General features: G+C 43.9%; 1 protein-coding gene across 1 annotated transcript; it reads left to right on the top strand.

Annotated features, from left to right (window-relative positions):
• The first annotated feature begins 36,618 nt into the window (after positions 1–36,618).
• lrig1 (leucine-rich repeats and immunoglobulin-like domains 1) lies at positions 36,619–71,698 on the top strand. The gene is made up of 18 exons (XM_034121912.1): positions 36,619–37,663; positions 48,296–48,367; positions 49,215–49,289; positions 55,768–55,905; positions 56,445–56,588; positions 57,562–57,705; positions 58,144–58,287; positions 59,875–60,018; positions 61,953–62,033; positions 63,850–63,921; positions 64,646–64,717; positions 64,884–65,047; positions 65,435–65,788; positions 66,530–66,811; positions 69,025–69,459; positions 70,245–70,373; positions 70,581–70,853; positions 71,363–71,698. The coding sequence occupies exons 1-18, from the start codon at positions 37,461–37,463 to the stop codon at positions 71,545–71,547; spliced, it is 3,111 nt and encodes a 1,036-aa protein (XP_033977803.1). The 5' UTR covers positions 36,619–37,460; the 3' UTR covers positions 71,548–71,698.
• The last annotated feature ends 391 nt before the right edge of the window (positions 71,699–72,089 follow it).

The raw sequence follows: 72,089 nt of genomic DNA, 5'->3' as shown, positions 1-72,089 counted from the left end.
CTACAGGCCTCACAATCAGGGGCGCTCCAAGGGGGGCCGAGGGGGTCTAGTCTCTTCACAAGCTACTTCACCATTTATCCTCCCACTGACAAATATTAGGGTAACTCCACCCTCCCACATTTGTCATTTCCCTCGTGTGTTTAGCATCAATACAGCATTACCCAGTTACACAGAGATTCTCTTGCGTTCACCCCGGTCTCACCTGGACTCAGAACGATGACCCCTCGGACAAAGAAGGGAACACAAAGTAATAACCTCTAAATCCCGACGACTGGCTTATGTGAAGCCGGAGACGATTGGGAAGTCTGCTGCTGAGGGGTCTAGATGTGGGGGCCGGCGGTGTTTGTGTCCTCAGTGTGTCTGTCAGCGGCGCTCCTATCGCCTACTCTGCTTTCCTCATAAGGAAAAGATTAATTCTGCAGATTATCAAGCTCCAATAAAGTACTTACTGTTAACCAGCAGTTTGGAGAAGTTGATGCCTTGTCCAGACGTGCTCGATGGGCGGTCAAACAGAGGTAAAGGACACAGTAGACACCTTTAATGAATCTCAATAGGGTGCTCTACTACACCTGTAAAGACAGCATGTAGACACTTAAATGTAGGAATTGGCAGAAGGACATTAGATATGAAGCCATGAAACAAATAAATAGACCATCAGCAGACAAGGAACAAATGTAAAGTCTAGAAATAAGCTGAAATAGCGGAAAGAAGAAATATCATAAGACTTTCTTCAGGGTTGTCATGCAATTTAAAGTTTACCAATTCTTGTTGCATTTTGGTTTTTCAGATTTCGTATCTCATCGATTAGTTTTATGGTTCCTACCCATAGACTATATATATATAAAGTTCCTACCCGATTATGGAGTCATGGTTTGCCTGTTTAATATACCACCTAAGAATACTCCTACACAAGAAATCAAACCAACGACATACTGGTAACATAATAACCTGTCTCTTTTACACCTTGCAACAAAAAAAACAGAACCAGAGGCTCTGCTGACAAGTTCTTATCATAATGGCAACCACTCATCTCTAGTTTCCACAAAAGTCTGTATCTCATGATTATTCAGATTGATATTTTCACTTGACTCAGTTGACTGAACCATGTGTCTAACCTCCTAAATAGATCACAGGATATCATCACTCATGATGTAAGCTATAATATGGGCTTTAACCCCCAACAACATATTATATTGATTTATTACTTTTAATTTACTTTCTAAGTGATATTCTATTTTCTCCACAGTGTTAATGTATTTATGTACGGATAGGTGTGGGTGGGGTGGTTAGTAAAGAATACTGATAAAAAATGCAATTATGTGAAAATGTTTATAATACAAGGGTAATGTTCAGAATGTTACCAAAAATAAAATATTGTTTTTAATTACATTTTTAAATACTAGTGTAAAAGGGAAATTAAGAAATAATAGTATGAGAAAATGATTGCATCAGTATCTGGCAAATTGAAATAAGCGTTACTGCCTGTGTCGTTTGTGGCATTTCAATCAAAACAAAGAAAAGAAAAGAAAGGTACAACAAGTTGATACCAGCACGCCTAACGCAACACCGAACGTTTCTTTTCTGACAAATTACAATGACTAAGAAACAATCTGACAAACAGCACTACAAGGAGACCAGTCAGAATATTTGGGTTATTTCTAGTCTCCACATGACTAGTCCTGGTGCTGAAAGAGCAAGCCACATCCCATTATCCTAGATGATCCTCAATAAGTCACCCAGTTATTCTTTGACACATAAACAAACCCTCCTTAAAGGCATTTTCTCTTGATTCCAGTTCCACTTAGGCTGTATTTCACGTGAACAGCTGTACGTCATATCTTTATGGCCATTATCTCACCACATACATGACCATAGAAATCCCTAAGCATTTGTCTATAGAAGGGCGCCTGTTTATGGACTAATGGTTATCCTGGTTGTGTGTCTATGGCATGAGCCTGACAGCCAACTGTTTGACACTGAGGCCACAGAGACAGATGGCAACCAAATGCCTTTTATTGCCTGCCTTTACCACTTGTGTGTCAGTCATGAACACTGCAGGGACGACATGACATGAAGCTCTCTCTCTCTCCCTCCCTCTCTCTCTCTCTCTCTCTCTCTCTCTCTCTCTCTCTCTCTCTCTCTCTCTCTCTCTCTCTCTCTCTCTCTCTCTCTCTCTCTCTCCCTCTCCCTCTCCCTCTCCCTCTCGACAAAGTTCCCGAGGTGGTCAGCCAATCAGATCAAACTGAATGCTGTGATACGATCAGTGATTTATGATATTCATATTTTAACCTGCTGCATTCTGTATGTACATCTGTGTGCACTATTTCTTCTGAATTTTTGCATGTGTGTATCCGTGTGCACATATACCGTGTGTGTGCACATATGGTGAATGTTTGTGTGTATGTGTGTGTTTGTGCTTTAGAGTGTCATATTGCCACGCTATGTGCTGACACAGCGCCTAGAGCTACAAGTCGCACCTGGTGTGTGAGAGCAGTTCACCAGCTGCTGATGCTTGAGTGTCAGATGCTCACACAGAGACACACACACATTCACAGATACACATTCATAGCGTACACACACAACTGCATATTTGTTCATTCCATTCTTTACACATGTGCACATGTATACATATGCCCTTGCACTGACATATGCTCCTTCGTGTCACGCACAGCATATACTGTATGAATGCATATTTCTGCCATCACAAGTGCAACAAAGAATGACACGCTCTGCAATGAGATATTCTGTGCAGCTCCCCCTGAATGCACTGTGTGACACGATCTGCACTATAACACATATAGTAGACTATATTATTATTTCATGAGCTTTAAATAATAGTTTGATGCATAGGGAAAACTTATTATACAATCCTATAATCATGATTTACTTTCTTGCTGAGATTTAGTTGAGAAGATCGACACCGCTTTTCAGTATGTGAACCTTATAAAGTCGGATAGAGCAGCATTTTAGCTTAGCATAAAGACTGGAAACAGTTGGAGACAGCTAGCCTGGCAAAAAAAAACTGTGTAAAAATCACCATCACGGTGCTGACAACACTTTGTCTTTTCACTTTGGTTGATTTGTCTTCTTCTGAACAGGCTAGCTGATCCCCCAAGTTTCCAGTCTCTAAGCTAAACTAAGCTTCACCAGCTGCTAGTTGTAGCTTTATACTTGCCAACAAATTTTATTTCCCCAAAAGTCACACTATTCCTAATTAGTTCTGAATTTGATTGTCATTATTGTTATTCGCTCTTTCCATTTAATTCATAAAATGTGTTTAACATGTTTTTTTGGACATACCTGTTTTCAGAAAATGACCCTGTTGACTGCAAACATGTATTGCGGATGGTTGCAAACGATTGATAGGCCCAGTGTGGAATTATTTGATTATCTGACTCAGTAACACTTGTTGGCTACACTTTAACAGAGTCTTTGACATTGCCCTCGTAATTCATAACTGGGTCATGTTGACTTTGTTCCAGCCAAGCACCAAGCCACAAGTGTTGAGGTTTGTACCAATGCACACAGCTTTCCCCTGATAACACGTTAAGGGAATTCACACATTGTCCTGACCGCTTCAAACAAGACCCGTAAGATCAAAGACTGTCTAGACTCATAGCTACCGCAGGACTTTGCTGTGAGAGTCGCCTGACATTTTGCTGAGATAAAACAGGCGTGTCACAATCCTGAATCAAACAGCAATTTGCCAAAAGTGTGTAGCTGGAGTTGGAGATAAGAAATCAAAGTGGAGCTGGCACCATTCAAGCCACCATGGGGCTTGAAAAATGACGCTAGCAGAGCTACTATCACTTCCTTCCATTACAAGCTAATCTTATCACATGTATTACAGTAAAGACAGACTGGAGGTGAAACATAATAGACGCCAGAAGCCCAGAGATTAAACTCACATCAGACGAGACTTCAGACAGTCTACAGGAAGAGACTACAGAGGGAAAGCGGCACTTTCAATGCATATAAACAAGAGATTAAACTATTTGTAGAATTGAATTAATTGTGTTTTACATATTTGCATATATACTTTATGGTTTGGCTTTAGGCGAGAGATTACAGGCCAAACTTTTTTTTTAAATGCCCTGACCAATTTAGAGATGTTTGGGCTATTTTGATTCCTCCTTTTTTCAGACCACATCAAAGAAAACAAAAACAAAATATTTTTTTTTAAATTAATTTTCTCTGATATCGTCGGTATTTATATCCTAAATAATCCAACATTTCACAGATTTCAATTTAAAATTCCGACTATTGTAATATGTAACAATTTATTCCTACCATACGACAAACATTTTTATTTTGCGGCTGCTGGATACAAAGAGATATCCATTTGTCAACAAAATTAGAAAAAATGTAAACCTGGCTTTATCCAACGTTCTGATATCTGTTGTATGCAAATAACACATTTTACCCGATGTTAACACCATCCAGCATAAATGTGATGACTTTTGAGCAAGGCGAAAGTCCTAAAAGATACCAAAACATTACCTTTTGCATTTGACAGACGTTATGCATTAGGGAGGGGTGAGCGGTTTTAAGTTGGATGACCGCATTGATGCCGTCAAATCCTGCACACTATGCCTTTAACTCAAAATGTTACTTTTTAACAACTGTTGATTCACAGAATGAAATGCTCAAATAGCAGGCCTGTTTTTCTCCAGGGGGAAATTCCTCCATGCTCAGCTCTTGTTGACACATTTTTGTTTGTGGTGGGCAGGGAGCAGAGGGGAGGGCGAGGTGAGAGGCAAGGAAACCATCATACCCCCTTCCGAGATGGACAAGCCCCTATTATCCCCTCTTCTACCCCCCTGCTCCTTCTCTGAGTGGGGGCTCATAATTGGACCTTTGTGCTGTGTGTGAATTCTTCGCCTGCACACACTTTCCCAGACTGTGTCCGGCCACCAAACAGATGGGGTCTGTATGCAGCGGACACACACGTGCACACACTGCCTACAAACGTCCACTCACACAGTGCGTCCGACCACAGGACACGTCACACACCCATGCCAGACCCTTCTCATGCCCCATTAACAAAAAAAAGTGACACAATAACAAGAGAAGCTTGAGGAGTCCCCTTGAACCCCTGAATCCCTGGGTCTAAAACGCACAGAACATTCAATAATGTTTTTTGTAACTGGGACGTTTGAAGGCATTGAGCGAGAATGCATCATTTTTTGGAAAAGGGGGACAGAGAAAGGCAACGGTCAAAGGTCTATTGTTTGGCCTTTCCTTGGCTTTGTTCACATTATTGGACATTGTGGTAAGTAGCAGGGCTTGGAAGAAAGCAACATATTGCCAAGGCAACCAGGGCCTGTAATTGTCTGTTAGTACTTTAAAGCTTGCAGCTGCACAGGCTCTTCTCTAAAAGAGCCATGTTTTGGCCATTGGGGATAATGGCAAGGAGAGGGAGTTGAAGGCAGGGGTGGGTTGTTTGTGTGTGTGTTAATGGGGGCCTCAGGGTTTTTCAAGCTTTCAAAAGCTTCAAGTTTTTCCCTCCTTTTTTTCTTCTTCTTCTTTCTCCGCACCAACTCTAATTTCTTTGGTTTGTTTCTGCCACTCACTCACTTTCCCACCTCACCCGCGAATATGTCAGCAGCTCTGTCACAAGGCCTCTTTACTCTTTTCACTCATTCTGTCATTCACTCCCCTTTTCCTCCCACTTCCCCTCTCTCTTTCTCCCTGTCAGTTACCTCTGCTTGTGACAAGATAACCATGCGCTGTACATCCCATTTGCTCCATAAGTCAGCCACTTGTTAGGCTGTCGGATCTGCTTCGTTTGGACACTCCTATCCGTGAGCTAACAAGCTCTGAGATCCATATCTGAGCTGAGCCCATTTACTGTCAGCACAGTGGCAGGAAAAACACCACCTATTCCTGGTTAATGTCCGTATTAATATCGTTTATGATTTATGTCACGGGGGATGCATCAGATACCAGAAAATTGCTGATTTGTATGAAAGAGACAGATTATAGAGCAGGGGGAAGAAAAAAAAGAGTTTGTAGTGTGTTTAAATGCACATGTTCCTGGGTGTCTGTCTTAACCCATCCATCCGTTTCCTTAAAGTACTTATGACATATAGGTAAGAGATTCCACCTCGCGAAAAAAGTATGTCCGCTTCCCGCCAATTCAAGAGCAGGACAAATTGGAACAGATTTCGAAATTCAAAGCAAACAAGATGATGGATTCTGGCAGGGATTTCCTCCAAATCAATAGTCATGCTTTTTGGGATGGAATGTAGCTGGAACATCTGCTGCCAGAGGTCCGAGCAACAGGTGCTGCAGCACGGTACAGTGTCGTGAGAACAGAGCCACTGGTAGCAGGCCAGGTGCTCCAGAGCCATGTCCATCTGGGGGGGGGGGGGGGGGAATCCGCTTTATTAAACCAACCAGAACTGCAAACTTGATCCCGAACAGAGCAGCATTTAAGACGGGGCCAGATCGCCCACGCAGGCCAACAGTGCCTCATGAGGAGACTGATACTCACCAAACTTCTTCTAACTCCTTCATATATCCCTGTCTGTCAAAACAACCGCTGTGGAGGGAAAGCAGGACAGAAGATGTTTAATGTACAGTTTTTGCAGGAATTATTAGGAACAATTGAAATATTTGCATGAAAATGGTTTTATCTGAGTACAGTCTGCACACTGGGGGGAAATGCACAGAGGGAAAGCTATTCAGGGGGGGGAATAACTGAAACAACACTTCACCCAGAAATGTTTGTTTTTCCCATTTTGGCGGTATTGACATAGCTGTTCCTTCGTTCCGGCCCGTCCTGTCCTTTCACAAACACACCCAACAGACCTTGTCGCTGCAAGCCTTCACCACGGCAACAAGCCCGGAGGAATTGATGATTGTCAACACTTCCCCCTCAGGGAGTGTGTGGATTGCTGACGATGGGGACTGCAAGGTGTGTCAATGAAAAAGCCTATAACACAAATCATTGAGATTAAAAACCGGGTAATTACGGAATTTTCTTGAATCATGCGAAACATTGCCTGAACATAGTGATTTCACGCACCCTTGACAATTGCTTGGCCCTCTGAAACTTCGTTTTCAGACATGCTGAGTAAATTTGTTTTTGTTAATTTGTGTTTCAGTGCCAGAAATGTGGTGTGATATTTCACTGAGAGGGGAGAATTGTTAAGTCCAGCTGTTGGGTTTGACAGCTTTAGTGCACAGCTGGTCTGGGTCTGTTCCTGTGTGTGTGTGTGTGTGTGTGTGTGTGTGTGTGTGTGTGTGTGTGTGTGTGTGTGTGTGTGTGGTGTGTGTGTGTGTGTGTGTGTGTGTGTGTGTGTGCGTGTGCGTGTGCGTGTGCGTGTGCGTGTGTGTGTCAGATACTTATACAATGGTTCATATCCGGAAAGTTATATGTTAAGACCATTTTTCTTCATTGCTAATGTAACAACGTATGATGTTCACCTATTCATTCTGCCTTTGACATAATATGAGCAAGATTGAGAGAGATTGGAAAGAGCCGTAATGAGGTGTGAAATCACTGGACTTGTAATCATGAATATCTGATTAACCCAGCAAGATTTTGAAGATCTTTTTCTAACCATGTTGGTGTTTCGTCAGCCTTTTGCTCCGACCTATGGGACTCCAGTGGATGATCGGAGGGAAGTAGGAAGGATGAGGTGAGGTAAGGAGTCGGTCTCCTGGGTGCGGTGGGGAGTTAGATGAGCCTTGGCTGTACCCCACAGGGATCAAAGGAAGCACAGTCAGACCCAAACACTGCCGTCTCCTCTCCTCCCGTCTACTCTTCTCTCCCCTCTCCTCTCCCCCATTGTTCTCGCCTCTCCTTCTTATCTGATCGGGCATCCACTCACTCCTATTTGCAATTCTAATGAAAATCAGACACCTGCCCTGCCAACCTTCGCCCCTCTCTGCAGATCCCTGCCACAACAACAAGGAGGGAAAAGACAGAGAAGAAAAGCAAGGAGAGTGGGAGAGAGCCCCTATCAGAAGAGGGATATTATGTTACTGCTGGCCTGGTTGATTGGATTGTCAGATGGCCCGGCGAGGGGAGAAAAAAAATGGTCTCTTTCATTCTGGGTTGCGAGGACAGAGGTCTTCTCACACAGTGAAAGAGTCCTGATATGACGTTGGCTGTCACACTGGTCGGGGGACCTAATCACCCCCACGGGAGGTCTGATGCTGGCCCCTGTCATCCCATTCCCGGTTGGTGTAAGAGGCGGGAGCTACTAAGGCGATGATATTATGAAGTCCAAAAGGATTGCAAAGCCATCATCGCTGATACACATCGACAAATTGAAAAGGATCTTGTTTTCAGTTTGGCCCAACCTTCAGATATCGCCTCCACAGTGACATCAATTGTGTCCTCTTAAAGCTTTATTTATGAGCTAGTATCTTTGAGAATAAATGCATACCATATAATGTTACAGAATGTGAAACACTAGTTAAAGACAGTGTTCACTCACAACAAGGGTTTACTGTGTCTTCTCCCCACTCCCTTACCTCATCTATCGCAGCACACAATCTGCACCTCTCACTGGCCCTCTGTAGCTGATAGCCAAAGGTTGAGAGTATCAGCAGCCCTAAATGGGGCCTTTAACAGCCAGCAGGATAAAGAGAGGAAAAGAAACAGGTGGGGAAGGAGGGAGGTCAGCACGATGCTATCAGTCCATTACAGACCCCTGAGGACAAAAGCAGCTTCTCTCCTTTTCAGCCTGGCCTAGTTGTGGCCGATGCAAGGCCACTACGCTGCACATATGGATACCTAAACAAAGAGGCCTTGATGCAGGTGTCAAGAGGTGCCAGTCATTTTGACTAGTCTCTGTGCTGGGTTCAACCCTTGTTTTAGGTTACTTTCAACAAAGGGACAAAGCAACAGAGGCCCCTAAAGGCCTTCTTTTACCTCGTCCATTCAATGGAAAGACCATTTTTTAAGTAGACCACCCTATGTGGATGGTGTTTAGTAATTTAAATGTTGTTTGGTCCAAATCCTGATATGTTGTATCATTCAGCATTGAATCTAGCCATGGAAATTCATACGTAATAGTCACAAATGTCACAAAAGCTAAATGTATTTTAGCCTTGACTAAAACCCCTGGTCTTGTTCACTTTCCCCCCAGTGTTACTTTGCTGGGACAGAGAGAAATATTTTTGAATGGGGGGGGGGGGTTAAGAAAAAAGAACATACACCGGTTTCTCCCCTTGTCACGCCTGACCCACTCCCGCCCCTTGGAGCAGATTGTACCGGTGCTTAATCCGGACGGGTGAGGACAGTGGTATTGTCACCCATTTAGAGGGTGCTGGGGACACGTGGCTCACCCTTTAGCACGCTTGAGGGAGTATGGGTGAAGGCAGGCTGCGGGCCGCAGTGGCAGGTGCTGTGACGGATGTCCCGTGAAGTGCCAAAGCAAACACAGTGAGGCGAGGTGGGGTCAGGGTGGGGCAGTCAGAAGGGTAGAGCGGGTATGGGGAGATTAGTGTGCCATGGCCCTGCCCTTTAGAGAGAGGGGAAGGGGAGGGAGCCCAGAGGAGGTGTTGGAAGGGGAAAAGAGAGGTGTCAGGACACAGGGTCACATTCTGCTGCATCATGCCTGTGTGTTTTCAAGCAAGGTGCCAACGGAATGACCTCAGAATAGAGTTCAATATGAAATAATGCAAGGCTGAAAATGAGAAATGTCCAAGTCAGCTTTAATTCCCTGGTCAAACAAAGAAGCAGTGTTTGAAGGGCAATCAACTCTTCATCTCCTTGCACTTGTTAGACAACTTTGAAGTCCAGCTCCAACTTGCAGCAGCAGCAGTGGGAGGAAGTATGAATCAGGTAGAGTTTCACTTGCCTCATGTCCTCTAATGGCCCACCCAATCACCAGGACATGAGCATTACACAGAACATGTGCACAGGAAGCTTGGAGGTATTGCTGTTACACAACAGAAACTGGATACGCCTTGTTCGCTAACCTTGGGTCCCTGTCCTGCCCTCAGCCCCCCCTACCATTATGAGGGCGACGAAAGAAGGGCACAGAGAATGTGTGAGCTTCAACCTATTCTGGACCGAACACTGGTGGGCAGCTCCATTGGCTGTAAGAACACATTTGTGGAGGAAAGGTTGCATGGAGCTTTTGGACAGTTTGTTTTTGTAAGCCAAATGTCCAGACACATCTGGAAAAGTCTTTAATGTTACCATGGCTATGACATCAAGGGGGATAGGGCGATGAGTTAGGGATGGCTGGGATAGAAGCACGAGTGCTAGAGAAGTCGAAGGTTAGCCTGCAGGCTGATCAGGCAGATCACCGGACCCATACAGCCTATGTCCATCTTATCTGGGCTTTTGAGAGTGGTCCTCCCTGGTCAAAGCTGGAAAAAAGGATTGAAACAACAATCTTATCACAATGGTGCAAACACAATGCATTCTCCACTGGTTGAGCACCATTGCACGGGTAGTCATCACAGAGGGAATAGGAATGAGAGTAGCAGGTGGCAATATAACTTGGTATTGCCTTGACCTGACAATGGATTTCAGGGAGCCTCCTACTCAAGTTAAACTCTTTGGGGAGCCAGGGTTTCAGATTGACTACAAGCACTTTATTTTTGAAGCAAACTGATGCCCTGACACAATCTTGTATACTTTTTCATTAAGTATCCACTGTACTGTTGCAAACCAGGGCAGAGATGTCTAGTCAACCAAGCAGTACATGAGCAGTTAATATGAGCCGAGGAATGTCTGATAGAAGTTCAGAGGTCAGAACGAAGCATGCCTTGGCAGGGACAGAGGGACATAGCCACCTGGTCATCTGGGTTAATTATAAATGTAGCAGGCCGCAAGGGGGGAAGATGAGCTGGACAGCTGTCCCTCTAGACACACATATAAACACACACACACATACACACCCAGGATCACAGCCCATATCCGTGGTCCGCTCCGCTGAGCACCAGATCCCAGGGGCCCGTCGTGGCTGAAAAGCCCTGCGCCGCAGCCAGGTGGAACTGGGGAAAAGTTCAACATCACAGCCGCCAAACTCTTTTTCACAATCTCTCTCCTCGTCTCTGTTTCTCTCCTAGAGCCTCCCACGGAAATACAAGATGAAGTATGTTCCTTGGATTCGTCTACTGTAACTCTGGTATTCTCATGACTATCCTGATAGGAAATATAGGGCCTTTGGAACAGAGACATTACTGATTTATCAGGAGTTAGATATTGGGTGATGAAATGAGTGGATATCAATGTTCAAGGGGGGATAGTCTTATTATCCCTTTGAAGTTGAAGAATAATTGTAACCAGTGTAAGGAGAATTTATTCAGTAATGTATTTGGGGAGAAGGCTGAAACTCCTTGTCCCTAGATAAGATAAGATAAGATAAGATAGAACTTTATTGATCCCAATTTGGGATGTTTGTGTGTCGCAGGATAAAAAGACATGGCATTGTCACAGATAAACAAACACTGAATACACTCATAATAAGGCCTCCTCCATTCAAATGGCAATTTGTCACCGCCTCTCCTTAGCTGTGCCCTCAGGCTTTGTGCTAATAGGTTGTGCTCGGTTTAATTGTGAAATAAGTGTTTCTCCATGCACAGGCAGGAATCTGAAACCCCACAGGTGCGACTGCGAGACACACACCAGCAAACACGTGGAGTGAAATGATGAGGAGCCACAGCAATAGAGAGAGGAAGCAGAGGTACAGACACAGAGGAGGGAAAGGGAGAATAGAAAAGCAACTGGAGAAAATGAGAAATGGTAAAGGTGAAAAGTGATGGATCGGGATACGTGTTAACGAGACGTCAAGAAAGTGAGAAATATGAATTTGAAAGTCAAGCAAGATATAGTAGGGGTGATAATTTGCCAAAGAGACTGATACCAGCCATAAGTCTTCTTCACGGGTTATGAAAGTGGACACACTTCGGAATATGACTATCAGTCATATTCAGCACCTGTGTTTTTAACTTGATTATATTACAGCGGCTGAGCGTTGATGGAGGTAAAATGATAAGGCTGATTATTTTTTGCTGACCTTGTATATAAAGCAATGCATTGCTCGAGACATCAGACACTGACAAATTATTCTGTGGTCCCAGCTGATAGCAAGTTACATGAAATATGTCTTCCCCTGCCAGATACAAGAGATCTAGAAAGCAGACAGACCAGTGTTGAGCTTGATCTTTTGTGGAGGCTTTGTCCAAAAAAAGAGCTGACAGCTTACAAACAGCCTATGAAAGAGCTTTACTGTATGCTAGTGTCCAGTCACTGGAAAAGCCATTGCAGTAAAGTGGAGCAGTAATCCTGGCAGGGCCTGTCTTTTCACTTAGTAAACCCATAAGAATCCAAGCCCTGAGCAGAATGTCTCCCCTGACGCCCATATCTGAGATAGCAGAGATGTGTGTTTGAAATAAACACAAAGCGTGTGTCCGCTGGGCACAATAAGGCTGATGCTAGGATAATCACTCTCAAACAACAAGAGAATTCTTTTCATGCAAATAAAAGTGCACATTTGAAGGATGCAGGAGAGCTTCCTTGAAGGACACATCACATTAATATGATACCCTTCCTTCAACCTTCTCGTAGCATGAATGCTAAACCACAAGGAGCAAAATAATCCACTATTCATTTCCACCATTCATTTTGTGATTGTCATATCAATCTGCTTCTTCTGAAGTCCAATCCATAAGGCTCAGTCCATTTCGCTCTAATGTAGTTTGTCAGATCCAAGAAGGGGAACATCCTTAGCCGTTTTTTTTTTTTAAACCACACAATGACAGCTAGAGGCAATCTGCCATGTATCAACCATGCCAACCCATTTCTTCTCACAGGGACGTGCCTTTGAAAAACGACAATGTCACCTGTCACTCACAAGCACCATTAAACCAATCAGTCCCCCCGGGAGATCTGATTAAGTGGACCTGCCAGCATTTAACTCACTGAGAAAATGAGATGCCCTGCTGTTGTCCCTGCTTATCGTGGTTGATACCCTGCAGTCAACAGCACTGAAGCTGGCCAGAAAGACAAGATAGTAAGTTTAAGGTAGAGATGTGGTTTATTAGATGCATTCAAGGAGGCATGTTTTACTCTGAAATGCATGCAAGGTTTGTTTCAATGTGCAGTTAGTACTCAGAAAGGATCAACAAAGTAATTCACTTGATCGTGAAATACTTTCCTCTTTTATGACACATATTTTTGAGAATTGAGCAATCGTAGCAAATTGATAAAAGAGCATCAGTGTTATTCACATATTAACTCAGAAGCTTCCCTTTGACATTCGTAGCCCACATAGTTTGTCCATGTCAGAAGCGATTCTGGATATTCTCTGTTTACGTGAGGGGTGGCACTTGGGTAGAGGGTGCAGGACGCTTGACATGACGCAGGTCACATCGCTCGTAATTCATAAACAACTCTCTTGTTTCTGGTCTGATTCTTTTTGAGTCGTCTGTTACTGACATATATTCCCAAATCTGCTTGTCAAGAAGTTGGCAGGGTAGAGTCCTTTTGATCTTCGGTCAGAATGAATGCGTTCTCCCATGCAGCCCCTCTGGGTTAAGTCAGGGTTGCAGCGCATGTGTTTGTCCTGCTAATCAACACATCCTTAAAAACTGTTTTATATTTGTGTTAAACAATTCTATTGAAATTAGCCCCTAAGCTTATGTCAGGTCTCAGTGTGAGATACAACTTTCTCTGGACAGAGAAGCTGGCCCCGGTCCCCAGTCTCCCAGCTACAGCATGGAGGCACAGCCAAACAAAGCAAAAGTGCCCATCAGCTGCAAGTTGAGCCCAGCTGTTGCTGGGCCTGGGAGACGTGGAGCAGAGAGTAGGGTGGGGTGGCAACTAAATGTCCAGTGCAGGGAAAAGGGAAGGGGTGGCGGGAAGGTGGTGGTTGGAGTGCAGAAAGGGAATACAGAGGGATGGAAGGGATCAGGCTGGAGTGTTGGATGAGGGATCGGGTGATGTTTGGCCGAGGCCTGAGGAAGTATCATATGCGACACCTTCATGCGAGAAGGTTACTCCGGGCTGAGGCAGCCTCCTGGACCACAGGCCTCGGGAAAAGCTGACGGATACACACAAGTCCACACAGACTGATACGCAGACATGATAAACACACAGATAAACTGAAAGCGGAAACAAAATAACATTCTCAGCAAAAGTGGCGGTTGCCAGCACACACTCATTGATTAATCCATATGGGCTAGCACAAACACAGCGGCTCCTAACAGCTGAGTGGTGAAATTGGAGGGCTCCACCCAAACAAAGCTTAGCAGTTCACAATCAGTTCAATAGTCTGCTGTCCCTCACAGGAACTCCGCACCATGTGCAAAACACTAGACAATCAATTACTGTATAATCTCATCAAACATCAGACATTTATGCAATAGCAAATATCTAAGCAGGAAATAAGAGGGTAATGAAAAACAGAAGTCTCTTAGAAGACAATCAAGACATTTGGCATATCAAAAGATTTCCATGAGATGCAGTATACATTCCTAAAGGATGAAAGAATCCCATTAATCTCGGATGTCAGTTCTTATACATCTATCATCATACCAAAAGATGAAAAAGACACTTTCTATTTTTAACATACATTGGTCACTCTTTAATCCATCTATCCATACTTAATCAGCTTTACATTGTGAATTTATCACAAAGATAATTCTGCTGAGCTCTCAGAAACTCTTTTCCCTCTCGGTCAAAGTGTCCAATCAGCAGGTGGCGGTCTAGAGATTGACATCTGAGCGAGATGTGATCACAGATAGCCCTGCCTCTCTATTCCACCTGGACCTGGCCCGGCGCTTGTGACTGACAGCTCTGCTCTTAATAATTCATCTGGCCCTGGGTGTCTGAAGGTCAGGAGATCATCTGCTTGGGCGCTGAGGAGAGGTGGCACTGTCATCAAATATTTATTGCTGTACTCCCAATACACTCTCAAAATACACAATCTGTCTTCACTAAACACAGCACAGATTCGCACCCAGCAGCTTCTGTGGAATAGCAATGGCACTGGTACTGTGTGTGGAAGTGGGGGTACAAAGGAGTTTGTGAGTGGTATTTGTTTTGTTTAATGAGCTGTGAGCATATGGATTATGAGTCGTTGAACAGACGTACTGCTGATGAGCCAGTGTGTTTCCTGGTTCAATTGTATAGCCTGACTGAAAAAAGAACTTACTGCATCAACACTTGACATTACAATGCTGTTAATCTCACATTTTTCTCAAACTCTCTCAAGGTCATTAAAGGAAATACAATTGCTTGCTTTTTCATGTCAGAGAAGTGTTGAGCAATGTTTGTGAGTTGGTTTTGGTTGTATACAGGTAACGTGTGAAGAACTAAAGAGACATAACATATTGGCCGAAATGCATCTTGGAAGCCGTTGGGTATTGTTGGAAAAGGTTTTGCTTTCTGCTAGCTAAAAATGAGTTGGTGAACAGGCTACTCGTGAAACAATTTTAGTGTTGGACGTCATCTCAAATTCAACGCCATCCTTGCATCTGAACTTGCTAACCAGTCTGTAAATAATGACCTGACAACGAAAAACCACGAATGGCTATTTTATTCATAGGCCAAACGGTTGTTGGACTGATAGCCGGTGGTTAACAAGATTATTGAGAGCAAAACAAACCTCCAAAATTCTGACACAGAAAGTCACATCTCTGGTTCCAATTCAGAGCAAAGTGCTGTTCATATTAAATATTTTGTCTGCAGCAAGAACCTCCATATGTGGACATGTCTCCACCAGTCAAGCCCAGCAGCTGCAGAGACGCCAGCAGAACTGATGACCTAATGCAAGTCCTGCTTCATCATGATCAGTCCTGAAGGAACATACAAACACACACACACACACAACACACACACACACACACACACACACACACACCACACACACACACACACACACACACACACACACACACACACACACACACACACACACTGAAATACATATCCCCCTCACTGAAGCCAAGGCATTACGCTCCACTCACTCCCAGATTTCAGGCAGGTGCTGCTGTTGTTTGCCGGAGCTCTTGGCAGAAAAGTCTTGGATTGCAGCAGCTCTGTGCATCTGTATCAGCTTGATATGAGCAATTACGTGTTCCTGGTGGTATGCTGCAGAGCTTACTCACAGGGCCTAACTGTTTAGGATAAAGTTTCTCAATCTGAATGGGAATTCTACAAAGGTTTTACGCCTCTTACTTAGACAATGACTGTTTGCACATAATAAAATGGTTATCAAACTGCATTCAGTATCTTTCTGTGTTTCTTAGTATCTGCTTACGGTTATATGATAGAGTATGTGTTATACTAGTGTACATAGAGCTTGTGCGGTCCTTCCTGGGGTTATACCACATCACCTAGGTGTGAAGGAAAACAGTTTTCCTCACGGTTTCCAAACTTGAGTTAAGCAGCAACATTTTGAGGTGCTGCGGCTCATAAATCTGCATATCAAACATTACAAAAAACACACAGGGGGAGTCAGGGCATGGAGAGAATATTGATACACTTGTGTTTGTGACCTTAGACAGAGCGTGTGGTTGTGTGTCTCAAGTCTGCTCGTAAGAAGTTTCCATTCTAAATTACAAAATGGATTATTTATTTTATTTGTGAGGTACGACAGGGATTGTTTGTCATGCAGTAGGTGAGTGAATATTGGCCTCAGATTGAGTGCACTCATGCGTGAGTGTGGGGTAATTTCCTCCCGGTTAGAAGCTGATGAGTTTCGGCTGTTTAACAAGAGGAGAGGCGTACACATCGGAGGTGGATGTGCCACAATGACACAATCGGTGGAGAGCCAGGGATATAAAGAATTGGAGGATGCAGTATACTTTGTCCAGATGTCTCATGTTCACAAACACAACCTACCTCAATAAACCTCAGACCTGTCTAGCTGCAATACCTTTGATCAGTTCTCTAAGTTTGGTATTTCTTTTGAAGTTCCATCAGCCAAAACTGCTCTGTTCACACACTCATGGAATACTTCATCCCCAAAATGAGCATTCAAAAAACAGGAACTCATCCTGTGGTCAACCTTTTTTCTCACATGCCTCCACAATGATAAAATAATCCAAAAGCGGAAAAATCTTGATGAATTTAGGTAAATTGGGGACTGTCAAAAAACATTAAAACATCAAACAAACACATTTCACAACTTTTGTAGCATTGTCAAAGTCTTTGCAAAAACAATCCATGTAAGATAAAACAATACTGCAATGAAACAATTCTGCATAAAAGATTCACAGTTTGAATTAGATGTTACAAACTAGTTAAATATTGGAGTGTTGGTTTGATGTTAATTGTAATATAACATAGTGTGATTTAATGTGCTGTCATTTTATATCCAGGCCATTTGATTTACACCAATGCAACTTTGTCATATTCATTTGTCAAAATAATGAATCTGAAACTTTAATGTATTTAACTGCTGATGTATTTTGTTTTTGTCATTTGGCATCCTGCTGGAGATTTCAATAAATAGATATTGAATCTTGAAAACAAGGTTACAAGACATATATCTGTCATGTGGCTTTGTCAGTCAATCCCACAAAAATATTTAACAAATTGTCGCTGCATTTAGGTGTCCAAAGAACAAGCATGACAAACGACTTCACATTGCGTGAGGATATGTGGAAGATATGAGCAGTTGTGTTGGAGCTCAATGGATGGAGCCACAGGTGTTAAACAGTTAAGCGCTTTAGCTGCTCCGGGGGAAAATATATTATTGAACCAGGAAGGCCCCTCTCTGCAGGGCAACTCAAAGCCCAGGGGTCAGAGGTCACAGTGAGCAGCGATGGAAGCCATTTGTTTGGTTGTCATGGCCAAACAGGTGAGCCCTGGGTGGGGGACCAGGCTTCTCAAAACATCTCACCCGGCAAGAAAAAAAATAGCACCAGAGGCTCAATATGAGGAATGTCCACCACACACGGACCCTCACTCACTCAGCACACACGTCACAACAACCCGTGTTTACCCTCAGTCCACCCCCGTGTGTTCACACTACTCTGTTTGCTTTGTAGCTTTGTGAGGGGAGGCTGCCTCAAAAAATGCTGAAGCAGGGTGAGGGAGAACAAAAAATTGAAAGAAAAACCAAGGCCACCATCGGTGCACAGCTCAGTGTTTGTTTTGGTTTGAATGTCACAGGGTCGACTTTTTATGGGTTTTTTTTCAGTCGGGGGAGACACCAGAGCTGCACCTGTGCTACAAGTGCCTCCGGACTGGTAGCCACCCTCCAGCTGGGTGTTTTGTATAGATCCAGCCTAATCATCACTTTGAACGTGTTCATGCACACATGCCTCCTCCCTTCAGTCTATTGTACAAACTGTGTGGCCAGTGGAGCATTTTCTATAGAAGCTGCACAGCTCATTTATACAGCTCTTGGGTGACTTCCATATCTTCACAATGAGGCCTGATTGCTTGTTGGCCACAAGTCATTTAAAGCTAATTTCAAATGGCGGCAAATGGGATTTTGTTTGAATAGTTTCATGTAAACTGGGGCTCACAAGATCCTGTTGACCAGCAGTAATGGAAAAAGAAATGACTCAAGATATTAGGAGTAAAGACAGATCATGATTAACAACTGATCATGGGTAATACTTTAAATACTTAAAAGTACACTAGCCAAGATTTTCTTTATATATTAGGGGTTGTACGTGTTGACAAAGCCACATAGTATTACAACCTGAAGTGTCCTTAAGTTGAGAAGATTTTAGTGATTTTCAGCTATGTTTTGTGTTTAGAGCCCACAACTTTACTGTTTTGGTTCAGTCTCACTGCTTTCATCAACCCCATATCCAGAAGCAACAGGTAACTGTTTTCAGCAAACACAAGACCAATAAAGAACTGTCAAGCTCTTTAAGGCCCTGACACACCAAGCAGTCACCAGAGAACTCGCCGACGCCGACTGTTGCCTCGCCGTGTTCTCCTGCGTCTTGGCCATGTGCCTCACTGGAACACACCGCAAAGACTTCAGCCGAGCACGTACGAACTGCGCATGCGTGAGTGGCAATAACTCTCCTTACCAGCAGGCGGTGGTAGTGTGTATTCGTCATTCAAAAGAGGAAACAACCGGAAGACAGAGAAGAAGATCAGACTGCGTGATATAAACAAACAACAAATAGCGTGTGCGTTCCATTTTCACTCTCGTCCATCGAAAACATGTTTCGTGCGGTACTGGAGCTATCAGCCATTGGAGTGTTGCTAGACATTCTCAAGCAACCGTTTCGCTTCTCATGCACTGATTCGCTAGCTGAACAGCCAATCAGAGTGATTTCTTTGTCCGACTGCCTGTGGCCGACGCACGGCCATGAAAGGCCAAATAAGGCGTGTCACGGCCGACGGTGCGGGACACTGACAATTGAGTTTGGGCGACAGGGCACGCTTCGTCATCCGACTAACGAAAACGGCCGATTTCGGCCTGGTGTGTCAGGGCCTTTATGGCGCAGTTCCACTGCAGCGCGGAGCTCGCTTTAAGCGTGCCGTGTCGTGCCGTCCCCTTTTTTGGTTGTGCTTCCACTAGGCCAATTACCGGCGCGGCACGGCGCGGGGCCACTTTTTCACCTCTTTTCTGGCCCTAGAAAATTGTGGTTCTATCGGGGCCAACAAACAGGGCTGAGTCGGGCTGAGTATGCTAAACTAGAGAGAGGAGCGCTGGCAAGAGGGCTAGAACTACAACAAGATGGACATATTTGACCGTGATTTAATTGTAATACACGTTTCAAAATGATGCCGAAGTAACAACATACTGATACCGGTTAGTAAAAACCATGAATTAATGCTTTGTCAAGTCTGCAGACAGACGGCAGGCGAAAAACCTTTTAAAATTCGTGTTTTTCTAGATGGAGATTGGCTAAGCTAACGCAGTATATGCCCCGACCGTCCACACTCACAACAACGGCCTATACAGACATAAATAAAGCAGCGACTGTATTCACCATGACACAGGCAGTCTGTGGTGTGTACTTGTTTAACTTTTGTCGAGTTTCTGAACATATATAAGGAGCTGTGAGCTCTGAGTGCTAACGGCTAACGGCTGTGTTGTGTTTCTGGATTTCTCATTGAAGATGACGTCACGGCTCCGCCTACACTGCGTTACTATAGTAACTACCCCAGTTCCTAAACTGTAATGGAAGCGCAGCATGAAGTGAGTCGGCCCTGTTAAGGCCCAACGCGGCCAAGCCGTACCGAGCCGTACCGAGTGTGGCCGAGGCCGACCGTGTAGTGGAAATGCGCCATTACATTACCTTAAATTCAATACAACAGGCCAGACCTTATTTGATGTGGACATTGTACAACTGTTTCTTTTACTTAGATCTTAATGATCAATGATCTTAATATTTGTTTCAACACTAACGAGCAACTGAAATAAATATTAAAAGTAACCATGAAGGATGCCGTAATGGTTAACTCAACATAGCCGGTTCTTTCAGACAGCGGATCAGTCCTCTAACAAGCATGAAGTTACGGTTCGAGGCAGAACACGACAGCACATTAGATGAATTATCAGAAGGGGCCGTGACTATTTCAAAGCTGTAAAAACAAGGCGGTACACACGAAAACATCTGTTGTGTGTGTGTTTTAGTGAGAGTGAGGGTGAAATATATAACAATTTCCGACCAAGGAAAATACGTGGAACGTCATCATCTCAATTTTCCAGCAGTCCCCGGGCTCGGCAGCACATATGCAAGCGAACACACACACACACACACACACAGATGTCCTATTTCGTCCCGTCTTGATGGGCTCTGCAATAGAGATAATTACATTTAAATGCAGCCATTTAAAGATAAATGAGCAATAGTAAGTAATGATGGCTTATTTCCCATCTGTCTGTGCATCGCGGGGCAGCTGAGCCTTGTGAATGAACGCCAGTGTTCAGAATGCATAGGACTACTTCAGAGCGTCAGTTTATCTCACCCGCTACAAGCATGTAATACCAAACATATCAGAGGCTGTGTTGCACCAACAAAACCGTTCCAACTATTCGAAAAATCTCACCTTGACAGAGTAGTGTCTAAATAATGAGGGGCAAACACGAAAGAAAAACAGTATAGATGTATCTACTACAACAGTCCTTGTTCTGACTCATGGGCCTGTAAAACAGATAGTGTGAGAAGAGAGCTTAATGAGGATTTAATGCTTTGCAGGTTGAGTGTTGTTAGGTGATTGAAAAGGAAAATAAAAAAAGGTCTCGGACCGAGCAAGGCCCTGAAAAACAACTTGAACACTAACAGAAACTTTAGACCTTCTCCCAGAAACAGCATGGGAGAATAAGGCCGCCTGGAGCCTCCACGTCATATTTAGTTTCTGTTTGTCTTGGTTTCATCTCTTTTATTGTCTGTTTTCTCAAAAGTAATATCCCTTTGTTCTTATTTTACTGTGGCTCTTTGTCTCTTTCTCTTGTTGTCAAGCAGACAAACGATATACACAATCCAAACAAGTCCAGGGCATGCAGGTGTGAAGGTTGAGTAAGCAACCATCCCCAGGTGCAGATCACATGTTTCTGCTATGACAAACACTGCATTGCATTTCCACATTCCGATACATTATTAACCCTCTGCTTCATTCGAGGTGTTTGAAACGTCAGGCATCTCTATGTCATATGATACGGAGACTTTATTGACGAGGTTAAGATGGCTGTAAAATCTGTTGAATGATAAGTAGTTTCTTGCGTTTATGCTCAGTTAGTAAAAGGTGATTAAAGCCTGTTCTTGCCCCTTTGCTTTTTTGGCAGAGGTGATTATATCCTTTTATCACACCAGGTGTCCAATTGGGAAACTGATCAAATGCGCATCTGGTGAAATGATATGAAATGTGTGCACAGAGCAGGATGAGCAGATTTATTTTCTGCTGAGCCTGACCTGCAATAAGTAGAGAAGACCACACAGTGATTGATAATCTTCCAAAGAAGAAATGGATCGAAGAGGTAAGTTTGGCACAGACACACAGACTCCCATCCGACAGTGTCTTGCACATGAGCCCATATAACTGTCACTGGATGCAGTTTTCATTATACTCTGTGGAAATACGATGACAAACTGGCACTATGAGAAATAACTCTCACAGTTTATAAAGGAACAGTAATAGCTAGCATTTCTCATAAATTCCTAGGTGAAGCTATCTTTTGTGTGGCTTAATGGACTTATTTCCTCTCACTGGTATTTCAGAATCAGCATCATCAATTTTAGCTATAGCATTACTATATGATCAGTAGGCAGGTCCACCACTTTGGTCAAGACTCAAATATCTCTACTGAGTGGATTGCTTTGAAATGTTGTACTGATGTTCATAAACAAGACACAGCCATTTCCCTAGAATATTATATTTAGTCTTTGGCCATATGTGACTGCTGTTTTCCTAAGATGTAATGAAATATAGAGAAAAAACTGTGAGCCAAGACTAAATAATGTTTATAGTATATTATATATCATTTAGTTTGAACAGTTGGAGGGATATTAGAAAATATCTTTAGATGTTTTGCTTAGGATGTTTTTTCTGGCATTTGCATATACGTGGACGTAGTCACCATGATATCTCCAATTGGCACGGTCAATGAAGTACAACTGAACAAAATATGATAATTTATAATTTACTTCCATGGACTGTAAACTCCTTGTAAAAAGAAAAAAATGTCAAGACAGCATTAGAACAATGTCAATCTCAAGGTAAACCCAAAAGCATAAGCTGCCTTATCATCTATGTTATTCTAATGGGACCTTATTTTACGATATCAATAACAAGTATTTCAAAGGACTTAGCGTTTAAGAGTATAGACATGTGAGGAAAATATGTGTTTGAGGTAATAGATCCAGTGAGAAAGTAGGCTCCTTTTCTCATAGACTTCGATACAATCAGACTTATTTTCGAAACCAGAGGAGTTGGCTTCACCTGTTAGATCCGGTGGAGCTTGCAATCACCACTGGAAATACAAAATGTCATTTAAGTGCACATTTTGTATGTCCTTTGTTTTAGGACCAAGGCATCAAAATGCAACTAGAGCGGCTAGCATGGCTATAGACTCTAAGACTTATTTTGGTAATTTCGGCGAAAAGACACTTTCATTCCCTGCAGCAGTACCCATCGTATTTATTTTTTTGCAGAGCCAATATAAATCTAAGAAAGCACATGCAGAGGAGAATGTATCTCCTAACAATCTTCTTCAAATCTTTGTTCAACAGATGGCAGAGGCTTCACTAATCTTTCCAATCAGGCAGGCATTTCCCGTCTGTTCTACTGTCAAAAAGAGAGGGAAGAGGACTAAAGCTACTGATGGAGAGGGGGGGGGGGGGAGAAAACCTAACAGGAAATGGTGTCTTTACTGCAGCGTACTGTCCGTGTCTGCAGGCACGCACAGGCATATTCACACCTGCAAATGGGTCAGTAACCCGCAGAACAAATGTTCATTCACATGCCTGCATGTGTGCATTCATGCATGTTGACATACACACACATAACGGCCAGGCCATGTGGAGAAACACAATAGTGCACACATGCATGTCCATAAAAACCTGAAAGGCAGCTAGAGTTATGTTCCTCCAGTTTTAAATCACACTATTAAACAGTATTATAGAAGCCACAAATAAATATCTTTTTTTAAATATAATTCACATTTAATCTATCTAATATGACGTTTTAAGTAGGGGAGTCCCTACTACAGGTCCAAAATGAAATGTGAGATGAGTGTGTTTAATCCAAGACAATCAATCTTCTCCCCTAAATGACTGCCAGACTTCAGCGCTCCGCATCTCACCTCAGCGCCGAGTTTGATTTCAACTGCAAATTTCCTGTTATGGTCATGTTTTAATCAAACTTCGTGTGTTTGCCTTGGAGGCTTCTTGCAGGGGTCAAGAAATATATTATTCTGAGGCCGAAGTCTGACTTCTCTGTGCATGGAGTCTGGATGTGTATTATACAATAGGGGGGTGCAATATTTACTCCAGGGTATAAAGGGAAACCAGTACAACACACGGCATGTGTTCTAGCTAAATTTAAGTTTTGCAATACTTAAAGGGGACCTATTATGCAAAATCCACTTGTTCATGTCTTTTATATCTTTAATTTTATTAATCTGTGTGAATCTTTGCTGTCCTGTTTTTTCACACTTACCCTGTTGCTGCTTTGTACAACTGAATTTCCTCATGGGGATTAATAAAGGTCCATCTTATTTTAACTTATACATGAACATGTGTCCCCTCGGTGTAAAGAGATTTTGCAAGTTTCAGGAAAAAAGATTCTCTCACTTTTTGTCCTGATCCATTTATATAAAAACCTGTCTGAAAATGAGCTGATCAGATTTTGGCCACTTTATGATGTCATAACGATTTTTTGGCTTGTGTAACCATTAGCCAATCACCAACCAAGGTAACCCCCCCCCCCCTTATCACCTGAATCTCCTCCTAGAGCACCATTGAGTTCTTTTTAACCAAATATCTCTCAGAGGGGCGTGGGGAGTGGCTCTTTATTTTCATCTAAAGTAACAGACAGAGAATCAGCACTTTGGAAACAGGGCTGAAACAGAGGGGATTATGGGATGCTGCAATGATCTGTTTGGTGTTTGGAGCCAAACACTTCAGAGACATGTTTTGAAAACAGTATAATAGGGGACCTTTAAAGTATAGCTTGTTCAAGGTAATGTCTGCTAGGCGTACTCAATGATCAATCAAATATTTTACTTGACACCATCAAAAAAGTGACATTTTGTTCACCATTTTTAGGTGACCAAAATGTTTAAATGAACTTTTAATAACTGAAGACGCACTGGAAGAAACAAAACAGGAACACCATGTTGTAGCGACCTGTCAACCACAAGATAGCCATCGCCCTGAAGCTAACCCTGCTGCTGCTCGTTTATTTAACTTGGCACCATTATTTGGTAAACTTTTGATGAGGTGATGAATGAAATTAGCTGTAGCATCATTTTCTCACAGACTTCTATACAAATAGACTTATTTTTACAATCAGTGGAGTCGCCCTTTACTAGCCTTTAAAAAGCATGCAAGTTGAACTCATTGCTGCATTTGCTTCATATTTAGACTTGTTTGTTACTGCTTGATGTTAACAGGTAAGTGGAAATGTTTCAACCCTCCTCAGACTGATTGTTTTTACCCATTTTCGGCGGGCAAGTATTTATTGATATTACAAAAACAGAAAATGAAAAGTACAATATGCATATATTCTGAAAAGTGTTGCTTGTTGACGATTATTGTTGTTTATTATTGTACCTAGCAACTATTTTTGACCTTTGCTATTAGTCTAAACATACAAGGAGATTAATTTAAAGAAACAGAGGATAGAAAGCAAAAGACAGAGAGAGACAAATTGTGAGTGTCTGGTTGGAGTTAGACATGCGGAACTGCGGTGCATCTGCCTTCACGCTCCTGGCCTCTAACTGCCTGAGGTGCCCACGCTAAATAAGGACGGGGCTGGTGTGTGTGTGTGTGTGTGTGTGGTGTGTGTGTGTGTGTGTGTGTGTGTGTGTGTGTGTGTGTGTGTGTGTGTGTGTGTGTGTGTGTGTGTGTGTGTGTGTGTGTGTGTGTGTGTGTGTGTGTGTGTGTGTGTGTGTGTGTGTGTGTGTGTGTGTGTGTGTGTGTGTGTGCTTGGAATGGGGAAGAACAGGCGAGTTTGACACGTAGCAGCACCTTAACGGCAAAACGAATCACCTCGTCATGTCTTGAGAGCGAAAGGTTAAATTGATCTACAGGCGTTAAGTCAAGATGGAAACTGTCCAGAGAAGTGTGAATGACAATCCATTGCTGTCAGCGACTGTAATGAGCTATCGAGCAATAAATGCAACCTGTTGAATGACTTGGACTGTTGAAAAAATTGAACTTATAACACGTGTCTCAAATGTCCATATCACGTTATTACAGTGATAACAATGCCTCTCCTCCACAAATCTATTTGTGTTCATAGAAACAGTATATATTGTTCAACCTAAAACACCAATATACTTCTTACTCATAGTTGTTTTGTGGCTTTTTTATGTCACGCCAAATACTACCAGCCAGTAGAGGAGTCAGTTCAGGAGTTTGCATATGGAAGACATTGTCGAGATATTGTGTAATGCTAGATGTTAAATTATCACATGGCAAATTAGATTGTGCAAACGTGTTTTGCAGAGCACTTCAAATTTGTCAAGGTGCTAAGGAATGTTCATTTGAAACGTATGGCCGTCCTCATTTTAGTTTTTTGGATGACAGTTTTATGATTAGCTCTAAAGAGTTCTCAATATGACATGTCCAGCAACAAGCAAAAGGTGCATATCTATGTTTGTATGTGTGTGTGTGTGTGTGTGTGTGTGTGTGTGTGTGTGTGTGTGTGTGTGTGTGCGTGCGTGCGTGCGTGCGTGCGTGCGTGCGTGCGTGCGTGCGTGCGTGCGTGCGTGCGTGCGTGCGTGCGTGCGTGCGTGCGTGCGTGTGCGTGTGCATAAGAGAGCTTGTTAATCCACATGGTCCTATATTAAGTGTGTTTGTAAGTGTGTGCATTCGTACATTTTTGGCTCTACATGTGAAGTACTTGATGTAAGTTCAGTACGCTGTGTGTTTGATTTCTTGAACTCCAGCATTCTTCCAGTACCAGATCCAAAAGAATAAAGCGGAGGTGCATGCTAAAATGTTATGAAAGTCCAAAGGGAGTTTTTCCAGCTGGATCAAAAACCCTGTCAGTTTGTAGTTCTGCTTTCGCTCCACTTTATCTCCAGTGCTTGCTCATTGACTCATTCCCTCAGTCTTTTCCCCTCAAACATGTGCCTTGTTGTTTAACTTTGACAGTATTTCGGGAGGGGGATGCAGGGCTTGCAGGATTCCAACACCCAGTTGTGAGGGGCCGAGAGGTCCCCTGCGCTGCAAAGGAACTGGCCGTACATCAGAAGCATTGAACATCTGCTAGGTAGTTTAAATCTGGCCGAAACTCAGGAAAGCGCAAAAGGCCCTTTTGTTACTGTCTAACCCTTTTCCAATAAACAGATGCAGATAAATGGAGTATATTTTCAGGACACTGTAAATCATTCCCTATCTCACCTACTTCACTCTTCATTTCTTAAAGGGTTCAGTCTGTAAAAGTGAAATGTGTTATACTACTACGCTTTAAGGATTCCTATACGTTGTTTTTTTTCTTTAATTAGGTTGAATTTGACAAATAACTAAGACATACAATTTGGTCTAAGATTACATTACGTTTTTTTAAAACAGAAAAAAACCCACTATTCAGTCAGTTTATACAGTCAAGTGAATAGGAATTCCCCAATTACACAGTATGAGTTATAGCCTCCAGCCCCAGGCTGAGCGGCCATGGTGAACAACAGGCTTTTAATAATGCCTTTATCTCTGTGGTTGTTAAATGCTCCGTGGAATCCTGAATGTAACAGCAAGTGCGTGTGCGTTTCTTAATTTTTTACTCTTGTGGTTATGAAGAAATCCCTTCCCCGTGCAAACCTTGAAAATCATTTCACATACTTGTAAACACATTCCCTACAGCCCGTTGGAAAAGGCAAGCACACACACATTCAATCTGACACATGCACAGAGCCCTCAGCGCTGCTCTGTGGGTCTTAAGTGTGCATAACATGGCAGCCATTATCCTATTAGCAGCAGCAGAGGCCTGGGGGGCAGGCAGGGGGGAAAGAGCGAATAAAGCAGTGAAGAAACTTGCATTAGAAAAAAGGAGGTACAGTCAACGGAAGGAGGGGAAGCAGCAACCCATGGGTAAAAGGAGGGAGACAGATATTGGTGAGGAAGGAATAAGTAACACAGAGATAGAACTGAGTTAAAAGTTGAATTGGCTTAAAATGTCATTCTTTGTAATGGCCTCCAGGGGAAACTCAACAGGTTGCAAAAAAAGGTCAGATTGTATAGAAGTCTATGAGAAAATGACTGCATTATGTTTTTTAACCTAAGTTAACATTGTTAACATCAGAGGATGATATCAATCACTAATTCCAAGTCTTCTTCAATACAACATGATGTCGAATTTAAAAACATTTTGAGTAAATTAGACGATAAAGAAGGGTTTACTTAAGGGCATGGCTAACTTGTGATTGACAGGTATAGCTACCACCATAGTGTTGTCTGTGTTTTCGTATTTCGTCAACTGCAAGCCTTCCAGTGTGTTTTTGGTTAATGAAAGATAATTGTAACCATTTGGTCGCCGACAGATATCTTTGTACTAAGCTCCACCCTCACTTCTAGTTGCAAAAAAACAAGGTGGGGAAAATCAAAGTGCTGAACTCAAGTCTTCAAAACAGCAGCCCACGAACCAAAGGGTGACATCCAACATCCACTTCTTATAAACAGTCTTAAGGAAAAAAAGCATTGGGATACTGCGTGAATATTATTAGTACTGTAATAGACATGAATTTAAAAACTCTTTAAAGTACTTATTTACAGTTTGAGCTTGAACCTTGCTAAGCTTGATTTGGATGGCATCTTCAGCTCCAAAGTCAATATCCCCTTTGAACTGCCTCAATACATGGACTTCCCCAACAGCTTCATTATAACATGTTCATTTCCATGAAGATTGATTAAACCAAGCTGCTCTTCTTTTCCTCCACAGACCAACCCCAAGAGCTCTGTGCACAGTGGGGGCATAACGATGGGCTTATGCAAACTCTGAACCCTCTGTCCTACCAATTACTCCTTCAAACCCCCTCCTTTCTCTTTCTTCCTTCCTTCCCTCCCTAACTTCCATTCCTCACTTTCTCTCTCCGTATTCAGCTACCCTGTCCAGGCTCTTTTCACAAAGTCTCTATTGAAGCTAGGGAAAAAGGCTCAGCAGCAGCAGCTGGCCACTCTTTTCTCCAGGGCAGGTATAGAGGGGCTGGGAGCTCTCTGCATGAGCGAGCCCCACTCCTTCAGCTCCATTCAGCGCCACTTTTTCCTCCGCTATTCACCAAGGCCCTACTTTGTCAGGAGCAAGGGAGCAAAGAGAAAAAAGAGGGATCAGCCTTTTCTCTCTTTGTACTCCACATAGCTATACAAGCGTCCCCAAAGCCTCCGCTAATGAGTTGGCCTCCGCAGTGTTGTGAGTGGGGAGAGAAGCAGGTTTGTGAAAGAGAAAGGGTTTGATTAATATGGGGTTCATTCTCCTCTCGGATGGAATGTCAGTCTTTGGTTCATTAGCCTACTGGGTGGTTTTGCTTCAAAACTATGTTTTGTGTTGTGAATGTCTCCTTAAGAATATTTATAAGGCAAGCTTACCAATTAACGTTTTTTATTAAAGTACAAGTGCAAATGCAGTGAACTGTTTTATTGAATTACAGTCATTTGTGTGGTTCCGGAAACGTTTGTGTTCAATCAGTTCTCAAAATAAAACAATTTTCCTTCCTTTTCTCTTTTCCCAGTGGCTATTAAACACACACACACAAACACACACTCAGTTTGCGGCATCAGTTAACTCTTTGCCTAATTGCCAGTTCCCCACAGTTAATAATGCACTTAAGATAATGTAATGTTGCTGAATGAATTGCTCGTAAACATACACAACGCACACCAAGGGAGAGGCCATATGGTCCACCATGCAGTAAATGGGTATCCAGTTACTTCAAATAAATTGAATTTTCCACCTCTGGCCTGTGGTGCCATTGAGTGTGTTTGAAGACCAAATTGAATTTAGACAGGCCAACCGTTCTGATTTAGCCGGCTAATTAAAGCCCTGAGCGGATGTCTAAACACTGGGCCTATGTGAAACCAACCATGAAATGTGACAGGTCAAAGGTATAGGTCTAGTGATTTTATATTTCACGGGGTTAAAAAGAGTAATTGGAAGACTTCAATGTGAAACACTAGAAAATTGGTTTTTCTAAATGTTAGTTTTTCGGAGTAAAACATGCATGGCTGAGTACAGAAAGGGCACTGGGTTCAATTATTCTCGCAGTGATAATTAAATTCTATACAACAATAAATGCTGTGTTTAAGCCCCTTTACACACTGAAGAGAGCGCAAGAGGGAGAGGCAAAGACAAAAGAGAGAATGAGATCCCTTCTTGGTACAAATGCATTCACACTAAGAAACAAAGAGTGCTGGCAGACAAAAAGATGTTTGGCCGCCGCAGCCGTGCAACACAGAAGTCACCTTTCAAAGAGTGAAACAAGCACATTCCTCGCCCTGCACAGAACAAAAACTGTTCCGGACCATCGCTTCTTTTATGAAATATTCTATTGACAAGGCCTATTAAAACAACCATAGCCAAATACACAAGAGAGTCACCTTTCCCCACCCTGCCTGTCGAAGAAGCTGAAAACCAACAAACCACGGCTTCAACTTTGTCTTATCAGGGTGAGGATGTGAGTAATGTAGACACAAGTAAACACCTGTTGAAAGGACGTGGAAACTAACTGCAATTTTGGCTCAACTTTCAACAAAGCATACCTTCATTTGAGCTGACACTGTAAGCATAACAGACAGGGCAAGCGCATCTGACCACGCCCACCTCGTGATGGAACAGGTTAGAGAGCTGGTATGGTTTGTCTCTGATCGCTTTCTGTTGGGCGGCCGAGCTGCAGGCCTTCCCTCCTGACAGGAACTTGGCACAGCACAGCCTGGTTCGCTCTGCTCATTGGACAAAAATGTATGAGAAACGTAAATGTTGGCAAATACTTTGAATATAGACTTTTGTTTTGAATACTGGGAGAAGAAAAGGCAGGCTGTGAAGTTTGGACACCTGGGCATCATGTGGCAGTGCTGAACGCTTACAGCCACATCACGGTTGAGCATTCTGTATTCAGACATCATTTTGTTTTCACGTCCTCCATTAACAGCTGTTTATAGTTCATGACCTGGGTGACATACATGTTCATTGATTACTATAAAAGAAAAGTATAGACTGAAAAGGTGTGGGCTGTAGCTTTAACATATGCCTAATCCCTTTTAGACATCATTCTAAATAATTATTCTAATAGGCAAGTCTTTCACTTCTAGGTTTACAAAAACAAATCAAAAAGTTCCGTCCTCACATTAAGGTTCAAGGTTAACACATCCTCCAACTTTGAACAAATCCAAATGATTCCTGAATGTGTGGCTTACCAGTGATAGCAGGCAATCTTGTGTCATGGTCACAGGGTTTCATTTTTCATTTCGATTGGTTGCCAAACTTCAAGATGGAGGGTCTTATCTAATATAAGCCTCACAGAAGGTGGATGCCAAATAGAGAAAGATTAGAGGAAGAAGATAGGAGTGCTGTTGATAGTGCCCCAACAACGATGGACCAAACATGATAACCCAAATACTGCCTGAATCTCTGTATATTAGGCGTTTCTTAAGAGAATGGGGCGCTACCGGAAAAAAACATATTGTACCTTAAAGGGGACCTATCATGCAAAATGCACTTTTGTACGGCTTTTTTTTACATGAATATGTGTCCCCGGTGTTCCAGGGAACTCACCAAGTGTCAGAAAACACAACCCTCTCTATTTTCCTCCATACCCAAATCTCTAAAAAAGGGGCTGCAACGGATCTGATACAGACTGATCCAGATTTGAACACTTCTATGACGTCACAGAAGTGGCGCTACGGCTATAGGGCCAACTCCACCAATCAGGAGGAGACAGCCACGGCCATTGCCATTCGAAAGCGCTGGAGACGCTGTAGTACATATGCCAGGCCTGTAGGTGGTGCTGTTCTCACAGAATCAGCCCTTGCAAAAACAGGGGTAAAAAAGTCCAAATTGAGCAAAATGAGGCATGGCTAAAATGCATGATCTGTTTGGTATTTTGAAAAAAAAAAAGTATAAATATGCCTTATATAGGTATGGTCCTACACTATATTATTATAATATAGCATGATAGGTCCACTTTAAAGTAAAAATCGTGCCGTCGCTTATACGCAAAGTAGAATCTAGACTTCACTGACGGTTCATTAGTCTGTGGGCCAATTTGTGTTTTCTTCTAAACATCAGATTTTTTTATTACGAGTGTTATCTGTTTGCAAAGTTAACAGGTTTGTAAAAAATGGTCTTGCAATGGCTCAAATGTTCGACCAGTCACCGAAATCTTAAATTTTTCTTAAGCAGGAAGAGAGCCCTTTCTGAAATAGGAGCAAAAAAAAAGACCCTCAAAACAACTCAAATAACTACAATTGTTCCTGGTTCTTGCATTAAAGGCAAAAAAATAAGGGTTCTGCTGATCCGAAAACGCGTATTCTCTCTTACTCTACATCTGTCTTGCGATACCTTTTCCCCTCTTAACTACGCTCCCGCTTCGTTATAGGCCGTGCATCATGCCACTTAGCATGCAGCATGGTATCGACAGAAATGCCTAAACCATTCCTGCTTCCTATTAGCAAAGCATCTCCACGCTCCTGCAACACCCGTTAGCTATCCAGTCCCAGTGTGATGAGCAGGCCGGGTTTCACGCCTCTCCATTTTATAGTTGATGAATAGCTGCAGCAGATGGTTTTCTTATCTTTGAAGATTCCAGTAAGACGAGCGTGATGAATCGTCCCAGGCCTTACGCATCCATCGGCCCTCTCCCCATCCCCACTGCCGACGCCATAACGTTGCCCCTCTGGCACAAAAAAAAAAGTTGAAACGTGAACAATATGTAGTTGGCTCGTCACAAAACACCAATGAATCTACAGCTTTCACTTCTCATGCCATCTCAAAATCTTTGGACATGTCAGCATTGACACGTTCACTCCATTCCAGCTGTGTAAACGCCAATATGGTTGGTGTTAAAAACATCTTTACAGAAAAAAGACAGGGGCTCATCTGGTGCAGTCATTATCCCGTTTACAATGCGCTCTCATGACAGACCCACGTCCACTCTTCTCATCAGTCACAACTTCACACAGCAGCTCACCAGAGGATGGGTGCTGGGCGAGTATGAAGAGCGGACCAGATATGGTAGCAAAAGCTGTTAATGCTTTCCTTACTATGTGAATTCTTTGCAGGGGGCTCTGTTTCTCAGATTATAAATCAATCTGCACTCTAGGAGAAATATCCCTCACAATGGTGCCATGTGTATTGTCTGAGCACTCAAGGAAGGAAAACGAAAAAGGGCCAACGGAAAAAATCAGTGCCATAAATGTATATCAGATATACGTATTTTATCAAACTGTCTTTATTTCTACCAGCTAGATCTACCACATTTAATTTTAGAAAATGGTTTTCTCTTGTGTTATTTGTGACAAAACATTGGAATTCTTGGTACGTTAATGGAAGATTCAGTAAGACACTGTCAGATAAAATTTGCTTTCATCTGGAAAGGATGAAAAAATATAGAACATTTAAATTCATATGATTACATTTAACAGTTTCTATCATTTATCAACTTTTGCTCCAGCAAACTTGTTTATGTTACTTGGATTTAAGAAAGAAGCCAAGCACCACATTTAGCTTGCCCTCACATTTTTTGTGAAAGACCCTTTAACCTGAGCTTGGTGTGCTGGTCAAAATGTTAACCTCGTATTTTCCTGCTGCATTAGTAAAGTTATTTGTGTGCCAAGTCATCCAGAGCAGGTCATCCCCCAAATAAATCACATTAAAAGACGTGTCAACAGTCCCCTCAAAATAGACCCCAGAGTACCTGGTCCACATACCGTATCTGTCGAAGGAACATCAAAACGCAGAAGGCAGCATACTCGGGATAGCTGCCGTTGTAGACCTCCTGTCACGTGTAAGCTTGGACTGAAAATATGTAAAGGACACAGAAAGCCTGGAATAGAGAAGAGAAAATGAAATGGCAATTTTGTCTTATTATCAGTGGTGGAATGTTACCAAGAACATTTTCTCTCAAGTATTCTTCTTGGCCGGTTTTAGGGACTTTACTTGAGTATTTTTATGCCACTTTATACTTCCATTCAAAGTCAATATTATTATTTTTATTAGGATTTCTTGCATAAGAAATACAAGAGTTGTTCAAATATGATGTCCCTTATAAGTCAAACCAGCCAAAATGTCATACAGAACATCTTAGACTATTAATCAACTAGACTTTTGAGAGATGATGAATTGCCATATATAAACATTTCATATGTGAAGTATTCTTTTTGGTTTTCTGGGTGTTTTTTACATTTATTATTTCTGCATTGGGCAATTTAACTTTGAATACCTTTTGTTGATGATACTTACTTTTTCTTAAGTAACAATGTCAATGCACAACATTTTATAGCAGTGGGGTATTGTAGTAAAGCTTCTTAACTTATTATAATGATTATTTAAAGGCTGCATAATTAACTAACTTTATTATTAGGCAAAAACTTCCAATTACACTTCATAGATATGAGGAAGATACTAATTTAAAGTCTATATGCTGAAACATTATGATGTATAAATAATTATCCAACATGCCACATACAGACATATGCTCATTAGAAAAACTTGAAATAGTTATATTGTATCAAATCTTATCATAACAAATATTTCTATCAAAGCAAGCCTGAGTCTTTTCTCAGTGGAGGAAAAAACTACTGTGCCATTTGTCAACTTTAGAAATGTTATGAATTTCTGACATTTATTGTTAAATGCAGATTCGATATACAGACATTTGAGGAAGTTATCCTAGAGAGTATTCTATTTAAAGTCATTTTACACCTCCAAACTTTTCTAAAGTCTGAAACTAATAGGATTTCAGTGCAAACTTGTACATATTGCTTGTCATCCACTCCCCAGTTTTCCATTACCTATGAATCATGTTTTAACAGGGTCTCATTTCTCAGATATTTTCTTTGCTTCTAAGAGCTACAGGGCCTCACCTGCAGGCTACTGTGCTCACTCACACATGCATGATGCAATGTGAAACCTTCGCCTATTCACTGGAAAAAAGGAACGAGGAACTGTGCTACTAAAGCGCCTGCAGTGCTGCAGGTGTGAATATCTGTGTCCTCGCTACCGTGATTAATAGCAATGAAATCTGGGGCTTCTCCAAACACAGAGCTATCGCAATATCTCTGACAAAGTCAATCAATACAGTCTGTCAGTGCCAGGAAAAAAATATGAAGAGAAAAAAAGTGTTCATGGGGCCAGGAGTCTGATTTATCACAGATGTGCATTTCTGAGACAAACGGGCGAACATGACTTCAACATTTGGGAAGAATTTTGCGCTATCATGTGGCCATTATATAGGGCATGATCTCAAATGGTGGAGAGATCAGTGTGGGTGCATGAAACACACAGGCATGCATGCATGGGTGTGACTGCACACAAGTGTACACACCTAGTTAGCACACAATCATGTGATGCTCTGACACACCTGCACAAAACATGATTTTGCTCAATGATCACATCTGGTGAAAGATGTAACGATAACGAGTAAAACAGCACATTTACTCAAGTACTCGAGGTAACAACAATTTTAGGGTACTTTACTTAAGTCTTATTATGCCAATATGCTAGTTATATTGTACTTGTTATTCCACTACATTCATTTGACAGCTGGAGTTAGTTATGTTGCAGATTATAGACACTATTTAAGAAACTATTACATTAGGGAGGCACAGGTTCAAACCCCACTGCAGTCAGCATGTCGTTGTGTCCCTGGGCAAGACACTTCACCCCAAATTGCTCCTGTGGGGATTGCCCACAGTATTGAGTATGTAAGTCGCTTTGGATAAAAGCGTCTAACAAGTAACATGTAATGTAATGTAATATTATGTATTAATATTGGCCAATTTAAGATACTTATCAATACAAAACAGTTATAGTCAGGTATACATATACGTTTTTATCTATTTCTGAAATAAGCTATTAATTATACTTTTGGGACTTTAAGTATATATTTTATTGTAATACATATGCACTTGGTAGGTTAAATATATGCTTTGCGTGAAAAAAATGTACTTCCAAATGAGTAATTGTTGTCACATACAAGTAAAAACACTGTTTTCCAAACATAAAGATATAACAGTTTCTGTCTTCAATTGGTTACACTCAATTTACTTAAACAAATGTTTGCCTTTTCCTTATTTATATAGTATAAGTATATAATATTCAACTGTAATTGTATCTTATTTGGAGTTGTTATTCATTTAGGCTCACATCAAAGAGGATGTAAAGCAGTTGCAACCTTTTTGAGATTAACCTAGCGCTTCTGACCATATCAATTCTGTTAATGAACTATTCCTTCAGAATGAGCAGTTGTTGGGCACATCAAATGAATCAGTTGTTAGTTACATATAGTGCTACACCCAACAGTGGATTGTTGACAGAGCTAATAAGTATGTTTAAAATCATTTTGCAAAGGCACACCTATTAAAACATTATTCACTGGTAAATGCAATGTTAATAAAAGTGTGGGTATAATTAGGCCAACTAATTGTAGGCATTCTTCTTCAAATGCCCTGTGTGAAGCGTGGAGGAAAAGCTGTTTATTACTTCCTCTCTCTTTTTTTCTTTTACATGCAAATCTTGATTTAAGTCTTACTAACTAACACTTTAAATGGAATTATTATGGCCTTCAAACCAATTATGTTATTATGGCTTGTTATAATGCGATTACAGAGCCTGATCCCGGTGATTGTCTCTTTAAGAAGCAGTGAGAGTGAGAGGAGGTGGCGGTGCGGTTTCACACCCCGGGGTGGGAAACATGGGCGGGGCCAACCACCGCTGACTGACAGCCGTTCAAAGGCTCTCCTACTCGAAGAACCTACATCGACCAATGAAGTGAGGGCTTGACCCGCCCAGCAAACCACAACAGCCAATCACGGCGAGCCAGGGGAGGACCCTGGAATCGCTGTTGTGCATCCAACGTGGGACTACGGAACGATCTCCCAGGGAAAAAAAAGGAAAAGTAACTCAAGAAAGGAAAAAACTCATGGTGGTGCTACACGTTCGTAAGGAGGGGGCACTCTATTTTGCTATTAATCGGATCGTGGAGATTTTGTGACCGCAGACTGCACCTGATAAGCTGTCGGCTGAGTTCTTCTGGATCGGACTGTGTGTGTTTCAAAGTTGGATTAATTCGGCTAACAGCGGCGAAGTGCTGGGTAGATATGGACGATCTGCAGCGCTCGGCTTGAGAGACCAACGCTGGAGTTTTCGGCACTATTCCCGCGGGTCTTAACTTATATTTTACATTTACAACTTTGTATTGGACGTGTTGTAACGCCGTGAGAAGTCAACGTGTAACCGGTTTGCTAAGTTTCAAACTTGCTGCTGCTCTATTGATCAACAGATCAATGTGTCCTTTAACACTTTGCTGTTGCATGTTTTAACAACATGTCACAAAAAGCAGATATCCTATCAAGAAAGTAGTTAAACGACTTTCATGAACACTGTTTTTTAACTTAAATGTGACTTAAGGACGACTTCTACTTTTGCTAGTTCTGTGAATCACCTTTGATTTTTTTAGCCCGCGTCGGACACCAGAGGAGAAAGTTGGACTGGGAACTTGTGTCCTAAATGACTTATTACTGGGATGGAAAACTTACTACCGCACTGCAGTTGTTTCTCCTAGCCCACGTAGCACAAGAAGACAATTAATGTGCTCTAAAAGTCTCCCAGTTTTTCCGAAGAGACATTAATATTCAAGTTTGTGGGTGCGAGGAGAGATCTCAACGGCCGCGCTATTAAAACTGGATACAAAATGGCGGCGTCCCTGGGACGATTTGGATATGTTTCTCGGTGTGTTTTTTATTTAATTTTGTCGGTCGAACTGTTTATCAGCTATGGATTGAGTTCAGACTTGCCGTGTGCCCAGAACTGTACCTGCGACGGAGATGCAGTGGACTGTAGTAACCTGGAGCTGACAGCTACGCCTCTGGACCTTCCTGTCCGGACTGTTTCCTTGTAAGTAAAGCGCTTACTTTGACCTAACCTATTTATTGACCAGCCCATAACTGGGTAACAATGTTTACAACGAAACGAAAAGTGCGTAATAACATAGAAAACTTAACCACAAAGGTACTATCAATACGTACGAGACAGGTTTCGATACGGTTTCCTCTGAAGGAATCCCGTATGAGAAGATTTGGTTAGGATTTGCATAATTGTCTATCAAGTGTTGCAGGGTGAGAAGAGCCAGTTGTCATGTGTATTCCTTCTTCATAACAGTAACTTTGAGTAAGTTTTTAGGTGTAACATTTAAGTTTTTCAAATGTTCCTGGTGGGACCTCCTTTTACCCCATTATAGCCCCTCGGAGGTCCCTGCACCCCTCTCTGGAAACTAATGGAACAACAAACCACAAGCCCTGTTTGCACACACAGCTCTGACCCATCACGTTGTAACTTGATAACAAATTGTTTATGCAATGCATGAATTAAGTTAGCACCTATTCTTTCATAACAAGACAACAGGCAAACTGGTTTCTTTATGTGTTTGACTGTAGGCCAAATGTACCTTTCAGTATCCGTTTTCTATGTCAACGCTTGTTTGCCTAATTTAATTCAGGCTTGTATTCTCATGTATTGTAACAGGTGTAATGATAGCTGCAGAAAGTGGAACAAACATACACAAAATAGACTACTGTGTTTGTGGGCATTATTTATTTTGTAGGTTAAATGCCTTGCTCAAGGGCACATTGACATATAGTGGCACATCTGTGTATTGTGTCTTGAACTTATCCTGTTGGTTTGAACATTATTTTTAAACTATTCTTTAAAATCAGTTTCAAATTCGTAGTATAATAGTGTCTTTGAATAAAAATTGGATTATATTGCAGAAATATTGCAGTTAGGAGACGTTACAAGATGTGTGCTTTTTGTATCTATCCAAACATGTATTTGCATTTCCAATGTTCGAATGAACAAACAGTCCCCTCAGGCTGAGTAAACAAAATCAGCAACACATGTCATAACGGCTAAGCCTCTTCTTTGTGACAATTGATTTTCAGAAATACACAGCTCTCTGTCTTCCTAATCAACAATTTCTCTCACCTCTGTACATTGCAATGACCATTGACATTTGTGAATCCTCTGTGACAATTGGGCATCTTGTTGCAGAATCATCAGCATCTGTTTGTGTGTGTTTCTTCTGGGAACGTGGGGTTAAAGACCAGAGACCCAAAGACTTCTCTGGCTCCCAGGTTCCTGTGTTAGGCAGTTTATCTTCCCCTGGGAAGTAAGGAATGCAACTTTTAAAAAAGTCCTTTAAAAACATGAATAACGGCACTTGTGCCCGGGTAGCCTCATTGCCCTGAAGCACCACTTAGCCAAGTTCAAGTGTAGACGCTGTTTATCATGCAAGTACGTAGACACACACTACTCCTCCTGTTCTCCTGGACAAAGGACAACTACTATTGGACAAATGTCCCATGTGAAACAGCTGCATGAAACCTCAAAAATGCGAGTCTACTTCTGTTATCTCAGCCAAACCTTATCGGTCAAGATTTAAGGACCCGCAATCTTGTTGTTTTCAAAGGGAATGGCTTTATGGCTTTGAATTATCTTTTTAAAACACCTAGGTTGAATATTTCCACACCGCTTGAGATAGTCACGTAACGCTGGCAGGTTACTCAAAGGGAACCAGCTCAGTTCCTTCGGGGTCTGTAAACGAGCCAGATTAGCAGATGATTACTACACACAAAGAGACAAGTATGAACAATTTCACTTGTGGCCCGGTGTGATCCCATTATAAGGTACCATTCGCAGAGTCCTGTCCACTTGAGTGGCTAACATGTCTTTCTGAAAGTTATTTCAGTTTCTGAGTGCTGCCTGTGCAAAACAATGTGTGCAGGTGCTGCTTGTGAGTGTAAGCTATTCTCATACAAGAGGGGAACTAGTACTGTTGAAAGTTAAAGTTGATATAGCAAGTGCTGAGTGCAATAATAATAGCTTATCGCGTCAATGGAGCTCACTGAGTGTCCGTTTGCCAAATGCCTTGTTCTAAAACAAAGTGTGTTTGTGCAGATCTACCTTCAGGCATCTGAGCCAAGCTAAATCAGTGTGAAATCAACTGTCTCTGTTGTGTTTACCCCAGGGAGGTAGCAGCAGCAGCAGCAGTGGAAGGGAGGACAGTATTGGGGACAGAAAACACATGTCACCTAGGCCAACTTTTCTTTCCTTCTCTACTACATAATGCAACATATCTGAAACACCTGTAGGATTTGACTTCAACAAGTAGCTAAAACACCTATTACTGCATTTATTAATAAAGAACAAACCCCCCAAAATGAATTTGACAAGCATGTGTGCATGTTCCTCATCCTCTCTGTTTGCAGTAGTTCAAGCAGAGAGGATAAACCCAGCTTAAAATGAATGGAGATTTCCCACCCTTTTGTGTGGGTGGAGAAGGATTGCGCTGTCATGTATTTGCTGCAATTATCTTTATACAGGCTCTTAAATTGGGATAACAGTAATGAACACAGCAGTGGTACCTCAGGACCTGCATTTGTACTGCAGCTTACAGAGGGAAATAGTTCTTAAGGAGAGTCATCATATGTCAGGATGTGGGAGTTTTGTGCAGGTGTGGAATAATATTGCTCACTGACAAATGTATTTAAAGCTTTTAGCACACATTGTACAGCTAGAAAGAAGTAGCCTTTGATGCCCCTACAAGTGACACTTCTATGCGTTTGGTTCCTGCCTTAAGTTTGTGTCATTTTCTTAAAAATCTGCATCTTTAAAAGACGTTAGGATTTAATCTAAGTGGCGTTAGACCTCATAAAAGAAGTTCCATAATGCACTGTATTTAAGTCACTTTTAGAGTGCTTTGTTTTAAAATGTATTTCTAAGAACCAGGGGAGTTAAGGCAGCTAAGGGGTAGGTCTTCAAAATGTATCCATTGGTAGATATCCTTAAAGGCCAGAGGATGTTAAAAAGTGAATATAGTGATATAGAGGCAAATCCTGAAAAAACAGACTGAGGTAAGATGGATAAGGGTTAGTTGGGAAAAAGTGTGATTGACTACGTTTGGTAAAAACAATTATTTACTGCAACATATTAACGACTTATTGCAATAATATTAAGCTAATGATACATAGCAAGAAAATCCTTTTTGTCCTTAGGCCTTTGCCTTTTTATGTATGTTTTTTAAACATATCCTTTGCTGTTTTACACCAGTGCTTCTAACATTTGTGAAACTGACCCCCAGTCTCAGATGTCTGTCTATTGTTTCTGATTGACGAATAGCCTAATAACATTCAAAGCAAGTTTGCTCTCACACAGTCACATATTCCCTCTCAGGAGTGGTGCCTTATCTTATTTGCAGCCAGAGTAATGTGTATAAAAAGCATTTTTACCCACAGAGCCACCGGCGTAATGGGATTTTGTGAGTTAATAAAAGCATGAACATTACTAATTCTGCTGGCTGAGATTGCTGTGGCTGGATAGAGATAAAGCAGATACGTCACGTGTCTGTTTGTTTTTCTGCCAGCGCCTCTACTTTCTCTCCTGGGACTGTAAAATCCTTTTGTTTTATTGATAAAGAAAGCTGCAATTTTTTAAGGAGTTTGTCTTTATTTTCCTTTGTTGAAGTCCTTGCATTATTAACTTGCAGAAACTCTGGTGAAAAGCAAGAAGAAGTCTGATCTTGAATGGTCCCCTTTGTAACCAAAGCATTTCCCAAGTGGTTTCCCAAGATTCCCAACGTGCTGGCCATAATGCTTGGTGTAAACCCAGCGTTCTTCCGCGACCTGACCCCAAGTCGTAGCCTTAAACCTCACAGTACAGTCTTATTGGTAAACACCACCCCCAGCAGTTGGTTTTGGCTTCTACCCTCCGGAAATGGGTTTGTGTTGGCGGTTTCCTGACAGGGGCCGGGAGCTCGGCTTGCTAGTTGCGGATTGGTCGGCGTAGGGTGGGGCCACAGATCACCTGGCCTGTGGGCAATATGGGACGAGGTAGGGGGATATTTTCCACCCACTGCATGGAAGTGTTTTGTTTATGACACGGTCTGCTGCTGCTGCTGCGGCTGCGGCTGCGGCTGGTTCCTTCAGGCTGGTTCCTCTGGTGGGTGAAAGTCCTGTCGGTGGTCAGAAACCTCAACCACTGTCACACATGTTGTAACACACGGAGAAAACCCAGAGGAAATGAAACATTACAGGACTTTCTGCTTGTATGTCACTATCAGACACAGCTCAAGTGAATTACCACCGCAGGACTGTGCTCTCCATTGGTACAGTGTTTCTATCTTGGCCAAGTACCCCCTTAACCCTAACCCTAACCGATTTTGTCAAGTCCATGAACTTCATAAATGCTTCTCTCTGCTTAAACAGGTAAACATTTCAGCAGTTGGGGGAGAGATGCAATACTCTGCAGGGCCGAGCCCATTGTGGTTTCTAGCACATTTCTCGCTACGCGGCCTTGTAATCTTGTGGTAACGGGAGTGATTATACTAAGTTTGTTTATTGTCATTGTTTCCTTAGCCCTTGTGGATAGATTAAAGTCAAACTCGAGAACTTGGAAGGGTTTAAGATGATATTATCATTGGCACAGATTTTAATCTGCTGCTCTTTACGTTTTCTCTTCCTTATCAGGCTGTTCGGTGTTAAGCCGGACAGTAAAAGTACTGTGAGTGTCGAAATGGAAATTTAAAACAAGCGGCAATCTATTTTTTGTTGTAATAGATACCTCTTTTAACCGACTGAGATGATTCATGCATAACATTAGCTGTGAACAAATTAAGTAGGAACAGCTAAGGTTGAGCCCTTACTCCAATAACAACTGATAAAGTCAGACTTTTACATGAAGACATGGAAGTGAGCTCATGGCCTCGCACTGGTTTTAATGACAATCAAAGAGCTGCTGCCACAAGTCATTCTCCAGGAATCTAGTCAGCAGAATAGATGGCCCTTTTGTGAAGACACTTTGGGGCGCCAAGTTTTTTCCCTTCCACCTTTCCCTCTCCCCCAAAGTCGGTGTCTACAAAGTGTGCTTGATCGATGAATCATCTGTGAATTCTGTACATCTGGTAAGAGTTTGGAAATCTGGAGAAGATGTTAGGGAGAAAAAAAAGCGTGACTTGGACGGAGAGGGAGAGGTTCTGCGCAAGTGAAGCAGCTTCTCCCCAGTCCTCCGAGAAGTGAGCAGGGTTATTTTCGACCTCTCCTCCATATTAGTCTCTGTACTTTCTGATTCTGTAGAAATTAGACCTCCACTGTCTAGACACCCACATGTTCACATATATTTGAAGTCCATTATTTAAACCCTTTTTTTCATCATTGAGTGTAATTATTGGACAATGGCTCCCTGCTAGTATAATAAACATTAAGTGGGGGAAAAGTTGACTAATCATACCGTTCTTTGCTTTGCTTTGAAGTCGGGAGCGTAGGGTCAACTGGCTGCACAATACTAAAACAATACACTAAAGAGACGTGCAGTATTTATGTTGTTCTTTCAGGTGAATTGGGGACGCCCATTGCCTTTTTACTCATGATGAAGTAATGTGGCGCTGTTTGTAACAAACCACTTTGTTATCACACTGCAATCCAGTGTTAAACTCGAGACAACAATAGTGTTATTGGCCTCTCATGTGGAGGGTCCAGGTTGGCGTCGTCGGGCACAGTGCCTCGGGGGGCTACTGCAGAGACCCTTTTCCCAACCTTCTCCCTGTTTGTTTGGAGGGCCCCGCTCCATCCCCATGCGTCAGCCCATAAGCAGCAGCGTGAAGAATGGTCCGTGCACATGGCCCCAAGATGTAACCCGCCTTCCTGCTTTGGAAAACTTCAGAAACAGAGTCACGCTCCCCCTAGCCTCACTGATTTCAAAGGCTGCTGGAAGTCCTTTGTGGAGTTGTGTGTGTGTGTCTGTGTGTCTGTGTGTCTGTGTGTGTGGGGGCGTTCGGAATCTGTAATGCAAATGGTGAAATATCCCATCAGCGCTACACTCCTCTGGTCTTGCACCTAAGATCCCCCTCATCCTTGAAAGATCATGCCCTTGACTCAGATTTTTAGCATCATCACAATTATGACTGACATGTTGTTTGTCGGCTCATGCTTTTATCCTTGTCAAAGTTGATAAGATATTGTTCTGCCCGTTTCCTTCCTCTGTTTGACTGCTGTGTAAAATGGAGTCCTGGAGCCGGCTTTGTGTACACTCTCACTGCAGTTGCCTGGCTATAAACTGGCCCTTAATGACAGGAAGAGTGTTGCGTGTGTATGTGTGTGTCTGGCCTTCCGACACTAAGGTTATTATTTGACTAGTTTTTACGATGCTTTGAAATCGACCACATTAAAGGGCCTTTGTCTCCCGGCTGGACTACAGAAGGCTCATCACTGACATCACTTCACACTTTGAGCGAGCAAAGTTCACGCTGCATTTGTCTATGATAGCGAAGGGGGAGATAATGATGATGTATCTCTGTGTGTGTGCAAGTCCCTGCGCTCGTTCTCCCTCCCCACATCTCCCCTCTCCCACACACACAGTGCTGACTTACAAGAGTAGTGTCATATGCTATGACATCACTCCTGCACTCCCAGATTTCCTCTACTCCCACAGCAGCCATAACACAGCTATTTTTTAAAGGCTTTTAATGAGTTTTATATGTCAGATCGGCTACATGGTCCAGCAATGACGGTCTATTGCAGGCGCTGAGCCCTATTTTTCTTCCTCAGACTCTTTGCTTAGTCAAGGCAGCCTTTTATGAGTCGTCTTTTGAAGACTTATTTCCAAGATTGAAGCTAACTTTTTAGATTGCTTACGTATCTTTCTCAGAGTTGGCTGATTATCAGATGATCTAGCAACTATTTTTGTTAAGGCTTATAAAAGCAAAATAAAAGATACAAATTGTTATTATATAGTCACAAATGGGGCTGTTTGCTGGTCAAAACGGAGTACCTATAAAAAGAATCATGCAGAAGCACCACTTTCAATGTGGTTGTATTTACCAGGGATGTGTTCATAAGTTTCTTGGAAACAAAGCTCTTAAAGTCACACAAAAACCACTGATCGGCTACATAAATCAAAGTCGACTAATCCTCATTTTGGTCTAATTGATTTAAAAATGTTTTTCTTGATTACTCATTTAGCTCTAATCACAAGTAGCAATTGTTAGACACTCAGAAAACCCAGAGTTCTGCATATTCATCAGAGAAAAAGGAAACAGACCTCATGCCGGAAATAAGCAAATGCTTGTTTTTTATTTTTGATGGACGAGTTCATCTTAAGAGTCATTAGTTGATTATTTCACTGATTGGAACTAGTGACACTGCTTCAGGGCAACAAGCGGTTGATTATTTGTTGTTTCTGACATTTGCCTATTTGGGGTGTTCTTGTTTTGCAGCAATGCTATTTTCCTTCTTGATATTTAACAGTCTCTCACTGTTTGTGTTTATTGTTTGTAAGGTGTTTGGGTTGTGGCGGGTGTTTTGAGTTGGAAGGTGGAAGTGTAACTGCACCTCTTTATCCCAGACCGGCCCTCTCGTTTCACGTTTCCAGCTCTGCCGACAGAAAGAGGTTATGCTGACCTTTGTGCTCACTGATGGCAAGCAGTTTGTTAAACACAGTTGAAGTGTTGGCTGGAGCTATTTAGAACAGATGGTTCATGTTAAATGGGGCCTGTTTTTTATATTTGTGAATATTTTGTAATTTTAACTTCAGGAATGTTGTCTTGGAGTGTACCGCCAGAACAACTATATGATGTTTCTGTGGTTAAAACACTTTTTTGATTTCATTGATATTTTTTTTTCACAAAGTCATTAATGCCATGATTGCACTTTTTCATTATTTGCTTTATTGTCCTTTTGAACCATGAGTAAACACAAATGATTTAAAAAGAATGTACAAAATGCCCACCTGGCTTGGCACCAGTCAGAACGGCTTGACTTCAGTGGGAAAGTAAGCATTTGGCTCAACATGCGGCCTTGAATTATCACACACTTTCTTTGGTTAAGTACCTGGCAGAGAGATCTTTTGATTTAGATCCTGCTGACTAATCTCAAACAGTCCTGCCCATTTGTCTAAACTAGTTGTACCGTACAATGGAATGTTTGAAGCTTTAAGTGAAACTGCTTTGTAGTGTTTGCCGTGGTTAATCACAGCGACTGTTCACATCTCTATACATCCTTTTTTTTCCCCGGCTGGTTAAATAATATGACGTAAACCTGTCGAGGTCGCCGGTTTGTTCTCTCTGTGTGTTTGCTCCTGATAGTGTTGGTGTCCACATCTCTCAAAGTCCAAAACTCTAATGGTTTCAAGGCTTCTTCCAGAAACTGCATGATTGTAAGGTCACTTTCTGGAAAGCATTAACCACACTTAGCACTGGAGTCCTCCCCTCCTTCCACAGGAGAGAGGGGGGAAGGTAGAGGGAGGGAAATGGGTGTTATCACCATCGCTTCATACAGTAGGTGTTAAAAAGCTGTGAAACTTATCTAATCTGATAGGCAAGAAAATAAATCTGGCTGAGAGTGAGATGAAGGGGAAAAGGCTCAGTTGTGTAAACACCATCGGTGACTGAGAAAGAGGCACATGCATGCTTGCACACTCACACAAAGGGCCCGTTCTGTTTGTTGCCGTGGCCTTTAGCACCAGTACGGCAGGTTTGGCTCTCAAACGCGACTTGCCTTTGTTCTGTTTTGCCCTGTTTTTTATTGTAAGTGTTGAGATTGAGGGGCTATGAATATGTGCATAGCCAATTTCCTCCACCTTAAAATGCTAAATTAAAAAACTCTTTGGAGTCGGTGTCCCTGGGTGAATCTTTTATACGCCTGTAACTCAAGGTTCACTGGGTCAAATATCTCAACCTGTTTTGTGCCAAAAGCAGGTTGATAAAAGCTACAGATTGCTCTTCCAGGTGACACCGCTCTCCCAAGTTCATCTTGTCTGAGCCGTGTGTGTGAATAAATGTACCTCCAGGCAGAGGCGGCCCATTGGAAGGCTGTCATTTTTTCACTTAGCTCCACCATAACGAGGTAATTGCCTCCTGTACAACGATTTTAGTGAACTGGGTTGCAATGTGAGGTTCCCCCAGTAAATGACCTTAACTTAGACCTATGCTTTCAAAGCGTAGTTTGGGATCGACCCGCCTCAATAATGGTACTTCTATTTTGTTTTCGGTGCTGGTAATGCCCTCTCGGTGCTGAATCCTTATTGGCAACCAGAAGAGAAAATGTGAGCTTTTCGTCAACTGTACAGCCTAGGTTTTCTGGATTAATGGAACAAACACATATGTGATTGATATTAAAGATATCTTGGTTACTTAAACATTTCAGGATGTCCCATGTCGCAAAAATGACAGTTCTCTCTGACCAATCAGTGGTCTGCAGGGATCTAACTCAACTCTACAGTGTCTGCTTGCTTTGAACCTTATTAGAGGTGGTACCTAAAAAAGTATCATGTATTATCCAAATCCAGCAACACACATGCTCAGCTCCCTGTCAGCCCAATGCCTGCAGGCTAGACACATGCCCTGCTATTATCTCCTCACACACACACCCCACACACACACACACACAGGCAGGGAGGAAGATTTGCGGAGCGAGGCTGTCATTATCTGCAATCAAACACAGAAGACAAGAAAGGGAAATCTGTCAAGTGGGTTGGAGATTGAGATTGATGGGCATAAACAGTATTAAATCGTATACAGTCCTTTGCTTTGGTTCTGACCCAGCCTCCTCACATTTACTTCCATAATATCCATGCCTACTTCCTCCTTAAATGAAGAATTAATGACATGAAGTAACAGGGTCCAGCCCCTAAACCCTCTGCGGTCTTTAAGTGGGACAAGAGGATGAGGAATGTGTTGCATCAGGTAAAAGTGTCCCCAGTGTCTGGGAACAAGCAGCCAACTCTCAGCAGGCCTGTGAAACATTCCTGGGCCGTCTCTCACGTCTGGACAGAGGGATGGAGGGGCAGGGAGGCGAGCGGCTCGGAGCTGTGGGCTCCCTTTGTCTCGTCTGGCCTAACCCCAATGCACAGACAGCACTCTCACTGCAGCCGTCTCTCTGCCAACTGACCAGCCGCATGCCAGCCGGGCAGGAGGTGTGTGACACAGATAGCACTTGTTTGTGCGTGAAGTACATTTGATTCATATGCCGTGGGAAGCTCAATCTAAAATGCAGTGTTCGGTTGGTTCACCCCCTCCTCCCCACTCTGTGACGGTGGTAACGCTATATCACCGGACAAGTCGCTCGGTAATAAGCCTCCGTACAAGTCAAGTGCCAGCGATTAAATACACTGTTAGCCTAAAGTGCAAATTGACTAATGCAGATGAATGGCCTGCGGGTGATGTTTGGAAAGTGAGCCAGGAGAGAGAGACACTCTGTATCGATAGTATTGATCCGGCCCTCCTAGAAGGCCAGCCCAATGGATGTACTGCAGTGTTTTCAGACATACTTAATACGGACGTATGAGGCTGTTTGTCAAATGGGAGACATAATTGGTGTCATCGATCAGGATCTCTATTCAAACAAGTGAAAAATGGCAATGACAAATACAAAAAGAGTTATGAAAAGATATTGTGCGTGTTTTTAAATGTCATCCGTGTCTGCGCTGAAGGACTTGAACTACATTTGTATTTACATCTCCTCTTGTCTTCTCTTTTTCCAGAAATCTTGGCCACAACAAGCTGACCTCCATTGATGTTGAAGCTTTTGACAACCTTCCCAACCTGAGAGAGCTGTAAGTAGTCACAGACAGAATACATGATCCATGAAGTGTGTGTATGGCCCTGTCTTTTTGTTTCTGTTGTGAGGGTTTGCTCTGAATGTGGCAATTTCTTTTAACGTTTTTATCAATGACTTCATTCCGACAAACGGTTTGCACTCTACTTCCTAGTAACGTCCTCGTATGTGTTTCCTTGAACTAAGTCCAATTGAGAATAAAGTGGTGGTTTTCTATATTAAGCCTCCGCTCCACCACCCGATACTGTGGCCAACGCTGGCCTTGTAAATATTTTATATACGGTGAGGAGAGGGCTTGGCTTTGTGTCACTCAGCGCCAGTACACAAGACACATACACACACACACACAGGCTAACTGGTGATACACACACTGGTGACATCTCTGGCAGGTCATACGCTCCTGGACATCTGTTTTACTCCCGTGTTATTTTGGTCTTTTTAAAAGGATGACTTGCTCTGCGTCAGAAGTGACAAGTCGTGTGTTAGATATTTAATTCGAAAATCGATATTAAAGTTTTTGATTGAATCCATCTTCATGAAAAGTGTGGAATAGCACCAAGGACACTGTGTAATCTCAGCTATAATGCACATTTTTGTATAGAAATTAACTTCACTAACATAGGTGTAGCTTAGCTTTAACCCAGGCTCTATGCTAGTGTCTGCATTTTGAGATGTAAAGGGCTACTTAAATTCTTTTCTGCACTCTTTATTACTTTACTTTTGGAACTTTTGACTACTTGAAAATGCCTGTGAAGTCCTCTCACCTCATAACAACATATCATTCTTGTGTATGTCTTTATTTTTGATTTGTTGTTCTCTAACCCACTGCTTTGTCCCTTTTTCAGGCGGCTGGACCACAATGAGCTCACGTCTATACCAGATTTAGGACAGGCTGCTTCCAAGATTGTATCTCTCTACCTGTAAGTACTTCCTTTACTGCTTCTGGTGCTAACAGTACCCGAATGATCTGGCTCTCTGTTTCTGTATTCTAAGGTCATTGGCCTCCTTGAAATGCTCCTGAAATAGTCTCTTTACGTCTATGGACGACGCATATGCCTTTGCAGAAGTTGGCTATGAATGTCACTGTACTACACTGATCTACATTGAACATTTCTCCACTTGGGCTCTGTTGGCGTAAATATTGAGCTCTGCCTTCAGCGATTAGTATGTGGTCAAGTAACTGACTGCTCTTGTTAGCTTGCCATGTGCTTGTGTCTACAGTGAGCAGTGCTGGCTGCTCCGAGTGTCAGCTCGTATATATACTTCCAACTCGCTTGCTGCTCCCGGTTGTGAAACTGTGCCTGTGGGGACTGCCTGCACTGGCATCTCACTCCAGATTTACTGCCTTATTTAGGTAGGGCGTGTGAGCGCTTGTGGATGTCACGAACGTCAAGTTGGTAGTTTATCAACAGTTTAGTTCTTACGCCGTTGAGGGAAAGTCATGCTGGGAAAGAGGTAGTGTGATTACTTTATTCAAGTTGCACTCTGGTTGACAGTAAATGCTACCTCTGAGGGAAATGCGCAAAAAGGTATCATGTTCCATTTTTTGATTATGGTGATACTAGTTCTTTTTTAGTTGGATGATACATTTGAGATAATGAAATTATAATAACTGAGCTACTGCTACCTTAATGGGATTGTATTTATATAGCGTCCGACCACTCAAAACACTTTTAAATGACATGCTAACCCTAACCCATTCACACGCACGTTCATACATCGGCCTTACAGAGCAAGTAGGGGTTCAATATCTTCAAAATGCGGACTGGAAGAGCCAGGTACATGACCACTAATCCTCCAGTTGGTGGAAAACCTTCTCCGCCTCCTGACCCGCCCTAAATGGTTAACACCATACTTGCACAAGGCAGACCTCATTATTCTTTCAACACTTTCATTTAAGTCATTAATGTTATCTCAGTAGCAACAGTTTGCTGTGTTGTTATGATGCTCAACAATGTCTAAAGGAATTCGAGGCCCACAAAACAAACACAGTCCAATGAACAGCTTACGAAGGTGACACCAAAATAGGCCTAAGATAAAAATTCAAAAGGCTTAAGCTGATAGGAAAGCTTATAACAATTCTTATGACAAGATAAATGGCGATGCTTCATGGTTTCTGATTACACACTTACACCCACACACACATTTGTATGATCTGTTGTGTTGACGGTTGTTTCCGGCGTGCCATAGGTTTTTCCATTTGTGTGAGTAGGAAACATTCTAACATCTAACTCAACCTGAAACAAGAAAGTTAAACTCCCCTAAGCTAGCGCAGTGCTAACCGCTAGCTTCACTTTGTGCATCTCTTCACACCTTGCTAGCATGCCGGGCCCACTGCCTGGTGGTAAAGTGCGCAGCTGCTGGTTCCTGTAATGTTGCTCATAGTCATATCATTTTCAGTGGTGAGTTACACCTTTGCACTCCCTGTGTGTCATCTGACCGCTTCTCAGAATTGATTATGATGCACTTATGTGGTCAGACAATTTCTGTAAGCTGTGTACAGTTATTAAAGGGGAATTTGAGGTTTGATTAAGCAACGCTGACATCTGTTTCCAAAAGTGTTGAGCTTTTGTTGATGTGCTTTCTTATCAGTCTTGATCTGTAGCCCAAACTCCTCTTCTGGTTGGAGCAAGTTCACCTTAACTTAGACAAACTGTGCAGAGCCAATCCTCCAAATGATCGGGGTGTCTTTTTTTGGCCTGACTTGAGGCCTGTTGCTAGGGGAAGGCCTGCAGGCGGGAGGCTGGAGGGAGGGTCAGATCTTTACAAAGCCAAACAGCTGAAGCGAAGGCCCACTGAAGCACTTGCAGCTGCAGCTGTCAGTCACATGGCTTACAGTAAAATGGGTGACAGTGAGAAGGGGAGGAAGGATGAGAAAATAGGGAGGGAGGAAGGGACGGGGGGATGTGAGTAGTGTCAGATCAGGGTGACATCACCAACATGTCGAAAGAGGAATGGTGGAGGAGGCAGCAGGAGGGTACGAAAGAAGGGAAGCAAAAGGCGAGCTCATGCTTAGGGTTATTCCCAAAATGCAATGCTCAGCCTCCCCCTCGCCAACCATCAAGCACTCCGTAGTGAGACTGTGTGTGTGTGAGGCAGTAGTGTTTCTGTGCCATTGGTGGAGTTTGTCTGGAATGTCGTCTGACTACAAGTTTGTGCGAGACAGTGGTTAACACACACACACACACACACACACACACACACGGACGGACGGACGGACGGACGGAGTATCTGTCTTCAGACCCTTATCCCACAGTAAACCCGGCTGAGATCCCATTATCTGCGGTTACACGAGTGTATCAGTGTGCTGATGTTAAACGGCAAGTTTCCAGGATTTCTGGCATTCTAATTGTTCAATTGAGTAAATTCCTGCGGCGACGGGCGGTACTGGGAAAAGTAAAAACATTTTAATCATATATTTTTGGTTTTAATTACTGCAATTATCCTACTTTGCTACACGCTGGACTCAATAAAACACCTTGAAAGAAGTGAGACACTTTTTATTATATTCTTTTCGGCAGAGACAGAGAGAGACATTGTCAAAATAAATATGGTTGCATTTAACCTGTGATGCAAACAAACTTTTTGTAGACGTTTATCATTATTTCTATTAGTAATGTTACTAAATATTACTTGAAGATTTTTATTTGAATCCAGGGTTGCTCATGTTTTACTTTTACAAAGATAATCATCAGACTGAAATGTTATCAGCACATTGCTATTTGAAGCTATCTGACTCAGAATCTCCGAGAGCTGACACTTACAAAGAAGCCGACTCACTCCTGTGGGCGTCCCATATAGGAAAATATAAAATAGCTTAGTACTATTCAAATAAAAATAAAGGAGTATCAGGGCTAAAAAAGAAGGAGTGAGCTGGACTTATTTTCCCTGCTTCCCTTTTCTCTTTGTTTTTAATCTCATGCTTGGTTGAGAAGTGACTTTTATTTGGCCTGTTCTCCACTTCCTGTAGCTTTCATCCCCTTCCTTAAACTGACATGTCCAGCAGTTCTTTTTGATTACTGCCGTTCTCGTGGAATTCATTATGTACAGATAAGCCTGACTTTATGATTGAAGAACTGTAGTTGAAACTTTTAAACTATCATAGATCCATCAGAAACAGAAACATATCATCAACAACACTCTTAAAATAAAAAGTCACAGGACAAACCAACCAAATGCCAGGCTCCCACAGTCCCACAATGCACTTGGTGAGCCCAGTGCCATCCCGCAGACTCCCAGAATGCCTCAGCAGGATGCCCCCAAAAAAAGCAACAGTTTTAAAAACACAGTGTCAAAGTGACAGCAGAGCAGCACAAACTTTCCCATTGTGCTCATCGCCGGGCCAGCCGACATCAAAGCGCTTCTTTAAAACAGCTCGGGATAGAAATCATATGGCCCGCTGGATGATCTGATTTTGAAATAATTCTCCTTTTGTCCCCACCGCCGGCTTCAAACGCGAGGGACGGGCCAAACCCAGAGATGACACTGGAAACTGTGGAATGGGCTCGCTAGTGTAAACCGCTGTTGCACTTTCCATACATCAAAAGAAGTGTCAAAATGAGCCGGGCTCATGCTAATCAGATGGTCAATGGGGCAGGGTAATGAGATTTGGAATTAAGTGGAATCAAGGCGAATAAGGCCCCCGGACATCAAAGGGAACGAGGGTGAGCCGGGCTCGTCTTTATCAGAAATGTCACCGGCAGTATGATAATCAGATTTTATAAACGCTACTATTGTATGCGCGGACTTCAAACGCGACAAGGCTTTATCCGTCTCTCACACACAGCTGGGCCCTGACTTTGGGAGGGAGAGAGAGAGAGAGAGAGAGGATCTGGGTTGAGTGGTGTAAAGGAGAACGGGGCGAGAGAACGAGGTCGGCCTCTCCCACTAGTTTGAGACTGATCTGTTTTTCCCATCAAAGGTCACCAGCTGTTGACCCCACCTCACCCCTTCATCTCCTCCCCCTCTCTTACTCCTCCCCCATTCTTTCCCTCCCCTCTTTGCTCAGGCTCACTGTAGCCACTGTCTGTTGCTCTGTTGTGTGTGTGTGTGTGTGTGTGTGTGTGTGTGTGTGTGTGTGTGTGTGTGTGTGTGTGTGTGTGTGTGTGTGTGTGTGTGTGTGTGTGTGTGTGTGTGTGTGTGTGTGTGTGTGTGTGTGTGGTGTGTGTGTGTGTGTGTGTGTGTGTGTGTGTGTGTGTGTGTGTGTGTGTGTGTGTGTGTGTGTGTGTGTGTGTGTGTGTGTGTGTGTGTGTGTGTGTGTGTGTGTGTGTGTGTGTGTGTGTGTGTGTGTGTGTGTGTGTGTGTGTGTGTGTGTGTGTGTGTGTGTGTGTGTGCCCAGGCCTGCTTGCATGGCTCATTCTTAACCATTTCTGCCACTGTTTATTCAGGTGGGCCACTGTGGTGTGACCCCTCCTCCGCTCAGACACCAATGAATATCTGTGTGTGTGTGTCCTGGCTGAAGGCTAGAAAGGAAGCAGGAAGGAGGGACTGACCTTGTTTTGACGAGTTTGACTGGTGGAACACCTGCTCTCTCTCTCTTTCCCTCTGGCTGTCTCTGTCACACACTCGTACACACACCTGGCTGAAAAGTCAAGAGAACAATCTCTGAACTTTAGAAGGATGGAAGTCTTTTGTCAAGTCATTTTCACATGCTGTCAACCTCTCTATTGGTTGAGGTAATTGATCTTACCATACAGTTGAATCTGCTTGTGATGCAGGTCATAGAAACACTGCCTGTTGTGTCTCATGCCTGCATATTGTGGGAATGACTTGACTTTGGGTCATCAGTGTGGATCATCAGATTTGGATCCATTTAGGACAGCTCCATGTTGGGAAATGTGTGCATAATCGCAGGGCCTTGGGGAACAAAAGAGATTGAAATACCACATCTTGCTTAAAACCAACAGCTCAAGAACAGACTTTATTTGTAGCTTTCACATGAAGGAACCCCCAGTACATGAAGTTATGGCTGTTGTCATACACCAGCTTTCTTAGTGCCAAATGAAGCTAATTTATACGCTCTCTTTCTTGGCTTTTCACTAACCCGTTTTACATAGAGATCGCTGTAATACACTTAAGATATCCTGCCATGCTGGCTGTCCCAGTTCAGCTCTGTGACTATCTCTGTGGCGGGCCGAGGGTAAGGGTTGGAACAACACTGTCCCCCAATCTGAGCTTGTACCCTTTATACGACGCAGAATAACAGCGCAACATTCCCTCTTTTAATAGTCTATGTTAAAAGAGCTGCTCTCTCACTCGTTAGCCGTGGTTTTTTTTAGTTTTAGTTTTAGACCAGTCGGGTAAATGAAAGTGATACCAAATGAAATTCCCATCCCTAGTTAGCACCCAGGCATGTGTCAAATGTGGCACCCGGGAAAGGCTTTCATGTGTGCTCGGATAACACTGGCTATCACGCTCATGTATGCACATACACATGCACACATGCCTACACAGACACATAGACCTGCTGTAGCAACATGGATGCCTGTGTGTGTGTGCCTGCTTTGCATATTCTATATGTACTGTAAACACCTGTCTGTATGTCTGTCAGTGTGTTTGCACTAGAGTAGGGCTGTGTTTGGGCTTCTTATGTGGCCTCTGGCAGTCCATAAGCTCCACTGACACGTACGTTTGTGTCCCGGTGAGTGTGTCTATCACTTTGGCCGTCCAGCAGTGTGTCTCGTAAGTCTGCCTTCTGATTCTCCAAAATTAAATAGTTAGTCTAACACTTTGTTGAGTGGAGAACCTTCAAATTGGAGTGGAGAAACTTCCCATTTTAAACTTAGAAGGGGGATATGCAATGTCCCCCGCCTGGTACAACTAGCTTCATTTTCAGATTTCCCACCAAAAAGTAGTAATTTTAATTTTTTGGGAGCCTTTTCAAGATAGTTGAGTTTCACTTCTTATTTATTTAGTCAGTACTTCCCACTCGTTTGTTATTTGGCTAGAACTTCTTGAAAACCACACAGCCCTCTCCCCATTCCATCACACACTGAAGTACTCCAAAATCCCCCTTCAAGTGGCTGTGGTTGATCACAGAGGCCCCATCCATCTAACAGATTTATTTTGCGTCTAAGCTCTGTTTAGAAGCACAGGTGTCCTTGGGATTGTTTAAAGAAGGCCAGCCTCTGTTGGGAAGCTCTTAAAGTACACACTTTGTGGTGGATGAAGACCACTTTATTCTGTGTACTCTGCTCTCTTTGTATCTGAGAGTGGGTTTAGAGAAGGCGGGGGATTTGGATTGTCTTCTGTTGGTGATGGGAAAAGGACAGTGAAGTTGAGCAGGGTGATTTATTTTCAGGTTGTGATATGGACACTCGGTAGGGTGGAGTTGGAGGTCTGTGAGTGAAGTTGTTTCCACACTGCCCTAATGCTTCTTTGTGTGTTTTTATTTTCCAGCCATCATAATAAGATCCGCAGTATAGACGGCAGGCGGACCAGAGAGCTGGCTTCTGTGGAAACCCTGGACCTGAGCAATAATGACATCACTGAGCTGCGAGGGCACTGCTTTCCTGCAGGCCTGCAAATCAGACACCTGTAAGTTCAATCTCTAATTATGACTGTGACACGTGACACCAATCTTTAAAAATAAAGGCACTTCAATAAAATAAGATGATATTTAACTTAAGGGGTCAAAATAACGTTTTCTAGGGAAAACTCTCCCTTATAAAAGTGCAATTCAGCATTAATATCTTATTTTTTTACTAATATATAATATAAACCGTTTATATTGTAATATACAATATATATTGTTGTTCTATGTGCACATGATTACTTTAACTAGGTTTTTTATAAATATGTTTACTTTAATGTATCTTTTTATTGCACATTCTTACTTTAACTTCTTATGTTTATATAAATACTTAACATTCAATAATATTTTTTAGATTGATTTCATTCTGCAAAAGAGCAACTGTCATGAAAATCAATTTCCCCAGGGATACATATAGTGATCTGATTTGTATCCAAAGCTGCATAAATGTAATTGATTATGATGTAATATTGCTTTTTAGAAACGGGGCCCTTGAGGTTTGTCACAACTCTCTAATGCCACATTGTACGGTTTCTGCCTTCAGGTACCTTAGCAACAACAAAATCACTTCGCTGGAGCTCGGAGCTCTGGACCATCTGGGCGCGACTCTCCAGGTCCTGAGACTGAGCCGAAACCGCATCAGCCAGATCCCCGTGAAGGCCTTCCAGCTCCCCAGGCTCACCCAGCTGTAAGTACCACTGGATTCCATCACGATAACAACACACAGTTATGTTTTGATCTGCAAAAACTAAATATTTCTGTCATTTTAGCCTGAAAATGATCCCAATTGTAGCCTATCTGAAGACATGATGGAATTGAAAGTATTTAAGAGTTGAATTGAGGAGTCGTGTCTGTTGATCGAGCTCTGTGTGTTTACCGTTTAGAGCGCTATTAGTGTGAGCTACACCTTTAGGCACGGATAAGGTCTGACTAGGTAAACACCGGAGCCACATTATTAGTGATTTATTGCCTTCTTCACTAGTTAGCTCATTCCCCGCACCATTATCTTCGTCAAACCCCCCCTTCGGCCTAGCGGTGAAGTCGACCAATTTGTACCTCAACGCCTCCACTCTGGAGAGCGAATGGACTCCTGTAATGGGAGTCTTCCCCCATTGTGGCTCCAGGAGCTTCCCCAGGTGCCTCTTTGTTGGACAGGTGGCCCCAGTGACACTGTACAAACTTATGAGGATGTTTATCTTTGCCAACCTGAGGGCTTTTAAAACCTTCGCACACACATACCAAATGTACAGAATCATTGCAGAGAGGTCTCAAGCCTTATATGCAAGAATAAAACAAACTGGTGTTAGATATGTTATAGTTAAATTGTTATTTCATAAATTGTTTGTAAGCTACAGCCTGTGGCACAACCAGAAAGGACACCACTGAGGAAGGCCTGTTAATCTGGGGGTTTGTTAGCTACAAAATGCTCCAACTGAAGCGTGCAGGCTACAGGATTCCTTAGTTTTGACTTCAGTGTGATGGATGGTAATATAGAATGAGGGTGAAACATTCCTCAGTCAAAAAGAGAGTGGGAAAAAAGTGTGTTTCCTGCTTTAAGATGTGGGTAATATTTGGACAGATTTTTTTACTAAGAATGATTCATTGCCTTACAGTTTCTTTCCCATGATCAGTTTGATGCATTTCTTCTGTCTGTCCCGCAGTGAGCTGAACAGGAACCGTATCCGTCAGGTGGAGGGTCTCACCTTCCAGGGTCTGTCCAGCCTGGAGGTGCTCAAGCTGCACAGAAACAACATCAACAAACTGACCGACGGCGCCTTCTGGGACCTGGCCAAGATGAAAGTCCTGTACGTAAAAAAAACAAAACAAACTGAAACCGTATCAATAATATATTTACATGAAATGACAAACGTGTCAATTTTATTCTTTTGCACAACTGTCCCTCCAGCTCAGAATTATGAAAACTTTTACAATCAATAAGCACCACATAAACTGACCAGTTACTAAATAAACTGAAATACTCACCTACCAAACCGTATAAGAGCTTTTTGTTCCTTCTTGAACTTTCCCACTCGCAACCACAACACCCATTCCTGTAAACCTGCAATTTCTACACATTACTTCAATTACATGCAAAATAATTCACAAATTGCATTGCAATTGTCAGAAACGCCTCTGCCAGCTGAGTGAATTGAAATTCCCGACATCCTGCTGCCCGTAAACCATTTTTTCAAGATCCTGAAAAATGCACTAACACTTATTCTGTTCATTTTTCTGTCGTGCAGTCACCTGGACTACAACAGCCTGATGGAGGTGAACAGCGGCTCTCTGTACGGCCTCTCCTCCCTCCAGCAGTTATTCCTCAGTAACAACTCTATAGCCCGCATCAACCCAGATGGATGGAAGTTCTGCCAGAAGCTGAGGGAACTGTGAGTACAAGCATATACATGAGCCAGAGCACCTCCTCGCAAAAACATTAAGTAGATAGCTATATTTTCTAAGCCTGGAATGATAACTGCAGTGGAAGAGAAGTCAACAGAGAACATAGTTACATTTTTTTAATCTTGAAGAAGCAGAAACATCCCTTTTAAAATCTTTCCTGTCCGTCTCTTGGGATTTAAACCGTCGTCCTATATCCTGAGAATTCAACACTCCCCACCCACAACCATATCACCCATCTACCTTCCCTAGGGTTACATGACATTGTGCTTTAACACTCAATACACCACGCTATTCTCAGAATAAGCCTGTTTATCCTATAATTAGAGCCGGGCTCAACAGCACTCAAACCCTCCGACAAGAGTTTTTGTACTGGATTCTGAAGCGCCGAGGGTTTGTCAAACCAGCGTGTAATCCTCTAGCGCTCGTGTTGTGGTAATTACACCGAGGGATCACCTTCACGGCCTTTGTCTACCCAGCGAGGAGTTATTATCTGAGAGTCTTTCCTGTTCCGCTGACACGGCGGTGCTATCGCTGCTCTAAAGTGCTCTGCTCAGCTGAGGCGTTGCTAACTGCGAGGTGGCCTGGGGTATCCGTGGCGCCGCTGTTTGTTTATGTGTAACAGTCAGATGGGATAAAGAGGTAGATGTTAGCTTGCTCTCAATGCCGCTTCCTGTGCGCACGTCTGTGAATGACAGATTGCTCCCAGCGCCATCCCCTGAATCATCCCCCAGGCAGCGGTTATATCATTTCTTTCTAGAATGATGATAACCCCCATGACTGATAGAAGAGAGTGACTTGTCCTTTATGAAGAGCCTCATATTGCATTCCCAAAGCTGGCAGCGCTGGGCATCGGAGGAGAATCTAGTCTCTGCACACATGACTGGTCAAGCAAACCTGAGGCCCCCGGCCACCGAGACAGACAGCGAGGGCCACAGGGAGGGCAATGAAATGCACAATACTGCCTTTGACTAGTGTTTGAAAGCTACTTATTGTTGCTTATAATCAGTACATATCAACAGGTATTACATGCATGCTATGAAACAACATTCAAGTCACTTTTTTGTTGAAGAAGCTACTGTTTTTGTCCCATTTGGATATCCTTAAGCCTGAGCCTTGAAGGCTAGATATGAAAATATGTAGCATTTTGAGGGCTGCAGTACACTTAAGCGTCATTATATTCCCCTGGGGTTTACCACACACTCAAGTAGGCAAGTGGTAACCCTAACCCTAACCCTATAAATGGAGGTTGTAGACATGTAAAGTTCCAACCGAGAGTTTATTTTCTTCCCTGTCGAACGGTTAAGACCTCGGCTGAGCTCTAAAGGTCTGCTAAGCCCATTCTCTGTTCACATCTTGTGGTGAGGGGAAAATCACAATGGAAAAACACATTACAGAGTGGCAAATAGACATTAGATCAGCCGTGAAATTCAAGTATAATGATGTCGTGAGCTGCCTCAGCGTTTTGCCAACCCGTCTTCTTCTTCAGGACCTCACACAGAACACTTCTCTCCCCCTTTTTTTCCCTCTCGATCTGTCTGCCTGCTGTCTGTCTCACACTATGATTCTCTCTCCAGGAATCTGTCCTATAACAACTTGACTCGTCTGGATGAAGGCAGCCTGGCCGTGCTGGGAGATCTCCACTCGCTCCGTCTGGGCCACAACTCCATCAGCCACATCACCGAGGGAGCCTTCAGAGGCCTCAAGTCCGTACGCACCCTGTAAGTACACCCCCACAGCCCCCCCAACCACCCACTCATTACGGCTTTCCCCCTGCTGGCAATAAGGCTAGGATGTGCCATTTGGGAGCAATGAGAGCTGAGATGATTTATATTGGTTTTGCCTCTGTGATATTTGATATAACTCCCTTCATTAGACTTCAGAAAGCTGGAGGTGTTTACTTTTCAACACGGGTTTGATCTCATTTGCATTCATGACTTTTCCTTTTACTCTTTCGAGGCGTTCATGAATCACTTTTGTTGCAGTTTCTGTGGCAACTCCTTATTTCTCTTGCGTCTTTTCCCCACTTTGTTCCATTTGTTTGGTTCTGTTCTTTTTTCTCTCCAACAAACTTGGATCTAAAAGTGTTCTGTGTCGCCCACCTCCCTCAAGATCCTATGAGAAGCCATGAATAAAGACAGAGGTTTTCTTTCCCCGCCAATCCACCTTTTTGCACAAAAAGCTCCAAACAGGAAGGACAAGGAGAGAGTGAAAGGGAGAAAGTCGGGGGGGAGAAATCCAGGAGAAAGACTTGGGGGTCTTGGTTCCTAACCAATGTCCTTTTGGCTGTGCCTCGTACCAGAGGGGAGTCGTGCCAGAGCTCGCTAGACAAGCTCTCATCAACAGCAGGGTGACAAGCCAACGCACAGAAGGCCTCTCTGCTGGCCCTTTGGGAGAGGACCAGACAGAGGAGGGGACCAGATAGAGGAGGGGACAGATAGGGAGCTGACAACATGAGACCTATCATCATGCTTTCCTTCTCCATCTCGATTTTGTTTGCATGATCTCTCCTCTTGTATCACCGCTGCGCTCCTTGTCTTTGAGGCAGGCCCTAATCTAATCAGTGGAGGGGAGCGCGGGCCTAGGCCGGGCCCTGAAAAGGGGCCGGGGGGAGCTTTAATTGGGCCCGCGCTGCTGGTCGTGCTGGCATGGGGCTGGAGCCTGCGACGGGGTGTGAAAGCTCAAAACAAGCCAGCCTGCCCTCTAATTCGGCCACGGGGGTCGTTGGCTCATCAGAGCGCCCCCCCCCCCCCCCCCCCCCCCCTCTTCTCAGTCCCCACGGGTCTCCATGCTCTACAGCCCCCACCACTGGCCTTGTTTTAACAAGGCAACGGCCATTCACATCCAACCAGCCAGAAAGAGGAGGACATTGGCAGCCTCTGTCGGGTCCCAACTAAGAAAGCAGCCAATGGGGACTGAAAAGAATCAGAGGGAAGCTCGAAAAGCAAAGGGGAGATGAAAGGGGGGGGGGGGAGGGGGGCTATTGTGGAGATGTTTGAGGGTGTGGCTGGTCATCAACCGCAAATACCTTTTTCTCAATATTGAAAGGAAGTCTTTTAATGGTTCAGAGGAATCCCACTCTGTTGTTTTTCTTCTCGATTCGCGATGGCTTCTGTGCAGCGATGACTTCACCTCCAGAGGTAGTTCTTAGACCTTTTGCAAGTGGAAATGAAGGGCATTCAACAAGTGTTTGGAAACCCCCAAAGCTTTCTTTCTCTCCATAGAATCCATTTTCTCTTAGACGGCCACTGACCTTATTAACAATCTTGGGTTTTAGTTTTGCCTGTGCCATCAGACACACAAAGTCAACTGTTGCCTAAGCGTTGTGTTCCCGCCAATCTCTCCATGGCGTCATGAATTATACATGTGTGTCCCTGTGCTGGTTTCTCCCTCAACACACCAACATGCACACTCCCCCTCCACCCCTCTAAGGAAAGAATGCGCTTGGTTGGCAGAGCAGAGCGGCAGAGGGGCTCTTAAGGCCAGGTGCAGAGGGGGGGGGGGGATGGTGTTGGGAGGGAGGCGGGGAGGGAGTGTGGGCGAAAGGGGTAACCCGTGACTTCCAGACCAGCCTCTGCCAGGGCTGTGAAACGCTTCAGCTTCCCTCCCTCCTTCCATCTCTCTTATCCCCGTCTTTTCTCTTCTTTCTCCACAGGGAGCTGGACCATAACGACATCTCGGGGACAATAGAGGACACCAACGGGGCCTTCTCTGGATTGGACAGCCTCAACAAGCTGTAAGTGTCTCCCTCTCCTTTCTTTCTCCTAACTCCCTCCTCCTCTCCTTCTCGACCAACCCCTCCTTTTCATCCCTCTGTCCTCCCCTGCCACTGATTCTCTCTGTGCTGTTCCAAAGACACAGAATGAGTTCTCATGTTGCGTCCAAAAGTTTCACCTCCCAATCTGAACTCACCCCTCATTGCCAGCTTAGTTTAGTTCAATTTAAGGAGTTATCTGTCCCCTCAGGACCCCACACTTTAATTGGTAAGGAAGTGTCGGCACTGACAATGATTTATATGGCCCCTCTGAGTTTTTTGACAAGCTGCGTTCATGAAACTTCCAAAGCCAATTATTTACTCGCGACTTCCTGTAAAAGTGGTGCCAGCTCTATCTGGCTTTTATATCATGATTGCATTGTTTCACCCCGCTTTATAGCCAAACTGGGTTTTCTTTGCTGCTAACAAGGAGATAGAGTGAGTCATTTTTCTAAATCTCTTCACCATTACTCATCAGTGACGGCTGATCAAAAAAAAAAGTTCAATGTCGAGAGTTGGCACGTTGATAAATTACAGCGGACGAGGGGTCTCTGGCACTGAGCGGCAATCATCAACCTTCAGGATGAAAAGATGATGTCCAGCCAAGATGGTTCCCAGTGTGAGCGCGGCTGAAAGAGAAAGAACGGGAGAGAGAGAGGCAGAAAGGGGCTTTTCTTCTTCGCTGGCAGGGGTTCGCTCCCCAATAGGCTTATTTTCTATTTCTCCCCTCCATGCCTCCGCTCCTCTCGTCCCCCTGTTTCCCAGTCCCTGTTGTTAGGAACTAACAGAGGGTAAAATCGAAGGCTGCATTCAGTCATCAACATCAAACGCCTCGCACGCCCCGCCCTCTGACCCTGCCCCCTTTGGTGCACGGCGTTGGCGGAAGCTGCCCACTGCATCCCAACGCTGGCAGAGAGAGCCATGGGAAAAACAAAAAGATGCAAAAAGGAAGGGCTGAGACATCAAAGTGTCCACCTCTCACACTGGGTTCCCGTAAAGCTGCTTGTCGCCCCATGGGAGGGAAGTGACAGATCTAAGCCAAGGAACATGATGATTAGATCTTGGATTGAATGTGTTATTCTGATAGCCTTAGTATATTCCCTAAAACTTAAACATCCAAACTTGTCGTCCCCGTGATAAGACAGCCGTTTGTTTGTGTGTACATATGGATGGGCTGGAGCACCGGGGTCTTCATTGTGAAGCAGCCAGCCGTGTCTCCTCTTCCTGTGAAGTGAAGGCTACAACAGGAGAGGAGCGAGGGAGGGGGGGTGGGGGGGAGAAGAGATTATGACCTCAAATCAGCAAACTCACTTCTCCCCGACCCGACACACTCACATGGCTTCACATATGTTCTTACAAGCTCCGCAGGGGAAAGGAACTTCCCCACACACACACACACACACACACACACACACACACACACACACACACACACACACACACACACACACACACACACACACACACACACACACACACACACACACACACACACACTGCTCCGGTCAATGCTATTGAATTCTAATAAAGATAAAAGTGGTCTTTGAAGAGCAGCGCAGAGCCCAGGTGACCCCCTCCCCCCCTTCCCTTCCCTTCCTCACACTCCAACCCTTCCTCCCCGCTAATCTCCACACAGTTCAGATTTCCAATACTTCAATCCCCCCCCCCCCCCCCCCTCCCTCTTATCAGATTCAGCCTTGCTAATTGTGCTTCTCTCTCTCCCCCCCCCCCCCCCCCCCTCCTTGTCTCCCTCTCTCTCTCTTCATCTATCCACACCCTTCATGTTTGGAAACGGCAGGACTCTGTTTGGAAACAAGATCAAGTCGGTGGCCAAGAAAGCCTTCTCTGGCTTGGAGACCCTGGAACACCTGTGAGTATCCCACAATGCTTTTCTGCCCCTCCTCCCAAAGCCAGAGAGAGAAAGTAAGGAGGAAAGGGTGCAGTGTAGGGGTGGTGGAGGAGGAGGGGGGGGGGGTACAGGGATTGCCAAAAGTAGCTGGCAGAGAGCTGGCCGCTAGCAATTTAATAGCGTCTTTGTAAAAGGAGAAGACGGAGGCTTTTGCGAGCGCCCAGCTGCCTCGCTCTCGTTAGCCTAGCGCAATCTCAACTTTGGCCTTTTTTTTTCTGCCGCCGCGCAGGAACAAAGTTATTGAGCATATGGCCAGTTCCGCAGAAGAAATGGAATTCCTATAAGCTCTTTCACAGGCCTCATGTCAAACCAGGGCAGGGAGGGACGGAGAAGCTGGCCTCGAGTCAGATCCTCGCTAATGAGAGCGGCTGTAATGTGAATACAGTGGATGAGACACTGTGTAATGTGAATACAGTGGATGAGACACTGTGTAATGTGAATACAGTGGATGAGACACTGTGTAATGTGAATACAGTGGATGAGACACTGTGTAATGTGAATACAGTGGATGAGACACTGTGTAATGTGAATACAGTGGATGAGACACTGTGTAATGTGAATACAGTGGATGAGACACTGTGTAATGTGAATACAGTGGATGAGACACTGTGTAATGTGAATACAGTGGATGAGACGCTGTGTAATGTGAATACAGTGGATGAGACACTGTGTAATGTCCCAACAGGAACTTGGGGGAGAATGCTATCCGTTCCATCCAGCCCGACGCCTTCAGCAAAATGAAGAACCTCAAAACACTGTGAGTTCTGTCGATGCATTCACACAAATACACATCCGAAGTCTCATACATGCAGGAACTTGAAGCTTCAAGCTCATTCCCTCGGTGCTTTTTGGCGTCAGAAACACATATCAGGTTACAGGTGCAATAGACGTGATATATAACACACACACACTCTCCTCTGCAGTATCATCCAGAGCGACAGCTTCCTGTGTGACTGCCAGCTCCAATGGCTGCCCGACTGGCTGGTGACCCGCGGTCTGACGGCCGGCGCCAACGCTTCCTGCGCTCACCCCGAGAGCCTCAAAGGCACCAGCGTGTTCCAAGCTCCGCCCAGCAGCTTTGTGTGCGGTGAGTGAAGCGCGTGCTGACTGTGTTTATGTGGGCGGATGTGTTGTGAAAAGAGGCAGCGGCGGGCCGAGCGAACAGCTTGGTCGCTGTTCTGTTGTTTACATAGTTGCACATATTTGTTTGTGTGGTGTTTTGGAACTCTTGCTAATGGATCCTTATGTGTGTTTTATTAGCCGCTTTTAGTCCATATAAGCATAGCAAGCAGACACCTACTGCTGAGAGACTTTCCGACTGTGATTTATGCTTCCAACGCACTGTGTCTTCTCTTTTTATCTCATCCCTCAAATGACTGTCCTCACTCCGAGTCTACTCTTTATATTTTGACTCTCTTATCTTACGCTTGATCTCTTCTAACTCTAACTTATTTCTATCCGTCTCCCCCTCCAGACGACCTCCCAAAGCCCCAGATCACGGTGCAGCCGGAGACCTCTGTGACGGTCCTCGGCAGCGACGTGCGTCTCACGTGCACGGCGGCGAGCAGCAGCACCTCCCCCATGACCTTCGCCTGGCGTAAGGACCAGGAGCTGCTTCGCCACGCCGAGACGGAGAACTACGCCCACGTGCGCGCTCATCACCAAGGCACGACGTCCGACGTGCCGAGTGCAAACGGAGGCGTGATGGAGTACACCACCATCCTGCACCTGCGCCACGTCACCTTCGCCCACGAGGGCCGCTACCAGTGCATCATCACCAACCACTTCGGCTCCACCTACTCCACCAAGGCCCGCCTCATCGTCAACGGTAGGTTTCTTACAAAAAAAGGTTGTATTAAAGCATTAAATAGGCGTGAACAAGAGGAATATTGGAGGTCCAGCATCATGCTAAGCTAAGACAAGAAAGAGAGGGAAAAACCCTCCAACATCCCTGTTGATATGTGTGTGATTACATCATTTCCACCGAATGAAATGCCTGTTTATGTTACACTAATCTGAGTTTGACAGCGGAGCAATTGAGATTAGTGGCCATGCGGAGTTATTTCTCTTTCCATTGAATAAAGTCTTCTCTTTCTTGCTCGGCCTCCTTCTCTCCCAGGATGGTATTCGGAACAAATTGATTTATCTTGCATGTCAGCGGCTAACAGTGGCCAGCTCTTCTGCACTCTGTCACTCAGCTTTTCTGCGAGTGGAGGGTATTCATGTTGAGATCCTGAGTCTGAATCTTAGCTTTGAAGTGAAATGGCAGAATTAGGGTTAGTGGTTTCTTGCTGTGGCGTACACATACATGTAACAGTTAAGTAGGTTCAGGGGCTTGTGCTCAGACGTTCAGATGCCAGCACCAGCTGTGAATGCGTGGGTAGAAGTGTGAAGAGTGTGTAATGCGCTGTAATCCCGAACAACAGCTGTGAAGGTTCTTAACGCAAAATAACTGCAGGTGTGAAAGTGTAGAACTAGGAATGAGGGAATCGCTTCTGAACTAAAAAGCACAGTTCTGTTGGAGATGTTTTCACACAGCCGGATCCTGACATGTCTCTTCTGCCCACAGTCCTCCCGTCCTTCATGAAGACGCCCCGGGACAGCACCATCCGGACGGGCCACACGGCGAGGCTGGAGTGCGCCGCAGAGGGCCACCCGACGCCGCAGATCGCCTGGCAGAAAGACGGCGGCACGGACTTCCCCGCCGCCCGGGAGCGCCGAATGCACGTGATGCCCGACGACGACGTGTTCTTCATCATGGACGTGAAGCCGGAGGACATGGGCGTGTACAGCTGCACCGCCAAGAACACCGCCGGCACCGTCTCCGCCAACGCCACCCTCACCGTGCTGGGTAAGAGCCCCCTTTTTCTTTCCTCTACCCCTTTCTCTGTGTTTAGTTGAGCTAATATCGACACATGTTTGACTCCGGTGTTGATAGCGTTCCAACAGCCTCACATGGCGTTCAGTTGGGATTCGGTCGGTCCGAGGCCGCAGAATGAGAGCTTTATATTTTTCTTTTCTCGGCAGCTGTGGCCTTGCTGCAGGTCAACGGCCAAAGGTCACAGTTGGGGGGTCAAAGGGGGGGGATGGTGGTGAAGCAAAGGGGGGGACTCACAGAGGGGTGTTTGTTAGGCATTCCCACCCCCCCCCCCCTTTCTCCTCTCTCGGTGGGAGGGACAGTTATGGCTGCTTCACTGCAGGCCTCAGTGCTCCCACTTTATTGGCTGTTTTACACTGTTAAATCAAACAAAACGGAGCGGCTCTCCTATAACCATCAGGACACAGATCATCTTTGTGCTTTGTCTCGGGAAAAGCAGTCCCTTGTTGACCAGAGGTTTTAAAAAAAAAAGGGGGGGGGGGGGGGTTCTTTGCTAAATAGTGACAGGCCTTAAAGTCCCCCTTTAGGGCTCGGAAGTGTCTATATTTAACGCGGACGTTTCTGTGACACAGTGTGCGACTTGTGGGAGAATTTACAACAGTTCAGGCCGAGTGCTAATCCACTCAACAATGTAAAATATTGAAGCAGGCGGCCATGCCTCCGGACCGAATCTGTGATGTTTGGGTTTGAGAGATGGAGGGGGAAGGAGAGGATGAAGGGGGGGGGGGGGCTGCAGTCGAGGGGCCCCATGTCTGGAAAAGAGTGGCGGGGGAGAAAAATGGGAGCCAAAGAAGAACTGGAATGGGGAAGTTGGTGTGTGTGTGTGGGTGGGTGGGGGGGGGAAGGTGAGTGGGATTTAGAGAAAAGAAAGAGGGGGGGGGGGGTTGATAGAGATGGAGAAAGTATTGATGGAGGAGAGAGGGGCATCTGAAGTGGGTTAAGTGAGATCTCTTAATCTGTGTATGTCCCACTGTGAAGGGAAGTGCTCTGTCTGAGAGGACACACACACACACACGCACACACACACACACTCAATGTGCCCCATTGAGCATATTGAGAGGTTGCCGGGGAAACACCGACAACATTGTTCCTGAGAGGATCCCGTCCCGAGAGAGATCTTGTTTGTGTGCTGTAATTAAAATGTATGATTAAGAGAAGTGATGTGAGAACCTGTTTCAGATAACATCTCAGGTGTAGAAATAGGATATAGTTAGATGAGACTGAGAAGTGGTGGGATATCAAACTCAGGACATCTCACTCTGTGCTCGACTGCCTCACCTGTCTGTAATTCATCATGTGGAGCAGAACCAGCTGACTTAGAGTTCCTTTATTCGTCCCACAGAGGGGGGGATTTACATTGTTACAGCAAGAGTTAAGATGGAGACAAAACATAAAACACTATTAGATAAATGGCATGCACATAATATTTAAAATAAAAATGACAGTACCTATTTGTTATAACTGAGATGTATTTATTTAGGATAGACCATCTCTTTTTCAAGGGAGGCCTTACATATATAACAAATAAAATAATACAACAAACCAATCAGAGACAAAAATGTTAAATACAAATGTGGACATTGTGGGGGAAACTTCTGAAGCAAGCAGGACTCAAAGAGAGACACGATGGAGAGCTGGAGCTTTGATGGCAAACACTGACGGGTTTATTTGGAGCTTCGGCCGGAGAATTCACAAAACAAGTCAAAGAGTCAGAGGTTCTGACTTCACGGTAGAGTTGCCACGTCAATTCTGAAGAACTCTTCCCCAGACCCATGTACAGTATTTAGCTAGTTCAGAGAGAATAATCAACATTGAGCATAACAAGATAGAATGATAACACCTCTATCAGCTGATCCAACAGGCAGGAACAGGGAGACAAACCACTGAGAGCACAGCAGCCAAGGTTACAGGTGCGTGTGCTCAGTCAGGACAGTCTGAACTGATAAACTGGGTCAAAGTTATGGGCCTTGGAAAATATTTCCCCAACAGACATAACCACTATATGGTCACAGAGAGGTCATGAATACAAATTATAACAATTTAAGTAAGAATATATAGTATAAGTACACATTCAGGTAGAAAAGTAGCAACAGCAGCAGTATTTGACAGGTGTGACACGTAGAATGTAGACTTTGATGTTGTAAAATAACCCTAGAGTAACAGAATCCCTCCCCTCTGCCCCTCAGAAACTCCCCACCTGGCGCAGGAGATGGAGGACCGCAGCGTGGTGGTGGGGGACACGGTAGCCCTGCAGTGCAAGGCCCTGGGGAGCCCGCCCCCCCGCATCACCTGGCTGCGCAACGACCAGCCGCTGCGCCCCTCCGACAGACACCACTTCACCCCCGGCAACCAGCTGCTGGTGATCGGCGCCGCCTCTGTGGAGGACGCGGGGCGCTACACCTGCATGATGTCCAACACGCTGGGCACGGAGCGCGCCCACAGCCAGCTGCTGGTGACGCGCCGCCGCGGACCCTGCCCCTCCCCCTCCGGCCCGAGCACCGTCACTATAGGGATCATTGTCATCGCCGTGGTGACCAGCATCGTGGTGACGTCGCTGGTGTGGGTGTGCATCATCTACCAGACCAGGAAGAAGAGCGAGGAGTGCAGCGTCACCAACACAGGTGACTGCTCGGTCCTGATAGCAGGGGTGGAATAAACGCTGGGATTTATTTTAAGGCAATTTAGGAGGAGCTATGTGAAAATGAAAATAAGTATCACTCAGTACATTATTTCAAGTACTGTATTTCAGTACAAATGTGAGCTACTTTACTTGACTGTTTCCATTTGATTTAGTTACACACAGAGTCACCGGTTTGTTTGCCACTAAAATCCATGTATCTCCAGATAAGTAGATTTTGAATATGTGTGATAAACTGAAGGATAAATTGTTCCAGTATGGGTTAAGAAGATTCTCCTGTTTCTCTAGCTAAATAAACAATGGAAAACTAATGGAAAATGAACTTAGCTAAGTCAGAAAGCTGAACAAAACTTTGACTTAAAAAAATAAAAACAGGGCTGTTCTTTTGGGAAACTCATGAAAAGGTGACATTTCAGAGATACACGTTTCATGGGACAGCAACAGTAAAAACATAGGATGAATTTATAATATAATGCAGTGATGTTGATTAATGAACCCTACAGAATATAAAAGAGTTACAATTAGAACAACCATAAACATAAACAGCAGTAAAATGTAACGTACACTAATGCAATAGTAATATTATAAACATCCTTTATGATTGGTAAAAAACTGTCAGGGAACATTCGACTGCATAACGACTCCTTGCATCCGTTTACAGAAGTAAGGGTTTGAATGAAGGGTGTGTAATTGTAGTGGAGTATATTCAAAGTGTGTTATTAGTAGTTTACCAGCTCTGGTAATAACGTCCCGTTTCTTCCCCCCCAGATGAGACGATAGTTCCTCCAGACGTCCCCAGCTACCTCTCGTCGCAGGGCACGCTGTCCGAGCGGCAGGATGTGTGTATCCGCGTGGAGGCGGGACCTCAGCCCAACGGACACATCGTGGACCCCACAGGTACGTGACACATGTTTATGCTACCCTGCAGTTTCTCCCAGATCCCATGAGCAAAAAGTGTGCGTGTTGCGTAACGATGAAAGGCGCGCCTTCATCTCTAAAGACCTGCTCTGCATCAGAAATAATTACAGCAGACATTCTAACCACAGTGTTGACATCCAGTTGTTGATTCTCCGCCTCTAAATCATTCCTTCTCTCTGCCTGCAGGTTTCGACCCCGCCGGGGTGTGCACAGATTGCATGGAGAACGGCAGCAGCTACTCCAAAGACTCGGACTACCTGACGCACGGGTACGGCCACGCTGGAGGCTTGGAGTACCAGCAGCACTCTTTGCCCCCCCCACACCCTCACTGTTACCCCGGGGAGCCGTACTCCATCCCGCTCTGCAACGGGACCCCCAACGGGATCCGGAAGGACAACCAAGGCTCCACGCTCCCAAAAAACCACAACACGTTACAGATGAACCAACACGATAGAAAAGGTAAGGCGATACAAAATCCAGTGAGACTAAAATGAGCTGCAGCGCAAATACATGCAACAGCTTTAGACAAAAACACTCCTCCTGAAGGCTTTTAGCAAGCGGTCTTTCCTGGAATATGATTTATATCAGGCGATACCCTGAGAAACAATTAGGAATTTAGGATCTCTTGTCAAGGCAAATTCCTTTGAATGTGATTGCTGATGGATTGGCTTCTACCAGAATTTGACACAATATGATAGCTGCACGCTCAGAGCCCCTCAGGATATCTCTTTGGAAACTCTGTAAAGTAGCTCCGAGTCCTCAGCTGCTGCCAAACTGCTGCAGTCGCACGCCCGGGCCTGTTCTGGGATTGCAGCGAGAAAAAAAATGGCCTCCGAATACCAATTCTCACCTCCACATGTCAACGCAGCGCTATGCACACATTCCACCGCCTCTGTATCCTAAAGCTGAATGCATATTTGTCTTCTTCACCACCTCACTGACTGATTTTCTTCTTTCTCCTCCATCAGTGAGACAGACTTCATCGTTCTCCCCGTCGCAGGAGGACTCCTTCCACAAGCCGGTGAAACTGGCGAGCCCCGGCCGCCCGGACAGTGACTTTGAGCCTGAGCTCCGACAGACTCTGCTGTCTAACGGACACGCCGTCAGAGCCTCTCAGAATGAGTGCGCCCCCCTAAGGAGAGCCAGCGACTAGCAGGCGCTCCATCCAGCCCCAAAAAAGCGGACTCGCAGTAGCCGAGTGGACTTTCTATATATCTTTTTGCACTGGGAAATAAACTGCTACCTCATATCGAGGGCGATCGATCCCCAGCCTCCTGGATCTGGACTGAAAGGGAGCACCAGGAGGGGGGGGGGGAAGGCACAGGGGGGGGGGGGGGGGGGGGGGGGCGGGGCATCCGGAGTTTGAAGGTGGAGCTTGTGTGGGTGGCGTCCCATCTGAGCGTTATCAGCTGTACATAGTTTAAAAACCTTCCTCTGGGAGGTGACCAATTAAAAAGTTCTAGCTCCTAAAAATGTGACTTGCATTTGAAGCATGTAAATGTAGGGAATCTTGTACAGTATACGTATGTGCAGGGGAAAAAGAGAAATATACCTTTGGACATTTGACTGTACATAAGAGTTTTGTTATATTATATATTATATAACTTTTACAAAAGAGTATTTGAATTTATGTGCATGACAAAGAAAGGAGTGATGGTATTTTTATTTTTCGTCAAAAAAAACAGCCATTTTCAG

This window comes from Trematomus bernacchii, unplaced genomic scaffold (assembly GCF_902827165.1).
Source record: "Trematomus bernacchii unplaced genomic scaffold, fTreBer1.1, whole genome shotgun sequence".
In the NCBI taxonomy this organism is placed as follows: Eukaryota; Metazoa; Chordata; class Actinopteri; order Perciformes; family Nototheniidae; genus Trematomus; species Trematomus bernacchii.
Note: the sequence above shows the minus strand (reverse complement) of the source record. Positions and strands in the feature narration are given on the sequence as shown.

Coding starts and splice junctions, on each gene's coding strand:
- lrig1 (XM_034121912.1), top strand. CDS start 37,461: ATGGCGGCGTCCCTGGGACGATTTGGATATGTTTCTCGGTGTGTTTTT. Junction 49,290..55,767: donor AAGATTGTATCTCTCTACCT/GTAAGTACTTCC, acceptor TTTATTTTCCAG/CCATCATAATAAGATCCGCA. Junction 60,019..61,952: donor CTCAAGTCCGTACGCACCCT/GTAAGTACACCC, acceptor CTTTCTCCACAG/GGAGCTGGACCATAACGACA.